At 35.4% G+C, this 63,071-nt stretch overlaps 1 protein-coding gene across 1 annotated transcript; it reads right to left on the bottom strand.

The window, feature by feature from the left end:
* Window positions 1-7,216: 7,216 nt before the first annotated feature.
* On the bottom strand, window positions 7,217-50,123 carry LOC146735012 (uncharacterized). The gene is made up of 7 exons (XM_085507317.1): window positions 50,023-50,123; window positions 43,664-44,543; window positions 31,981-32,013; window positions 31,256-31,728; window positions 18,337-19,661; window positions 17,825-18,255; window positions 7,217-7,350 (listed from the first exon to the last, which is right to left on the bottom strand). The coding sequence occupies exons 2-7, from the start codon at window positions 44,400-44,402 to the stop codon at window positions 7,217-7,219; spliced, it is 3,135 nt and encodes a 1,044-aa protein (XP_085363443.1). The 5' UTR covers window positions 44,403-44,543; window positions 50,023-50,123.
* Between the last annotated feature and the right edge of the window lie 12,948 nt (window positions 50,124-63,071).

Genomic DNA, 63,071 nt, shown 5'->3' with positions numbered 1-63,071 from the left:
TATGTTAAAAATATAAGATAATATATCATCTTAACAAATAATGTAGCTTTAATATTAATAAAGTGTTTTTGTTTGAAAATGTGAAAACAATTATTAATAATATAAAAGACTATTCATACAAAACTTTGGTAATTTTGAATACAAATTATAATATAGTCGTAGCAAATTGTATTTCAGATTATTTTGAAATGGAATTTCCACGTTTATTGGGTATTGTGGTTTGTGCGTGGTTTCGATACTACTTTCATCTGTATTTTGTGACAATATGATTATTACTACAATTTCTAATGGAAGCAGGTGTTTTTCCACGGGTGGGTGATGGATTTTTGACTCACAAATCCATTGTTTTTACGCATATATAGGCAATATTCCAACAAAATGTACGAGGTTGAATAAGTTCTCTTTTCAGGTTATTATTATTATTATTATTATTATTATTATTATTATTATTATTATTATTATTATTATTATTATGTTCTGTTTTATTTGTCAGCATTATTTTTGTATAAAATGTGTTATTATTCCTTATCTTTATTCCCACATCCACTCAAACAAATACAAATTATCACGATCCACTAACTCGTTTTTATCTTACCAAGCAATTTAATTTACCACTGAATGTTTTGGTTTGCGCAAAATACGTATGTGCGAGCACAACAAGTAACCAGAAAGGTCAACTAGTGTTCGTAATTTGTTCATTGCTATCGCGTGTAGATAATAATAAACCAATAAACAGGATAATCACTAACGGACTAAGATGCCATTCTACATCTCACTGTTACGCGTGAAGAATCAGTAGAACTGTCAGTCTGGTAAACTAGGCTACAACTAAATGACCGCCCGTGTCTGGCAAACCATTTAGTTCCTTACACCTAAACATAGAGTAATCCGATGTTGTTGTATATTGGAAATGTGATGAACGCATGTGATGATAATGACCATTCCAGTCCAAAATATTCCAATTAGCCCAATACACTTTTATTTTATTATTCACAATATAGAGTACGACTATTATTACATCATATAAGTACCAAGATTTGGGTGTGGTTAATGTCAAACCAATTATTTTAGCAATTATTTCAAGCTATGTTATCACGCAGAAGAAGTCGCTGAAGTTCACTGAGCTTCGAGCTTTCACATTTCTAATTTCACTTCGATTGATAAATACAATTCCTAGTATTTGACAACTCCAGTCAACTTATATTCACGAGTTGATTCTAAATGTTGTCGTAGTATCTTAACTCTAATATTTTGCATTCTGTATTTTATCACTAGAAATGATTAACGTATTTCTAATTCAGACGGTGTTTAACAGGTAAACATATACAATTTTGCGGCTATACTGTGATTGTGCGAAACAAATTGTTAAATGAAAGTCATTTGTTTATATATATCATTATTCACAACATTTTAAAATCGATCATTATTTGTTATAATAATATATTCACATATACCTATTATTTCACGTTATATTCCAGTTTGATACCCCACATAGACAAAGTATTGGAATGTACTGGGACGGTGAATTGTAATACACATTTAACTAGACATATCAAGGATTTAGAAGAATACAATCAGAACTATAACCGTAAAAGAAACAAAATCACAATAATGTATGGAGTGAAGTATATCTCAAGTAACTATTTTAACACGAACGATATCCAAATAATTTTCAGAAAAATATTTGTTTTAAATTGGCGAAACGTTCGTAACTTATTTTAATGTTTGGGGATCTACGAACATAGTCAAAAAAGCATCTTTCCAACTTTTGAAATAACAATCTCTCTCTTTTTTCCAATGAACAACGTTATTTCATCAGCAATTTGGGAAATAAACCTATTCTCCCAAATAGTATGCATATTTTGTTTAATTAATAATTTCTTAATAGCTAAAGCAAAAGATGGCTTTCCTATCAGTGCAAATTTTTCAGGCTTTGTAAACGATTAGATGACATTTTTAGAATACATTTCCAAAATTTAATACGGATTAGATTTCTGCCAATACTAAATGTTCACCCATAATCGCATTGTTGGTTGTATTTTGCCCCACACCTAATATATATTTACACCACTTTAACTGAACATATTCAATTGGTTTACAATACCGATTTCATATAACTGCCGCTCCATAGTTTAACATTCGTTCACTTTTAGAGTCAAATATTTTTTGTAGTAATTTTGGGGACATCTCGTTACCAATTCCTTTCCTGGCCACGTACGCTGCCCTTGAAGCATTTCCGGCCAACATTGCACATGCCAACTTAAATGAACCATTTTCGGCAAAGACAACACCTAGATATGTATAATTTACAGCAATATCAATTGGATTTCCAAATAGATTAAAATCTAAGTTATCGTCATCACGGTCAACAATATCCTTATTGTAGATAATAATTTCAGTTTTAGTGATGTTTACAAACATTTTCCACGTATAACAATAAAATTCGAATCTGGCAAGTAACAACAGTAAACCCGAAGCACTGTCATAAGACATACATAAGACATGTTAGTGGATAATCACCCAAATCAACCCCATTAAACGGTGTTGTACCCCAATCTCAGATGTATCAGTTTTTGTATAACCATGCGATAATTTTACACAATATTTAACCATATTGTACATACTTTGCAAAAGTCAGTCGCTCATATTCATAATATGATCGTGGTTCGTCGCTCATATTTGTCACGTAATCATGGTCATTCGCTCATATTCACAATAAAAACGAGGTCCTTCGCTCTTATTTTTAATATAAACATGGTCCTCCACTCATATTTATAATGTAATCATGGTCCTTCACTCATATTTAAAATGTACTCATGGTCCTTCGCTCATATTTATATTTATCACGCAATAATGGTCCTTTGCTCATATTTATCACATAATCACAGTCCTTCGCTCATACTTATAATATAATCATAGTCCTTCGCTCTCATTTATAATATAAATGTGGTCCTTCGTTTATATTTATCACGTAACCATGGTCCTTCGCTCATATTTATAATACAAACGTGGTCCTTCGCTCATATTTATCACGTAACCATGGTCCTTTGCTCATATTTATCCCATAATCGTGGTCCTTTGCTCATTTTTATAACATAAACGTGGTCCTTCGCTCATATTTATCACGTAATCATGGTCCTTCGCTAATATTTGTAATATAATCGTGGTGTTTCACTCATATTTATTATATAAAATTAATGTGGTCCTTTACTCATATTTATCACATAATAATGGTTCTTCGCTCATATTTAAAATATAAACATGGTCCTTCGCTCATATTTATGACGTAATGATGGTCCTTCGCTCATATTTATGACGTAATGATGGTCCTTTGCTCATATTTATCATATAACTGTGGTCCTTTGCTCATATTTGCCACGTATTCATGGTCCTTCGCTCATATTGATAATATAGTCGTGGTCTTCGCTTTTATTTATAATATAAATGTGGTCCTTCGCTCATATTTATAATATAAACATGGTCCTTCGATCATATTTATAATATAAACACGGTCCTTCACTCATATTTATAATATAAACATGATCCTTCGCTCTTATTTAAAATATATACGTGGTACTTCGCTCCTATTAGCCACGTAATCATGGTCATTCTGTCATATTTACAATATAATCGTCGTCCTTAGATCATATTTACAATATAATAATGGACCTTTGGTCATATTTATAATATAAATGTGGTCCTTCTGCTCATATTTATAATACAAACGTGGTTCTTCGCTTATATTTATCACGTAAACATGGTCCTTCGCTCATATTTATAATATAAATGTGGTCTTTCATTCATATTAGCCACGTAATAATGATCCTTCGCTCATATTTATAATATAAATGTGGTCCTTCGCTCATATTTATAATATAGTCGTGGTCCTTCGGTCATGTTTATAATATAAATGTGGTCCTTCTGCTCATATTTATAATATAAACGTCGTCCTTCGCTCATATTTATAATATAGTCGTGGTCCTTCGGTCATGTTTATAATATAAACGTGGTCCTTCGCTCTCATTTATAATATAAATGTGGTCCTTCGCTCATATTTATAATATAAACGTGGTCCTTCGCTCATATTTATAATATAAACGTCGTCCTTCGCTCATATTTATAATATAAATGTGGTCCTTCGCTCATATTTATCACGTAACCATGGTCCTTTGCTCATATTTATCACATTATCGTGGTCCTTTGCTCATATTTATAATATAAACGTGGTCCTTTGCTCATATTTATAATATAAACGTGGTCCTCATGATTCTTCGCTTATATTGATAATATAATCGTGGTCATTTGCCCTTATTTATGATATAAACGTGGTCCGTCGCTCATATTTATCGCGTAATCATGGTCCTTCGCTAATATTTGTAATATAATCGTGGTGTTTCACTCATATTTATTATATAAATGTGGTCCTTTACTCATATTTATCACATAATAATGGTCCTTCGCTCATATTTAAAACATAAACATGGTCCTTCGCTCATATTTATGACGTAATGATGGTCCTTCGCTCATATTTATCACATAATCGTGGTCCTTCGCTCATATTTATAATATAAACGTGGTCCTTCGCTCTTATACACAATTTAATCGTGGTTCTTCGCTCATATTTATTATAAAAATGTGGTCCTTTACTCATATTTATCACATAATAATGGTCCTTCGCTCATATTTATAATATAATCATGGACATTTGCTCATATTTATAATATAGTCGTGGTCCTTCGCTCTTATTTATAATATAAATGTGGTCCTTCGCTCATATTTATAATACAAACGTGGTCCTTCGCTTATATTTATCACGAAACCATGGTTCTTCTCTCATATTTATAATATAAACGTGGTCTTTCACTCATATTAGCCACGTAATAATGGTCCTTCGCTCTTATTTATAATATAAACATGGTCCTTCGCTCTTATTTAAAATATAAACGAGGTCCTTCGCTCATGTTAGCCACGCAATCATGGTCATTCTGTCATATTTACAATATAATCGTGGTCCTTCGGTCATGTTTATAATATAATCATGGACCTTTGCTCATATTTATAATATAAACGTGTTCGTTCGGCTCATATTTATAATATAAACATGGTCCTCCACTCATATTTATAATGTAATCATGGTCCTTCGCTCATATTTATATTTATCACGTAATAATGGTCCTTTGCTCATATTTATCACATAATCACAGTCCTTCGCTCATATTTATAATATAATCATAGTCCTTCGCTCATATTTATAACATAAACGTGGTCCTTTGCTCATATTAGCCACGTAATCATGGTCATTCGCTCATATTCACAATAAAAACGAGGTCCTTCGCTCTTATTTTTAATATAAACATGGTCCTTCACTCATATTTAAAATGTACTCATGGTCCTTCGCTCATATTTATATTTATCACGTAATAATGGTCCTTCGCTCATATTTATCACATAATCACAGTCCTTCGCTCATATTTATAATATAAACATTGTCCTTCGCTCTTATTTAAAATATAAATGTGGTCCTTCGCTCATATTAGCCACGTAATCATGGTCATTCTGTCATATTTACAATATAATCGTCGTCCTTCGGTCATATTTATAATATAATCATGGACCTTCGGTCATATTTATAATATAAATGTGGTCCTTCTGCTCATATTTATAATATAAACATGGTCCTTCGCTCTTAATTAAAATATATACGTGGTCCTTCGCTCATATTAACCACGTAATCATGGTCATTCGCTCATATTCACAATAAAAACGAGGTCCTCCTCTCTTATTTTTAATATAAACATGGTCCTTCGCTCATATTTATAATATAATCATGGACATTCGCTCATATTTATAATATAGTCGTGGTCCTTTGGACATGTTTATATTATAAACGTGGTCCTTCGCTCTTATTTAATATAAATGTGGTCCTTCGCTCATATTTATAATACAAACATGGTCCTTCGCTTATATTTATCATGTAACCATGGTCCTTCGCTCATATTTATAATATAAACCTGGTCCTTCGGTCATATTAGCCACGTAATAATGGTCCTTCGCTCATATTTATAATATAAACGTGGTCCGTCGCTCATATTTATAATATAAACGTGGTCCTTCGCTCATATTTATCACGAAATCTAGCCCTTCGCACATATTTATCACGTATCCATGGTCCTTCGCTCATATTTATAATATAAACGTGGTCCTTCGCTCATATTTATCACGTAATCATGGACCTTCGCTCATATTTATCACGTAATCTAGCCCTTCGCACATATTTATCACGTATCCATGGTCCTTCGCTCATATTTATAATATAAGCGTGGTCCTTCGCTCATATTTATCACGTAATCATGGTCCTTCGCTCATATTTATAATACACTGTGCATCCAAATCTACTGTGCATCAACCTTTACTGTGCATCAATCTCTACTGTGCATCAACCTTGACTGTGCATCAACCTCTACTGTGCATCGATCTCTACTGTGCATCAACCTCCACTGTACATCAACCTCTACTGTGCATCACCCTCTACTGTGCGTCACCCTCTACTGTGCACCACCCTCTACTGTGCATCAACATCTACTGTGCATCAACCTCTACTGTGCATCAATCTATAATGTGCATCACCCTCTATTGTGCATCAACCTCTCTTATGCATCACCCTCTACTGTGCATCAATCTCCACTGTGCATCAAACTCTTCTGTGCATCAATCTCGTCTGTGCATCAACTTCTACTGTACATCAACCTCTACTGTGGATCTATCTCTACTGTGTATAAACCTCTACTGTGCATCAACCTCTACTGTACATCAATCTCTACTGTGCCATTTTTTGCTCAGATTGTCAGAAGAATTAATTAATTAATTGATTGAATGATATTTTTATCTCTCATTCAACAGCAATGCCCACTAGACTAGTGTAGAAAGACCAGAAACAAGACATACTGAAACCGATGACTGTCAATGATGAGAAATGTTTCCAGTTATCCAGTAAGTGGGGGTATTGAGAGTATAACAAGAGTTAATCTAAGCATAGTGGCAATTAGCTCTGTGTACAGGTCTGTGAATGTGGAGGCGCTCCTATTCATCGGGACCTTATCTGCGCCCAAATATGTGTTGGGGTGGCGTTAGAAGCCCAATGTAAATATCACTCCTACACAGCCATGTACGCAGGGCTAAGTGGCAATGCGATAGACACAAGTCATGTATTCTCTGCTCAGAATGCTGGTGACGATTGTGGTGCGAAAGACTTCACTCGAGCACAAGGACCCATTTCCTGAGAGGCAAGCTGTGCTAGTTTTGCAAGGGGAAACAATAAAATGGTATCATCTCCTTCATCATCATCATCATCTACACAACATGAACATGAACACACTGAATTAGAGCCAATGCTTAGGAAGTGGAAATGGGATAAATTATCAGTTTTTAAATACCATGATAGATTAGCATCAAAAGATATACAGAATACAATTAAAGAGTTTAATAACACAATTTTAATTCATAGTGATGTAAATATAGCATCCCAGAAATTTAATCAGCTACTAGAAAGTTCAGCTTCAGGTATTTTTAATAAAACCAATCCCAATAAAAATATTCACAAAAACAAACAAAAAAAAGAATCCCCGATGGTTTGATAAACAATGCAACCAGAGTAAACGTGATTTAATGGCTTGTGCAAAGTTGATAAATAAATTTCCATTTGATATGAAACTAAGACAAACTTTTTATTCTAAAAAGAAAAGATTTAAGAAACTTATAAAACAGAAGAAAAACAAAATCCAAGAAAATTATCTTAATAAACTCTTCAACAAAGAAATTCAAAAGAATTTTGGAAAATTATTAAACATATGAAAAATACAGATCAAAATAGTGATAATCCAATTTCAGCAACTAAGTGGATGGAATATTATGCACTAAACACTAAACAATAAAAATAGATGATAATAGTTTCCAGGAAAATATAATGAAAGAATTATTGTGAAAAAGAAGTTAGTGGAGCACTGAAAATGCTAAAATCCAAAAAAGCACCAGGCTTGGATGGTTTCTGTTTAGAACTATTAAAATACAGCTCAAACTATTTAATTAATTCACTTACCAAATTGTTTAACTTAGTTTTGAGTAGCTCAGTTTTCCCAGATATTTGGAATTTAAGTTGCGTTACTCATCTTTATAAAAAAGGAGACAAATTAGACCCTCAAAATTACAGGGGAATATCAGTTTCAAGTTGTATTGGTAAAGTCTTCTGTTCCATCATAAATAAACGCATAAACTGTTTCATTGAAGAAAATAAAATACTTAAAAACAACCAGGCCGGCTTCAGAAAAAAACACAGAACAACTGATCAAATTTTTTGTACTAAAAATTCAAAAACACATTAAAAATAAACAAAAACTCTATGTTTGTTTTGTAGATTTTGCCAAAGCATTTGACACGGTATAGAGAGTAGGGCTATTCTATAAACTATTAAAAAATAAAATTAATGGCAAGATTTACAAAATAATAAAAAACATGTATTCAAAAACAAAAGCTTGCATTAATATAAAAAATTATATAACCAAAGAATTCACTATTAATAGAGGAGTAAAACAGGGATGTCTAATTAGCCCAACACTTTTCAACATTTTTATTAATAATTTAAAGGATAGTTTGGATAAAGCTAATACTGAACCACCACTCCTGAATAATAACACTGTTAACTCTATTTTATATGCAGATGATTTAGCCCTCACTTCTACTACCCAGGCTGGTCTACAGACATCATTAAATACACTAAATGAATATTGCAATAAGTGGAAATTGAGTGTGAACCTTTCAAAAACTCAAGTTGTTATCTTCGGTTCATCAACATTTAGAAAAAAATACCAATTCAATTTTGGAAATGATAACATTCAAATAACAAACAGTTATACATATCTAGGAATCACAATGAAATCAAATGGGAGTTTTGCTGATATCATGTCAAATTTAGCAGGTAAAGCTGGAAAATCAATTTACATCATGAACAAAGTACTTTTAGGAAATCTAGACATAAAACTAAAAATATAACTATTTAACATTTACATAAAACCAATTTTGCTTTATGGCTCAGAATTATGGGCCCTAGACTTGCAGGACATTCAGGACAATGTTAAATGGGACAAAACATCAATTGAAAAAATCAATATTAAATTCTGCAAACAAATCTTACAAGTAAATAAAAAATCCTGTAAGCAGAGGTGGGTAATTATCCACTACTTCTCAGCACAAAAGTTCAAGCTATTAATTACTGGTTGCATATAAAGGATCTCTCAGATGATAATCTTACACAACAGGCATACCTAGAACAAACACAACACAATACTATACAATACAAATGGCTAAATGCAATACATACAATATTGAAAGACAATTCACTAAACTTCATAAAAGAAAAAACATTCACTATCAAACAAAAAATCAAATTAATCAAATTTTAAAAACTTCCCTTGAAAATAAATATACCAGTTTCTGGAAAGAATTGATTTCAAAAAAAATAGCAAACTGAAAACATATGCTAAATTTAAAACAGAATACATCTTTGAGCCATATTTGAATGAACTTGACACTCATAAAAGGAAAATGTTGACAAAATTTAGAATTAGTAACCACAACTTGGCAATAGAGGAAGGCAGATATTCATTTCCTAAGAAACCTATAAATAAAAGAATATGCAATTACTGTGACACAAATTCAATTGAAGATGAAGAACATTTTCTATTGAATTGCCCAAAGTATAACACACACAGGGAAAATTTCATCCAAAAAATTATGACACTACTTCCATCCAACAATAAAAATATACAGTTCACATATATACTCTCAACCAAAGATCCTGACAAAATTATAGAACTTGCCAATTATATTTACACAACAAAAAGATTTATTTAACATTTAAATACTAGTTAAGTCCTTTTGTATTGTTTTTTGTGCAAATCTTACATATACCTTGTTATTATTTTAAAACTCTTTTTTGCTGTACTTATCCTATGTAAATCTTTTTACACGGAGGCAATAAAGTTATTATTATTATATCGGTCAACCGTATGCCAAGATAACAGGTTTGAAACATTATGCATGACCCTCTAAAGGTCAAACATCCTGGTACTTCATGAATGACCCCTAAAGGTCAAACATCCTGGTACTTCATGCATGACCCCTAAGGGTCACACATCCTGGTACTTTATACATGTGCCCTAAAAGTCACACATTCTGGTTCTTTTACTGGAGATGAATTCACTGTCAATAGGGATTTCTCAATTACTGCTCTAAAAAGAGCCATGTCTCTTACATACATTGACAGAAACACCAGTTTAACTTATGATGATCGATAACGCTGTCAAATGCTGTCCAGAATAGCTGTATTTAATGATTATTGTATATAATGGGTCTTCATTTCTGGTTCTAACGTATGAAATCGTATCGCTACTGTGGACACCGACTACCGACAAATTGCTGCTTGATTTCTATGGCTCTCCTGACACAAAACAATTGACAAAACAATCCAAAAGAATAAACTACACATAGTCAAATCAGCAAGAAAAAAATATATGGTATGCATGAAAATATAAATACTAAATAAATGTCAGTGGATAAAATATTTGCAAAAAATTAAATCCTGCAGCTGCCAATATTGCAAAATGGGTCAGTCGAGAACTTTAAAGCGCGGTGGTCGTCGCGCTGCGCGTGATCGAATTTCATTTCAATAAACAATGTATTTTACACGCGTTTTATACGTCGCTATGAGTCCCATATCGAACAGAACGCGGCACGGCGACTGCCGCCCTTTAAATCTTATTTACTAGGATTGCTGCGTGAAGTCACAGGGATAGGAACAATGAATTATTTCTGTTCAGGTTATGTAATAAATTCTCTTACTTATATTTGATGAGTATTTTTGTGAGTGTACATGTATGAACTAAAATACATGTATATACAGTAATCAAAATTATCAAAACTTCAAATGCAAAAGTATATTATGCAGTGAGGGAATTATCCAGAGTGATTTTGGATTTGTTAAAAATTAGCCAAAATGCTCAAAATTGGTGGCGGGAATTAATTACTAAGCCTAATAAACAAGTTGCTCGCCTGATATCGGTATTAAAGATTGGTTTGATTATTTTTCCAATTTGTTTCAAGATAATAACACTGAGTGGGACACTCCTAGTTGCACGGAGTTTTACAATGAAGCGAAAAATGTTGTTGACAATACAAGATCGGCAGTCGATCCTGTTTTAGATAGCCTTACAATTGCGTGTACCACTCTGGATTGTGAAATCACCCTCCGGGAACTTGATAATTCGCTTGTGAAATTAAAAAACAATAAATCCCCTGGTCTAGATGGTCCCCCTTCTGATTTTTTTAAAAATGCGCCAAGCCAATTAAAAACTTTCATGCTTCTTTTATTTAATAAAATTCTTATCACTGATGTTTATTCTGATCAATGGGTTTCGGGTCTAATCTTTCCCCTTCATAAAAATGTTTCATACGGCAATGTAATCAATTATAGAGGCATAACTCTGTTGCCTTCCATAGCTAAATTATTATTTTCATATGGCTTTGGTGAGGCCTGGATAAACCAAGGCGTTGGCAATATCAATTTGTTTATTTTGAAAGGTGTAATAACGTAGATATTCAGGAATGGCACACTGATGTAAATAACTCCCCCAAACTTGATATGTATGCTAAATTTAAACAGCTTTTTGGCAAGGAAAAGTACTTAAACTGTATTGATAAACCATATTTTCGAAGAGTTTTGTGTAGGTTCCGAATGTCAATAAATCAATTGAGAATTGAAGCAGATAGGCGATTGAAAAATTAGAGATCAGAGCGTATTTGTATTTTTTGTACTACAAACCAGGTTGAAGATGAATACCACTTTTGTTTAATTTGCCCTTTTTACAGTGATCTGGGGAAAAAATGCATCTCCGAATTAATGATTTCATTTCCAACTGTTGATAAATTTATTTCTTTAATGTCCTCATCCAGTGTTACCGTTATACGTGATCTTTCAAAATTTATTTTCTATGCTATGCAAATACAAGACCTGAATTGTGATACGAGTTTTCTTGACTAGTCCTCATATGTGTAAATATTTACTTTATATCTGATTTGTACCTAAAGGCCGGTGGCCTATGTACTTGAATAAACGTATTATTATAGTTAGTCATAAAAGGTCTATAGAGTTTTACAAATATGTTGGTGTCTTGTTTATTATACCGGTACTATGATTGTAATGATTTGTATTGCTCACCAAAATTAACATGAATATTTAAACAATAATGTACTCCCCGGTACATTATTGTTTTATTAGTTTGATTTTACCATACTCGTCTCGTCCCTCTTTTGGAGCATTGTTATTTTTGCGTTCACGTTCAGCTAAGCGTCCATTCTTTTCATAATGTACCAAATTCCACTGTCTGGTCATGAAGGCTAGACTTTGAGCAGTGTTCTTGAATTCCGGTAATCAAATTGATATAAAACAGCATTGATAAAACAGAATTGAAGATTTTATCACAAGACGAACAAATCTGAGAAAGGTCTATCTGGGGTAACTATATGTATAACATAAAAGCAATCAGATTTGCAATTTTTAACCAGAAGTCGAAAATATCACTTTTTACCAAAAAGGACAACAACAATATTCATTAAAATCAAAGAATTGAAAATATAATCACCCGTAGTTTAGGGGGGTTCGGTTTTGGAAGTGAATAGATTTATGATCGTAGATTAGAACAAAATAAAACAAACAGTATTAATTAAAATAATTATCATCGTTTAAATCACTTGACTCAGTGAGGTATTTATCAGACTCAGTCGAAATTGCATAGTAATGAGCATTTAGGCGGCAACAAGCTTTAAATGTCACGCTGTCTCAGTTACGCTGTCTCAGTTCAACAGCAGGTTGTTATAAATGGGCAAGCTTTTATTCGGTGATTCCGCGATGGTGTAATAAAGATCGCGTTCAAGCAGCTGATGTTAAATATTAAAGCAACATTGAAACAATAATGTAATGGTAGTCACTCTCTGAAGGATGTGGTGGTCCTGAATAGGTCCGTTTGTCTTGTGCTAGTATTTTCTCAGTTAGTAAAGTGTGGGGTTCGAACGGGATTGAGACGGCAACACGACACTGTACTTTCATATTGGTTCATTAGTTTTGTATTCTTCAAGTTAATGATGGCATACATACTGTTTTGTTCGAAGTGAATCGGCCAAATGTAGTCAACTTATTGTAGACCGCTGCTAAACTGCTACTATATGCATATTATTTTACCGCCCTCTAAAAACAGATTTACAGTAAACCAACAAATTTACGTACTGCAAAAAACTTAGTAGTATGTCATTGGTTAGTGCATTTAATTTATTTGATGCAATCATTGTGCCAACTATTTCTTAAGGTAGCGATATGGGGGTACCAAAATTCGGAAATCGAGAGGGTACAGACAACATTTTGCAGATATCTTAGCATTAATAGTTGTACAAGAATGTAGCGATGTTAGACGAATGTGGAAGGCTGCCATTATGCTGTGGTTATTTCAAGCATTGTATCTTATATTGGTAAAATTAAATAATAAATAGCTGGAACCCCAAAACATGTTATATCATGCATAACATGATTAGACAAGACCGGCAGACTTACTTGCGAAACCCACATAAAAATCTCCTGTTCAAATATGGTTTCGGCATTGCCTGGTTTGAAAAACAAGTTGCAGATACTGCAAATTTCTTAGCGATATTTACTCAAAGAATAAAAAAATTGTTGCTTCAATTTCACAATCATCCAGGCTGTGTACTTTCGGAAAAATCAATGTAGTATTATAACCTGGGAGATTTATTGGCAAGCAATTATAGACTAAAATATATACGGACGAGTTTTCGCTGTTTTGGCCGTAAACATAATGTTGAATTAGGCAGACACACAAAAATAGGGTTAGATTACAGTTTGCAGTGATACGTTTGAATTTAGCATTATAGAAAATGAAATTCACATTGTTTTTGATGATCTAAGGGCTAATCTTTCGTCAATAATTTTATGCAATTATGCTATACTGACAGTCTGGGCTAGACTGGCGCAGTCGGAGCGATTAATTTGTTTTTGTAGTTTAAATAAAATAAAAAAATCGCGAATTGCAGGTTTTAGCGCGAAATCACCCCGACTGGTTTATTCTGCAGGAAATTCATTGCTATTAAATATTCATGAGCACATATTATAATGAGATGGGAGCGGAAATACGTGCAACATGGTAAAGGTCACACTGCAGACCCAACATGGCAGCACATTGAAATTCGAGTTTGTCTTAGTTGTCGTTTCTAATTCATCACAATGTGTAAACAAGCAGCCAGTCGGCTGAGATAGCTCCGCTGTTAGCAATGCACAATTCAATTGAAGAACAGAAGATATCATTAGAAAATGAACAATATGTATAGTATCAAAGCAATGGGACTTGCTGTTTCCAACAAGAATTTAAAAATATCACTTTTCACCAAAAATGACAAAAACAATCAAATCAAAATTAGATAATTGAAGATATCACCACGAAATTAACAAATCTGAAAGAGGTCCACATGTAGTACCTATATATGTAATATAAAAATCAGACTTGCGATTTTCAACAAGAAGTCGAAAATATCACTTTTTACCAAAAATGACAAAAATATTCACCAAAATTAAAGAATTGAAGATATCATTACAAAATGAACAAATCTGAGAGAGGTCTACTCAAGGTACATATACACCAAGTATCAAAGCATTCAGGCTTATAGTTTTCAAGAAGAAGTCAAAAAAGTAAAACATTGACACGGACGACGGACGACGACGGACAACGGACGACGACAGACAATCACTCATGTGACAAGCTTACAAAGTCGACAGCGGAGCTAAAAAGTAACTCGTACTGTCGTAGAATTGAAAAAAATATCGGATGCTACAATCAGCCGACTTCTTCTCGGTCAGAGGTCAGTCGAAGAGACGTTGTGATTGGCTTAGATGATTGTCAATTAGAACACTCATTAACTTAATTACCCGTTGAAAAATGGACGTGTTCCTGTAGTGTCGATAGAGGGCCATGCAGAATAAACCAGTCGGGGTGATTTCGCAATTACAGGGGATTTCGCGCTAACACCTTCATTTCGCGATATTTGTTCTTTTATTTAAACTACAAAAAACAATTTAATCGCCCCGACTGCGCCAGTCTAAATCTGGGCTTACTTCGTCGCTATACAAACTGCCACAACATAAATCAACTAGCTCTGTATCTTTTAAAAGTTTTCAAGAGAAGAGATAATAATAAATCCAGCTTAACTTAGTACCTTATGTTTACATGGATGTTGTATTGTTTTCAAAACGTGCTATGCACTTTTCTACCCATTACATTTTGTACGATGTGGTGAGGCCCTGTACAGAAATAAAATTACATAACTGACTAATACTAAAATGAATAATTGTAGACAGACTTCGACATGAAATTGTGTCATTTTTATGTGCGCTAACATCTGTGAAGAGCGAAAAATCTCGTGAGTAGCATTCTACCTTAAAATGCTTGGACAATAATGCTAAGATACGCACAGTCTTGTCTTTTTTGTGTACAACATTTTGCCGTAATGGATCAAGGGTGTGTTTGTCTGTGGGTAGGGAATGTTATGTGGAATAACTTGCCAACGTAACACAAAGTAAACCAATTGAATATAAATCGAGAATATAAACATAGTTGAACTCTGGTGACCTTGCCATTTGTTATATAATATAATTCCCTTTATCATAGTTTGTTTCAATATAAATATGCATTGTCATAATTAATTTTGAATACAAACAAGTTTTGGGGTTGAACCAACAGTGGGGAATCAGTCTACCGAATGTCATTTAAAGATGTAAATATCTTACAAAAACATTGGTGCCTAATTTGTTTAATTACTTTAAGGAACATAATTTCCAGCTTTATTCAAAGTAATTAAGATATTTTAGTATAAAAACAAATGCCTCATCGCAAAAAAAGTGCTGCATTTAGATGTGAATAAAAGAAAATCTTAGCTGGCTTTTGTCCAAGTATTTTGTACAGGTGTCTGTCAAAAATTAATGATTTACTGAGACAAATATGAACTGCCTCATTGTGTGACTACTGTATTACATGAAAAGTAAAACAAAAACACCCTTTATGAATAGCTATCATGTTGCAAGCTCTGCTTTGTATGCAAATCAACTTAAATATTTAGTTGGTGTCCAGTGGGGGGAGAAGTCAACAGTACTGTTGCCTCTTGAGAATCTACATCTTCAAACACTGCAATCTTTGAAGTGCCTTTTTAAACCAGTATTATAAAAACTCTATCATTCTGTTCTAATAGCTGAAACATATTCCTGTGAGTTTTCATTTGTCGAATGAACTGTTTGTCAAATACAGAATACATATATTTAAAACAATTTTCTTTTTAAAATGTGGATGAAATGTTTTGCTTTTTATGTATTTTTCAAAGTTTGGCACCCAGTTCATAGGAGTGCTTATATTGATTTTCTGACATCTTGTTTTCTGTAAAGATTTTATTGGTAGGTTTGCAAATGTGTATGAGTTGGTTTTGAAACCCAGTATGGGATTCTGAGATACATTACCAAGGATATTATTACAAGATAAATCATTTGCTTCATTGAACACATACAACAATGCATATTTCCACTGAGATCAGTGACCTTTGATGTGTATCACCAGTGATCAGTCAAGTAGAAACAGTCAAAATATTTTATCATATTTTCATACAGGACATCTGTTGGTCAAACTCAGGGAAGACTTTATACAGATGAATAAGGTGACCAAGTTTGATGAAGTTTGGAATAGAATTAGTAAAGTTATTATGAACACAATAACAATTATTAATGACGACGACGCCGACGACAATGATGACAACGACAACAACAACAACAACAATGCCGGACAAATTTTTTCCCTATATATACCTTTCCCTTCCTTTTGATGGTACGGGCAAGGTAAAAATGTATGTAACAGAGCTCAAACACACTTTTTGAGCATTATAAAATTCACACGTTTCACATCAAATATATCATTTATTGCTGTATTCAAAAGTGCTGGCTACGGGCCTGATCACCACGAAATGAACAAATTTGAGAGAGATCTACCTGTATATATATATATATATAGACTTGCGGTTTTCAACAAGAAATCGAAAATATCAATACACTCCTGGAATACACTACATAAATATTACACAGAATACATGTACATGTCCACCATAATATGGACACAGACTGTAGTACACTACATAAGTATTACACAGAATACAGTTCCACATCCACCATCATATGGACACAGACTGTAGTACACTACATAATATTACATGGAATACATGTACATGTCCACCATAATATGGACACAGACTGTAGTAAACTACACAAATATTACGCGGAACACATGTACATGTCTACCATTCCTTGTTTTTTCTAACTTCCTAATATTATAACGTTGCTGAACAATATGAACTTTCATGTGTGTTTTTAGGCTGCATTTGTTTTTATAAAACGTTTCACATTCTTTACATTTGTATGGTTGCTGGCCGATATTCATTATCATGTGTTTTTTCAGATTGCTTTTCGTGGTAAAACGCTTGTTGCATTCTTTACATTGGTAGGGTTGCTCACCAGTATGTACTCTCATGTGTGTTTTCAGGTTGCCTTTCTGGGTAAAATGCTTGTTGCATTCTTTACATTGGTAGGGTTGCTCACCAGTATGCACTCTCATGTGTATTTTCAGCCCGTTTTTAATCGGGAAACACATGTTGCATTCTTTACATTGGTATAGTTGCTCACCTGTATGCACTCTAATGTGTGTTTTCAGACTGTCTTTCCGGGTAAAACACTTGTTGCATTTTTCACATTGGAATGGTTTATCACCAGTATGCACACTCATGTGTGTTTTCAGACTGCTTTTCTTGGTAAAACACTTGTTGCATTCTTTACATTGGAATGGTTTATCACCAGTATGCACACTCATGTGTGTTTTCAGAGTGCCTTTCTGGGTAAAACACTTGTTGCATTCTTTACATTGGTATGGTTGCTCACCAGTATGCACTCTCATATGTCTTTTCAGACTGCATTTCATGGTAAAACACTTGTTGCATTCTTTACATTGGTACGGTTGCTCACAAGTATGCACTCTCATGTGTGTTTTCAGGTTGCCTTTCTGGGTAAAATGCTTGTTGCATTCTTTACATTGGTAGGGTTGCTCACCAGTATGCACTCTCATGTGTATTTTCAGCCCACTTTTAATGGGGAAACACATGTTGCATTCTTTACATTGGTATAGTTGCTCACCTGTATGCACTCGCATGTGTGTTTTCAGACTGCCTTTCTGGGTAAAACACTTGTTGCATTCTTTACATTGGTATGGTTGCTCACCAGTATGCACTCTCATGTGTGTTTTCAGACTGTCTTTCCGGGTAAAACACTTGTTGCATTTTTCACATTGGTATGGTTTATCACCACTATGCACACTCATGTGTGTTTTCAGATTGATTTTCATGGTAAAACACTTGTTGCATTCTTTACATTGGTATGGTTGCTCACCAGTATGCACTCTCATGTGTGTTTTCAGACTGCCTTTCTGGGTAAAACACTTGTTGCATTCTTTACATTGATATGGTTGCTCACCAGTATGCACTCTCATGTGTGTTTTCAGGTAGCCTTTCTGGGTAAAATGCTTGTTGCATTCTTTACATTGGTATGGTTGCTCACCAGTATGCATTCTCATGTGTGTTTTCAGGTAGCCTTTCTGGGTAAAATGTTTGTTGCATTCTTTACATTGGTATGGTTGCTCACCAGTATGCACTCTCATATGTGTTTTCAGACATCTTTGCATGGTAAAACACTTGTTGCATTCTTTACATTGGTATGGTTGCTCACCAGTATGCACTCTCATATGTGTTTTCAGACATCTTTGCATGGTAAAACACTTGTTGCATTCTTTACATTGATATGGTTGCTCACCAGTATGCACTCTCATGTGTGTTTTCAGGTAGCCTTTCTGGGTAAAATGCTTGTTGCATTCTTTACATTGATATGTTTGCTCACCAGTATGCTCTCTCATGTGTGTTTTCAGGTAGTCTTTCTGGGTAAAACACTTGTTGCATTGTTTACATTGGTATGGTTGCTCACCAGTATGCTCTCTCATGTGTGTTTTCAGGTAGTCTTTCTGGGTAAAACACTTGTTGCATTGTTTACATTGGTATGGTTGCTCACCAGTATGCACTCTCTTGTGTGTTTTCATGTTGTCTTTCTGGGTAAAACACTTGTTGCATTCTTTACATTGGTATGGTTGCTCACCTGTATGCACTCTCATGTGTGTTTTCAAATTGCTTTTCATGGTAAAACAATTGTTGCATTCTTTACATTGGTATGGTTTCTCACCAGTATGCACTCTCATGTGTGTTTTCAGGTGGACTTTCTGCGTAAAACGCTTGTCACAAACTTTACGATGGTATGGTTGCTCACCAGTATGCACTCTCATGTGTCTTTTCAGTGCGGCTTTCACAGTAAAACACTTGTCATAGTATTTACATTGGTATGGTTCATCAGTATGCAGACTGACGTCACTCTGGTATTGTTCCTTGTTTGACATATTCCTGGTACTTAACTGTTCAATCGTTCCCTGCAAATAATAATACATTTCATTTCCTCAGTTAGTATTATATGTGAATTAAGTGTCTTGAACAAGGTAAAATACAAGTACTCAAATTGCTAGGTAATTTGTATTTCCAAAATAATGTATAATGAGTGCTTATGGTACGAATTGCATTATTTCAGGAACTTGATGTAAGCATATAGCGGTCATGCTGGGTTCTCTTTTTTAAAATGTTAGTAAAATTCATAATTGAGGAAGTAAAGCAAAATATCAAAAATAATTCCATATACATGTACACACTATGTAAATTCTACCAATTTATTTCCATTTTTTTTCGTAAATTGTGAAAAAAAAACGGTGAAACTGTTGATCACCTTGCCCATGATTTGTGAACTATACTGTTCAGCCATCTTGAATTAGATTATGAAACATATGCTCTTGCATAAACCCGGTATATGTATGTATGATCTGATATGCGTTTATGAAGTTTGAATGAGAGTAGCATGGAGTTGACAAGGTCTAACTAGAATCACCAGAAACGCTGGAATCCACCACCATCCATATAAATATTTTTTTTCTATTTATTCATGAACTAATGAAATGCAGATTCATTAAAACAATATATATGTATTTATGACACAATACTTGAAGATGCAAGGTCACAATAACAATATTTATTTATAACTAAATACATGTAGACTTGTAAAGTGGTAAATACACTTGAAAGAACACATGATGGTGAGTATAACAAGTGTTTTAAATCTGTCCTGTAATTCTGTCTAGTCTTGGGTGCAACTGTTAATTCCAGAGAGATTTCATTTTTGGTGTGATTGTGGGCACTGTGATATCTCTTTTAGCATTTGGTGCTAGCTTCTAAAACCTCTGAAATTCAAATCATAAAAGTACATCTGCAATTTCATTCTGTTTGCCCGGAAGGTAGGATGCTGTCACAATGAAGTTATTGTGCATAGCTGTAACACTCAGGCGCCACACAAATGCATTGATGGTGTGACAGCAAGATTAAGCCCTTCCTGTCTTGATAATATTGTCGCAGTTAAATCGAATTCTGTGCTGTGACCATTGTCTCCCCATAACATAATGGCAATAACAATTGAATGGAGTTTAAGGGCCATAGAAAATCATTACTGCGATCCAAATTTAGTTTCACGGGCTGACTTCACTAAACCAGAGTGCCATCAGTGAATATCTGTAAATCTGTTGCCCAATTTCACTGTTGAAGAACATATGAATCCCATTCCAACCTTGTAGAAAATGTTAACACATTGCAAGTTCAAAATGACAGTCTCGGTTTAAGGAAATATGGGGGTACAGTTTTGATACTTACACTGATAAATACTGTAAATATTCTCCCAGGTTTTGTGTTAGCATGATAAATGCTGTCAAAGCACACAAAGGAGTCTTTCCAGATAGCCTGTTCTGTATCTATCTATCTATCTATCTATCTATCTATCTATCTATCTGTCTGTCTGTCTGTCTGTCTGTGTGTGTGTGTGTGTGTGTGTGCGTGCGTGCGTGCGTGCGTGCGTGCGTGCGTGCGTGCGTGCGGGCGTGCGTACGTGCGTGCGTGCGTGCGTGTGTGTGTGTTTGTGTGTGTGTGTGTGTGTGTGTGTGTGTGTGTGTCCATTCCACTGATATAGTATGTTGGTTTTTAACGAAACATGGTGCATATATACTATGGGCTAATGCGCAGACTTAATTATGTTTTGACTTGATTTTATAAATTTTTGTTAAAACCCATGTATATTTGCAAAAAATTAGTCAATTATCGGTTTTACCACTGATATCTCAGGTACTAATCGTCACATTTCACAACGAAACTTACATGGATACATAGGACAATGCACAGACAAATATGTGAGATACTAATTATCTAATTTACATAATTAATCAATTTTCAGCTTGTGATATTTCAAGTACTATACATCACTTTTCAATGAAACTTGGTACATAGATGCTCTAGAACAATGCAGAGACCTCATTAATTTTGTGTAAAAATGTGTGCATATTAATCAACCAATTTGAATAATTAGTTAATTTTGGCTTTTACACTGATATCGCAAATACTAATACCGATTTTAGTGAATGGTTCTTGCTAAAAAATTTAAAATTGCTTAAAATTGGCTAAATAATATGCAAATTAGATAATTATTATGCACAGGTTAAATAAAAAATAACCAGGTCTGCACAGTAGCCCTGAGCATCTTTGTAACAAGTTTAATTAAAATCTGATAATTGGTTCCTGAGATATCAGTGGAAAAGTCCCCCCCCCACACACACAGACATACACAGTATTAACTGCTAAATCTTCCATTGTGTGATTCACACAATGGAGTCAAAAATAGTTTGGGAGAGGATCTAGTTTTATGTTCACTGTTTACAAAGGCCTACTACCGATATTCCCATAAATTGAGTTGCGATTTAAATTCAACATACATACATGCTGGTTGGTTTTATCGCAGTCCCTCTGACTTGGATTTTATGAACAACGTACTATTCTCCCTAGAATACAAACATCATGGTGGTACCGCCACAGTGCTTTCGTTTGTCCTCAGACTAATATATAGAATATTAATCTGAGGTTTAACCATCATGCCGGTCTTACTATGCCACAGTCTGTCACTGTGACATTGGATTCTGTTTGGATGGTAAAATTGGCTAAATATTTGCAAATTAGGTAATTAATATGCACATGTTAAACCAAAAAATAACCAGGTCTGCACAGTAGCCCTGAGTATCTTTGTACTATGTTTTAGTAAAATCTGATAATTGGTTCTTGAGATATAAGTGGAAAAGTCGACCCCCCCCCCTTCCACACACACACACACACTCACACACAGACAGACAGGTATTAACTGCAAATTCTAACATTGTGTGCTTTGCACAATGGAGTCAAAAAAGTTTGGGAGAGGATCTAGTTTTATGTTCACTGTGTACAAAGGCCTACTAGCGATATTCGCATAAGTTATGTACTTGTGTGAACTAAACTATGTTGCAATTTAAATTCAACATACATACATACTGGTTGGTTTTATCGCATTCCCTCTGACTGTGATTTTATGAACAACGTACTATTCTCCCTAGAATACAAACATCATGGCGGTACCGCCACAGTGCTTTCGTTTGTCCTCAGACTAATATATAGAATATTAATATGAGGTTTGATCATCATGCCGGTCTTACTATGCCACAGTCTGTCACTGTGATATTGAATTCTTTTTGGATGGTAATTTACAGTACTCAATAGAAAGAAAACTTCCAACATATTTGTACGTACACATGATCCAAACAGTGTGATCATGGACGTAACTTGATAGTACGTCCATGGTGTGATATAGCGCAAGGCAAGTCTGACGACGCCACAGTCTGTCACTGTGCCATTGACGACTTTGAAATTGATAGTTGCTAATAACTTCTGTGAATTTGTAACACTTTATCCTGAAAATACATTGTATAACAGTTTCCGAAGTCAGTAATTTTACGCCTTGTATAATTGAGTAAATTGAGATAATTATGCAAAAATTGAGCAAATTGTTACAACCAACTTGGTTTAAACATATCGAGTATAGTAGATATACTGTCTATGGTTTAAATTTCCCCAGAATCGCCATGCTTGTTTGACAACGCCACGCTCAAAGTCATTACCGCCATGATCTATAGTGTTCGCAGCTGTTGTTCATGGGGCCGTCTTAGGTATTATGTTTTTCATAACATGGACGTAAGAATCAACTAGAGTAAGAAAAGCACTTAAGCACAGTCACAAAACATGCTAAGAACAACATCATGTCACACAATCAGTTAATTTAAAAAAAACTTACCGGTCACTAAATAATAGCTAGAGAAATAACGGAGGTATAAAAGAAGCAGACTTGTTAACCAGGAACTGTTACTGATGGGATACAAGCACACAGAAATCCAGTTTGTAAGATGGTTTTCAACATTAATCTAAACAATTTGGGTTGTGCCATTTATTTATAGGAGTTAGTTCATCCCACCCCGCCTTGGGCTTGTCGAAATTATCGAATGTTTATATTAACTAAACATGAGTAAAAAAAATGAACAATTATTCCATTTAAGTCGACAGTTATTAATTAATTCGGCAAGTCCAAAGGAAGGTAATTCTCATTTTCACATACAGTTACCCTTCATACCCTCTGCTATGAATGGTATATCCCAGTCTAGACTGTGCGAGCAACGTGAAACGGGGCCGTTGGTGACCCGTACTGCTTTGAAAGATGTAAATGTACCAGTTACACGCCGTTTCCCTTGGATAATTAGTAGAATAGTAATTAATAGAATCACAAGCTGGTTGGCTGATTGGTGATCCGCTCCGCTCAACAACAACATGTTTTCGGCTGTTGCCATGGACGTGGAGCTAACAACACGTCGGTTTATAAGTACACCCCCCAATATATGAAGTTCGCAAAGAACATTCAGCCTTCAGAAGTCACTTCACTTTATTGCTAGCGCGTCATTTGCTGTTATCATTATTATATTCACGCAAGTTGACCTTTTGACCTAGATTTCGATGACAACCCGTAAGAAGCAGAATACCGCAAATGTCCATAGAGTAGTTTTGTATAATTGCTGAAACATTCGTATGTAACGTCGTCGCTGTCAGAGTAGACTGGCAAAGTCGGGACTTCTTTTTTGTTTTCCAGAAAGAAATAATTAATTGTTTTAGTCGTTTTAGCGTGAGCGCGAAAACTAAGCTGACCGCTAAAGAAATCCCGACTGGACGCATCTGCGGACATTTGACTGATATTAATTATTCGTGATGTCATTGTTTATCCATGAGTGGGTTTGTGAAAGTAAACGTGACGTTTTAAAGATTGATTCGATTCGATCAGAGAGATGGATACATTAACTTTTTTTAAGCGCAACGGCGATACTTTCATCCATGTTTACTGAAAACAAGTCGATTTAAATGTCCAATGTATGTAAGTTGTCTTTCAAAATCGCCGGGACCTCAGAAGTGAAAGGTCACGTACATTAACATAGATAAGAGATGGCGTATACAGCTGCACTTTGATTTTAATTAGCATATTCCCCGGAGTGATTTCGCTCCGGTTTTCACTTCAACGCAGGGGGTCGCCTGCAGATGCGTCCAGTCGGGATTTCTTTCGCAGTCACGCCAGTTTTTGTGATTACATTAAAAAGGCTAAATTAACAATTAATTATATTTTTTCGCAAAACAAAAAAGAAGTCCCGAATTTGCGGTGGACAACACTCTGTGTGGAGTTTACCATAACAGCCAGTCACATATTTTGGTGACAGTCTTATGTGTTGACACATTCTGAATAGGCCATGCCTCCAACTGTGCCGTACGTTCCGGCCAATTATTCATAAATGGAGTCAATTTGTTTGGTTTTCTTAATTTATTCTGCAAATATCGGTAAAATATAGGTAAGGCTTTGGCGAAATTTAAAAGAGCAACTAATATTTTTCAACCTGGTATTTTTTATACATTTTATTTTTCATTCTGTTCGTCTGTTTTTTGTTTTGTTTTTTCAGTTATATGAGCTCGCTGGAGCCTTCATCCCTTGTCTATTCCTTACACTAGATACAAGACAATACCCCCTCCCCCGTTCATAGGGACAGGGACTGCACTGTGTACAATTGAAATGCTTCCTGGGCTCCCTGTGGTCTAAATGTTTCTGAATTGTTTCTGAATTGTTTTGTGATTGGTGTTGACTTCGCACTTCTGTGAACTTACCTGGCAATTTGTGTAATAAGTGGACTGTCAATATTTTGCGACCATGTGTTTTTAATATGATGTCTCAATTATTAAAAAACACGATAACTCGAATCACACATTGAATTTTTGCTGTTTTTCGCTCTTAATTATTTGTATTATCTAATCAAACACCGTGAACCAACGCGTTCACCCTAATTTCAACGAATGCCGAAACGTTTCTGTCGCGTACGTTTCGGCCTCGGACGTTTCGGCCAAGGGTTTCAACCAGGCGGACGCTTCGGCCAGTGGCCCACTTCTGTAAAATAAATGATCTTTAGTATTTTAAATTAGCGTTACAATTAATGTTGCCGACATTAGTGAAGCCATGTAGAAATATCTCCCAATCAGATCAAGCAAAAAGTGGTGGTAACCTATAAGAAAGCAACGTTTTACTATTTTTATTGTTAATATATACCACAGTCTCGGAACTGTGTATAAACGTAATGGGAATAACGGAACGTAATGATTTTCTTATATTGTGAAAATCAGATCTATTGTTATATGTGTTGATATCAGTCATTTCATAATTATAAGTGTTGGCAGTATAGGTTTGTTTAAAGATATTCGGTTTATTCTGGAGTGGAAAATAATAATTTTTTGGCCAGTAAACGAAACACATTGAGTGACGTTCCATTATTATTATTATTATTATTATTATTATTATTATTATTATTATTATTATTATTATTATTATTATTATTATAAATAAATGGAACATATGTATAGAGATCACAGAAATATTTAATACATAGTCAATTACGTGATATCGCCATTCAGTTGTTAAGCACAGTCCAGTACGTTATTTGTAATTATTTCATTGATTGCTATAGTTGAATGTTTAGAATGTTAAACCATTTGAATCTTTTTTTTCATATAGACGATCGATGGAATACATCGGTGTATGACCATATTCAGTAACCTGACAAATACAAGTAACTAGACGAAGACAAACCACAAGACTTTCACAAACTTGGACAAAAATCGAAATACACATAGAGATCGCTGAGAGTACCGTGGCAATAGATGTCGGCACTTCAACCGAATTCATCGACCACAATACAAATTACTCTGATTGTGCAGAACACAGTTGATCGCAGCGACCAGCTACGCCAAAAGGGGGTATATTTCGTATCTAACGAAGAGTCGCCGGCGGTAATTAGTGCAAGTCGCGCCCAGGTCTCATATTCTCAGTAATCGGAGCACTCCCGAGAGTACAGGTTCTTCACCTCACAAATGTTTGGCATGTATTTAAGGTCAATGGTCAATATAAAAACATGTTAGATTGGAATTAACTAAACATATACTGTAATTTTTGCCTATTTTGTCACTATAAATAAAAAATAACGCATTTTTAGAAAATAATGGTAACATTACGAAATCTATCTTACTCTCGGGCCTTTCAGTCAGACGTACTTGAAAAGCGTCCAGATAACGATGACACAATTCACAAAATTTAAATCATTGTCTGAGTGTGTGGCGTGACATATTTTTGAAATAATTAGAATATAATCTTAGTTATTAATTTTAAAGTTTTAATGTGGGTCTTATTTAAGACGAAGAATTACTGTGATGATTTAAAATGTTGCCACTAATTATTGGACGTCTTTAGAAGACGAAATTAAAAATAAAGTTTTATGATTTGAATGGTACGAATGTTAGTTCCTGATTAATGTTTTTATGTGTCATACACTTTTTATGTGTACCTAAAAATAAAATATAATAAGCAAAAATGATGGCTTTCGAAAGTCACAATTTTAAAGAAAGTTCTGCTCAAATCTCTAAATGTAATACTAAAGAAGTTGATTACATTCGACGCAACAAATATCCTTTTCATCATAAATATGCATAAAATAAATGCATAAATCGATCATCGTTGATTGACTGGTTTCAATCAATTACCGTTGAATTTGTTGCACTATGAACACCAGCATATTCCGGCAATAACATTTGTGCCAACTAAATTATAATATATGTCAGACTTTAAGACTTCCTGTCTTGCCACCGAATTTTAACACGAAGAACGAATTTCATTTTTAAGATTTAAATGGTACGAATTATTATTTCTGAGTATGACATCAGGCTTTTCACTTATTCCTACACTCAACAATAAAAAATAATAAAAACACAAAGTTTCGAGTCGTTTAACAATAAAATATTAAACAAATTATTAAAAATTGAAATGACAAATTCCCCGTTGGTGCCTTTTAAAGTAATCCTTTATGAGCTAAACACCAAACATTCCAAAGAAAAGGATGGAATATGCGTGAAAATAAAAACAAATGGGAAATAAAAATGCAAATACCTATTTAAATGCACTAATTGAAGTTGGTGTGGGTTAGTATGATCACTAGAGTGATGTTTTTCTGGTAGTATGATGACAGATGTAAGACATACATGTCCTATTATTTATTTGGACTGGCACTCGGATGACAGGCATGGTGCAAACTAAGTGATTTTGTAGTAAAACCGTCACCGTTCATTCGGCAACCCAGAATTAAGCCATGAAATTAATACAAGTGCGAAATTATGTGTGTGTGTGAAGTTAGAATGCAACTGGCCCAGTCATGTCTGAGATACAGATGCAGACGGATTGAAACTACGTCCGAAAGAGGACTAATAAGTCGCGTTTCGAGTCGTGACGTAGACAAGGCTAAGAATGTCCATCAATTCTTTAAAACTACTAACGAACATTACTAGACTAAAAAGATAAAACGTCATGTCCGAATCCGACAAAACAACAAGCGGCGTCCAGGCTACGATGAGCACTGTGACTGTCGCGTCATAATTATCGTAAATCTATTAAAACGTTCTATCGCCGTCTGATCTAAAAGGAATGTTTCGAATTCAGAGTAGGGCAAGGGGGTAGCTGGTACAGGTTACATAAAATAAAAACGGCAATTTACAGTTTTACAGGAAATAAAATGAAAATTCCATTTACAGTAAAAAAATAGTTTTTCACACTTTACAGATAAAGCAAATTCTTAATTACATTTCATATTTTTAAAATATTTTTGATAATTTGAGTTTCAAAATCAAAATTGGAAATTGCTAGCGAATTACGCCATTTAATTTGAAAAATACTTTATACGCTTACAAGAATGAAATAGCTGTTTACATTTTACACCTTGCCCATGTCTACGGATTTACGTTTTTTTTATTTAAATAACATTATTACAAAAATAAAAACAAAGCTTACGAAACTACCCCTTACCGACCCTCAAGTCAGTCGTCCGTAGGCCAACGTTGAAGCAACAAGGTCCCGTTTACGAATAAATGAACTTATTTCCATAATAATCCACAACGAAACTTAGCAACAATGGCTAAGATGTGAATAAATAGTGACCGGGATAAACAAATCTCATTAGCGCAAATTCGAAAGTATTCCTACATTAAGCGTGTGATGGCGTTGTTTATTATGTTTCAACGCAAAGGTGGTCATAGTTATCCCCTGGCTGAAAGTCAAATGAAGGCGGAGTTGAAATTGAAATATGTACTGGTAACTTCAAACGGATTCTGTTTGGATGTAACCCGTAGAATAGTGTACAGAAGAGTGTGCGTTGAGACGGCTGAGTCAAAATAGTCGATGGATGCTGTCACGCCAAGAATATTACGCAAACAAGGTGGTAGACTGTCATGCAATATCCTGTTCTTTTATATCCGGACCAGTTGAGAGTAGAAAGAAAAAAACTGTGTATAATACATTTGACTTGGTGAAGTGTCAATATTATACAATTAGTTATTGCAACAAATTTCAATAGGCTGTCTAGCTTGGGGACTACATGTACATTTTGATATCAGGGGGATATAAATACATATTTGTCAGAAAAACAGAAATTTTATATTCATCTAAGAAATATAACGGCAATAAATGTCAGAAATATAATATATAGAAATATACAAAATAGCTCACCCTGACTAGAACTAAATTGATTAAAATACAATGCTCCACAGCTTCATGTCGCCATTCACACAACTCGTGCTCTTTATATCAAATACATGCAATTGCACACATTTTAGTAGATTATCAAGTAAAACGTGCTTGACTGACAATAAACTCATAAAAATGGGCATATAATATATATCAAGAACTTTAGCAATGATATTCGAAGGGGATATGATATTTAATATAAAGTAGAAGTACAATTCAGAAATGTCAAATTGTACAATTGTCATAGACGATATGCTAAAAGTTCAACACAAAATATAAAAAATTTGAAAATATTTTAAATAACAACTTCAGTAACCTAAATTACAAGGATTAAACTTAGCAGAAAACATCAAATGGTTTTCAAGCTTTGAGTGACTGATAAAGATTACAAACTGGATGAAATTGCAGACAGCAAAGAAAAGGGTTTGTAAACAGTTTACAAAATGGCGTCTGTCTTATCACATGACCTCAGCAGAAGAAGAGTTTTCTCAAAACTACAAAATACATTGAAATAATACATTACATATCCTCTACGGTAATTAATATTAAAAATAAAGAATTTACAATGCATCTCAAAGGTAGAAATATGAATATTTAAAGAAAATATTAATAAGACTCGAGGGTGAACAGTGCCCTCACACACTCAAGAAGGGTAAACCGTGCTCTCATACACTCAAGAAGAGTGAACCGCACTCTCACATTGCCTTATTAAAAAGGGCGACGAAAGAAGAACTTGGCAAGACGAGTGCGGTATGTAAAATAGTGAGTCTATAATACTGATATAAGCCCAGGAACTATAATCAACTGTACGCAGTCCCAATGAGCAGGGCTATCGGCTAGCTCAATTTTTTAAATTCAAAAAAATTGTCAAACAGAATGAAAAATAAACTGTAAAAAAAAATACAAATACAAATAAAAATTTCGGCAGAGCCATACCTATATTTTACTGATATTTGCAGAATAAATCAAGAAAACCAGACAAATTGACTCCATTTATGAATAATTAACGGTTTCCCCGAAAACATAGACTGGCTACAATCGGGGAGATTATATTCGTTTATTATATATTTGTCCTGCCTCAAGTAAATTTACGAAATATTTCTGCGAAATACCCCACTCACTGTCATCTCTAATGTGCAGCAATCTCAACTGTGCATCAACCTCTACTGTGCATCAACCTCTACTGCGCATCAACATCTACTGTGCATCAATCTCTACTGTGCATCAACATCTACTGTGCATCAATCTCTACTGTGCATCAACATCTACTGTGCATCAATCTCTACTGTGCATCAACATCTACTGTGCATCAACTTCTACTGCGCATCAACATTTACTGTGCATCAACCTCTGCTGTGCATCAACTTCTACTCTGCATCAACCTCTACTGTGCATCAATCTCAACTGTACATCAAGCTCTACTGTGCATCAACCTCTACTGTACATCAACCTCTACTGTGCATCAATCTTTACTGTGCATCAACTTCTACTGTGCATCAATATCTATTGTGCATCAATCTCTTCTTTGCATCAACCTCTACTGTGCATCAACCTCTACTGTACATCAAACTCTCCTGTGCATCAACATCTACTGTGCATCACCCACTACTGTGCATCAACATCTACTGTGCATCAAGCTCCATTGTGCATCAACTTCTACTGTGCATCAACCTCTACTGTGCATCAACCTCTACTGTGCATCAAGCTCTATTGTGCGTCAACTTCTACTGTGCATCAATCTCTACTGTGCATCAAGCTCCACTGTGCATCAATCTCTACTGCGTATCAACATCTACTGTGCATCAACAAGAAGTCGAAAATATCAGTACACTCCCAGAGTACAACACATAAATATTACACAGAATACATGTACATGTCTACCATAATATGGACATAGACTGTAGTAAACTACATAAATATTACACGGAATACATGTACATGTCTACCATTCCTTGTTTTTTCTAACTTCCTAATATTGTGATGTTGCTGAACAATGTGAACTTTCATGCGTGTTTTCAAGCTACATTTGCTTTTATAAAACTTGTCACATTTATTACATTTGTATGGTTGCTGGCCGATATTTATTATCATGTGTCTTTTCAGATTGCTTTTCCAGGTAAAACACTTGTTGCATTCTTTACATTGGTATGGTTTCTCACCAGTATGCATTATCATGTGTCTTTTCAGATTGCTTTTCCTGGTAAAACACTTGTTGCATTCTTTACATTGGTATGGTTTATCACCAGTATGCACTCTCATGTGTTTTTTCTGACTGCCTTTCTGGTTAAAACACTTGTTGCATTCTTTACATTGGTAGGGTTGCTCACCAGTATGCACTCTCATGTGTGTTTTCAGATTGCCTTTCTGGGTGAAACATTTGTTGCATTCTTTACATTGGTAGGGTTGCTCACCTGTATGCACTCTCATGTGTCTTTTCAGATTTCCTTTCTCGGTAAAACGTTTGTTGCATTCTTTACATTGATATAGTTGCTCACCTGTATGCACTCTCATGTGTGTTTTCAGATTTACTTTCTTTGTGAAACACTTGTTGCATTCTTTACATTGGTATGATTTCTCGCCAGTATGCACTCTCATGTGTGTTTTCCGGTTTAATTTTATGGTAAAGCACTTGTTGCATTCTTTACATTGGTGTGGTTTCTCACCACTATGCACACTCATGTGTGTTTCCGGGTAGCCTTTTATGGTAAAACACTTGTTGCATTCTTTACATTGGTATGGTTTCTCACCAGTATGCACACTCATGTGTGTTTTCAGATTGCCTTTTATGGTAAAACACTTGTTGCATTCTTTACATTGGTATGATTTCTCACCAGTATGCACTCTCATGTGTCTTTTCAGTGCGGCTTTCACAGTAAAACACTTGTCATAGTATTTACATTGGTATGGTTCATCAGTATGCAGACTAACGTCACTCTGGTATTGTTCCTTGTTTGACATATTCCTGGTACTTAACTGTTCCATCGTTCCCTGCAAATAATAATACATTTTATTTTCTCAGTTAGTATTATATGTGAATTAAGTGTCTTGAACAAGGTCAAATACAAGTACTCAAATTGCCAGGTAATTTGCATTTCCAAAATAATGTATAATGAGTGCTTATGGTACGAATTGATATAAGCATAGTGGTCATGCTGGGTTCTCTTTTTAAAGTGTTAGTAAAATTCATAATTGAGGAAATAAAGAAAATATAGCAAAAAGTTCCCATATATATGTACACACTATGTAAATTCTAGCAATTTATTTCCAGATTTTTAGTAAATTGTAAAAAAAAAAGTGAAACTGTTTATCACCATGCCCATGATATGTGAACTATACTGTGATTTATGATGAAATTAATGTCATAATGATTATAAACTCAATGAAATAAATGTTATTATGTGAAGATCCATGTGTCCATGTGAAGATCTAGTTCCATAATGCCAGAAATGCTTTTAATTTTGATGAATTTTAGTAATAAAATGGCCGCTATTCAGCCATCTTGAATTAGATTATGAAACAAATGCTCTTGCATAAACCGGTATATGTATGTATGATCTGATATGCGTTTGTGAAATTTGAATGAAAATAGCATGGAGATGAAATTATAAGTTCTCGTGTCCAGACTGGGTCTAATAAGAATCACCAGAAACACTGGAATCCACCACCATCCATATAAATTATTTATTTTTCTATTCATTCATGAACCAATGAAATGCAGATTCATTATAAAACAATATCTATATTTATGACACAATACTTGAAGATGCAATGTTACAATAACAATATTTATTTGGAAATAACTAAATCCATGTAGACTTGTAAAGTGGTAAATACTCTTGAAAGAACACCTGATGGTGAGTATAACGAGTGTTTTAAATCTGTCCTGTAATTTTGTCTAGTCTTGGGTGCAACTGTTAATTCCAGAGAGATTTCATTTCCAAAATAATGTATAATGAGTGCTTATGGTACGAATTGCATTATTTCAGGAACTTGATGTAAGCATATAGCGGTCATGCTCGGTTCTCTTTTTTAAAGTGTTAGTAAAATTCATAACTGAGGAAGTAAAGCAAAATATAACAAAAAAATTCCATATACATGTACACACTATGTAAATTCTAACAATTTATTTCCAGATTTTTAGTAAATTGTGAAAAAAACAGTGAAACTATTGATCACCTTGCCCATGATTTGTGAACTATATTGTGATTTATGATAAAATTAATGTCATAATGGTTATAAACTCAATAAAATAACTTAATATTTCGAAAACATTGGATATAATTCTTGAGGGTGAGAAGGGGTGTTTGTGGTGGTTTCACTGGACTTTCAATTCAGTACAAATGTGTGGGACAAATGTCTAATATCACATCAAGTTGTGATTAAGTATATCCCCTTATAAACTAAGTAACTGTATGTGCTATCTAATTAACCTTGATAAACATTGTCACAGTCCAGCAGTGTTATCAATAACACAGCATTTGTTAAATAAAAGTATTCAGCAAGCCATTTTTTGAATCAAATCTAATGACATGAGAAATGTGTCCTTGTGATGGCAGAGATGTTTTAATTTTGATGAATTTTTAGTAATAAAATAGCCGCCGTTCAGCCATCTTGAATTAGATTACGAAACAAATGCTCTTGCATATACCGGTATATGTATAAATGATCTGATATGCGTTCATGAGGTTTGAATGAAAATAGCATGGAGATGAAATTATAAGTTCTCATGTCCAGACAGGGTCTAATAAGAATCACCAGAAACGCTGGAATCCACCACCATCCATATAAATTATTCATTTTTCTATTTATTAATGAACCAATTAAAAATGCTTCAATAACAGATTCATTAAAACAATAAATTTATTTATGACACAAGGGGAGGGCGGTGGAGCCAGTATGTAAGGGGTAATTGTTAGAACGCTTATCATTTTTCCGTGTTATTGGCAAGGCGTTGAGGGCGTAAGTGCTTAGGCGGTTTTTTGGGGGAGTAGACACAGAGGCGGATTGTTGTTTGGACATGGTAATTGGTGGTGGTAGTTCAAAGGGGCAGGGAGGATGGGAAGTGTAAATAGCACGGGAGGTGTCAACGGGGGTATTGAAAATGGAGATAGGAAAAAAACACAATCTGTAAATTGCATTCTCCTACATTTGTGGACCTTTTTCTTCAGAGGTCATTATGTTGTTTGGATTGATGTTTCCTTTAAGCCCTTCTCTTCTTGATAATATTGTCGCAGTTAAATCGAATTCTGTGCTGTGACCATTGTCTCCCCCATAACATAACGGCAATAACAATTGAATGGAGTTTAAGGGCCATAGAAAATTATTACTGCGATCCAAATTTAGTTTCACAGGCTGACTTCACTAAACCAGAATGCCATCAGTGAATATCTGTAAATCCGTTGCCCTAGTAATTTCACTGTTGAAGAACATATGAATCCCATTCCAACCTTGTAGAAAATGTTACCACAATGCAAGTTCAAAATGACAGTCTTGGTTTAAGGAAATATGAAATATTAATTACCTAATTTGCATGATAATTAGCTAATTTTTAGCTTTTCCATGACTGTTCTATTGATATCTAAAGAGCCATTAATTAGATTTTGATGAAACTTGGTACATATATGCTCTGGACTAATGCACACATTTGATAAATGTTTGGTAAAATCCATGCATATAATTAACATAATTTGCATAATAATTATTACATTTTCGGTTTTTCCACTGATATCTCAGGTACTAATCACATTTCACAACGAAACTTACATAGATACATAGGACAATGCACAGACAAATATGTGAAATATTAATTACCTAATTAATATAATTAATCAATTTTCAGCTTTTGATATTTCAAGTACTATTACTTCATCACTTTTCAATGAAACTTGGTACATAGATGCTCTAGAACAATGCAGAGACCTGATTAATTTTGGGTAAAAATGTGTGCATATTAATCATCTAATTTGAATAATTAGTTAATTTGTGGCATTTACACTGATATCGGAAATACTAATACTGATTTTAGTGAATGGTTCTTGAGAATTTTTTTAAATGCTTAAAATTGGCTAATTAATATGCAAATTAGGTAATTAATATGTACAGGTTAAACCAAAAAATAACCAGATCTGCACACTGTCCCTGAGCATCTTTGTACCAAGTTTCATTAAAATTTGATAATTGGTTCTTGAGATATCAGTGGAAAAGTCACCCCCCCCCCACAGACAAATACAGTATTAACTGCAAAATCTCCCATTGTGTGCTTTGCACAATCGAGTCAAAAATAGTTTGGGAGAGGATCTAGTTTGATGTACTTGAAGGAGGAAAGTGTCGTGAACTGAACTAAGTTGCGATTTAAATTCAACATGCATACATGCTGGTTGGTTTTATCGCAGTCCCTCTGACTGTGACTTTATGAACAATGTACTATTCTCCCTAGAATACAAACATCATGGTGGTACCGCCACAGTGCTTTCGTTTGTCCTCAGACTAATATATAGAATATTAATATGAGGTTTGATCATCATGCCGGTCTTACTATGCCACAGTCTGTCACTGTGATATTGGATTCTGTTTGGATGGTATTTTACAGTTCTCAATAGAAAGAAAACTTCCAAAATATTTGTACGTGCACACGATCCAAACAGTGTGATCATGGACGTAACTTGATAGTACGTCCATGGTGTGATATAGCGCAAGGCAAGTCTGACGACGCCACAGTCTGTCACTGTGCCATTGACGACTTTTTAAATGAAATTGATAGTTGCTAATAACTTGTGTGAAGTTGTAACACTTTCTCTTGAAAATATAACAGTTTTGTAAGTCAACATTTTACGCATTTTATAATTGAGTAAACTGAAATAAATATGCAAAAATGTGCAAAATATTACAACCATCTTGGTTTAAACATAGAGAGTATAGTAGAAATACTGTCTATGGTTTGAATTTCCCCGGGATCGCCATGCTTGTTTGACAACGCCACGCTCAAAGTCATTGCCGCCATGATCGATTTTTGCTCCTTTTCTAGAGCCCGCAGCTGTTGTTCATGGGGCCGTCTAAGGTCTTATGTTTGTCATAACATGGAAAAGCACTTAAGCACAGTCACAAAACATGCTAAGAACAACATCATGTCATACAATAAGTAAATTTAAAACAAAAAACTTACCGGTCACTAAATAAGAGCTAGAGAAAAAACGGAGTTATAAAAGAAGCAGACTTGTTAACCAGGAACTGTTACTGATGGAATACAAGCACACAGAAATCCAGTTTGTAAGATGGTTTTCAACATAATCTAAACAATTTGGGTTGTGCCATTTATTTATAGGAGTTAGTTCATCTCACCCCGCCTTGGGCTCGTCGAAAGTATCGAATGTTTATATTAACTAAACATGAGTAAAAAAAATGAACAATTATTCCATTTAAGTCGACAGTTATTAATTAATTCGGCAAGTCCAAAGGAAGGTAATTCTCATTTTCACATACAGTTACCCATCATACCCTCTGCTATGAATGGTATGTCCCAGTCTAGACTGTGCGAGTATCGTGAAACGGGCCGTTGGTGATCCGTACTGCTTTGAAAGATGTAAATGTACCAGTTACACGCCGTTTTCCTTGGATAATTAGATATTAGTAGAATAGTAATTAATAGAATCACAAGCTGGTTGGCTGATTGGTGATCCGCTCCGCTCAACAACAACATGTTTTCGGCTGTTGCCATGGACGTGAAGCTAACGACACGTCGGTTTATAACTACACCCCCCCCCCCCAATATATGAAGTTCGCAAAGGACATTCAGCCTTCAAAAGTCACATCACTTTATTGCTAGCGCGTCATTTGCTATTATCATTATTATATTCACGCAAGTTGACCTTTTGATCTAGATTTCGATGACAAACCGTAAGAAGCAGAATACCGCAAATGTCCATAGAGTAGTTTTCTATAATTGCTGAAACATTCGTATGTAACGTCGTCGCTGTCAGAGTAGACTGGCAAAGTCGGAACTTTTTTTTTTGTTTTACAAAAAGAAATAATTAATTGTTTTAGTCCTTTTAGCGTGAGCGCGAAAACTAAGCTGACCGCTAAAGAAATTCCAACTCGACGCATTTGCGGACATTTGACTGATAGTAATTATTCATCATGTCATTGTTTATCCATGAGTGGGTTTGTGAAAGTAAACGTGACGTTTTAAAGATTGATTCGATTCGATCGCAGAGATGGATACTTTAACTTTTTTTAAGCGCAACGGCGATACTTTCATCCATGTTTACTGAAAACAAGTCGATTTAAATGTCCAATGTATATAAGTAGTCTTTCAAAATCGCCGGGACCTCAGAAGTGAAAGGTCACGTACATTAACATAGATAAGAGATGGCGTATATAGCTGCACTTTGATTTTAATTAGCATAATCACCGTAGTTATTTCGCTCCGGTTTTCACTCCAACGCAGGGGGTCGCCAGCAGATGCGTCCAGTCGGGATTTTCTTCGCAGTCACACTAGTTTTTGTGATCATGTTAAAAAGGCTAAATTGACTATTAATTATATTTTTTCGCAAAACAAAAAAGATGTCCCGAATTTGCGGAGGACAACACTCTATGTGGAGTTTACCATAACAGCCAGTCATATATTTTCGTGGCAGTCTTATGATTGGTTGGTGACACATTCTGAATAGGCCACGCCTCCAACTGTGCCGTGCGTTCCGGCCAACCGTTAATTATTCATAAATGGAGTCAATTTGTTTGGTTATCTTAATTCATTCTGCAGATATCGGTAAAATATAAGTAAGGTTTTGGCGAAATTTGAAAGAGCAACTAATATTCTTCAACCTGGTATTTTTTATAGATTTTATTTTTCATTCTGTTCGTCTGTTTTTTTTCAGTTTAAAAAATATGAGCACGATGGGGCCTTCATTCCTTGTCTATTTCTTACACTAGATACAAGACGATACCCCACCCCCCGTTCATAGGGACTGCACTGTGACTATGGTTCTTGGGCTCCCTGTGGTCTAAATGTTTCTGAATTGTTTTGTGATTGGTGTTGACTTCGCACTTCTGTGTAATAAGTGGACTGTTAATATTTTGCGACCATGTTTTTTTAATATGATGTCTCAATTATAAAAAAAAACAGTTAATTCGTTAACTCGAATCACACATTGAATTTTTGCTGTTTTTCGCTCTTAATTATTTATATTATCCAATCAAACACCGTGACCCAACGCGTTCACCCTAATTTCAACGAATGCCGAAACGTTTCTGTCGCGTACGTTTCGGCCTCGGACGTTTCGGCCAAGGATTTCAACCAGGCGGACGCTTCGGTCAGTGGCTCACTTCTGTAAAATAAATGATCTTCAATATTTTAAATTAGCGTTACAATTAATGTTGCCGACATTAGTGAAGCCATGTAGAAATATCTCCCAATCAGATCAAGCAAAAAGTGGTGGTAACCTATAAGAAAGCAACGTTTTACTATTTTTATTGTTAATATATACCACAGTCTCGGGGAACTGTGTATATACGTAATGGGAATAACGGAACGTAATGTTTTTCTTATATTGTGAAAATCAGATCTATTGTTATATGTGTTGATATCAGTCATTTCATAATTATAAGTGTTGGCAGTATAGGTTTGTTTAAAGATATTCGGTTTATTCTGGAGTGGAAAATAATCATTTTTTGGCCAGTAAACGAAACACAATGAGTGACGTGCCATTATTATTATTATTATTATTTTTTTATTATTATTATTATTATAAATAAATGGAACAAATATATGTATAGAGATCACAGAAATATTTAATACATAGTCAATTACGTGATATCGCCATTCAGTTGTTTAGCACAGTCCAGTACGTTATTTTAAATTATTTCATTGATTGCTATAGTTAAATGTTTAGAATGTTAAACCATTTGAATCTTTTTTTTTCATATAGACGATCGATGGAATACATCGGTGTATGAACATATTCAGCAACCTGACAAATACAAGTAACTCGACGAAGACAAGCCACAAGACTTTCACAAATATAGATAGAGTTCGCTGAGAGTACCGTGGCGCCCACGTCTCATATTCTCAGTAATCGGAGCACTCCCGAGAGTACAGGTTCTTCACCTCACAAATGTTTGGCATGCATTTGAGGTCAATGGGCAGTATAAAAACATGTTAGATTGGAATTAACTAAACATATACTGTAATTTTTGCCTATGTTGTCACTATAAATAAAAAATAACGCATTTTTAGAAAATAATGGTAACATTACGAAATCTATCTTACTCTCGGTTCTTTCAGTCAGGCGTACTCGAAAACCGTCCAGATAACGCTGACACAATTCACAAAATTTAAATCATTGTCTGAGTGTGTGGCGTGACATATTTTTTAAATAATTAGAATATAATCTTAGTTATTAATTTTAAAGTTTTAATGGGGGTCTTCTTTAAGACGAAGAATTACTGTGATGATTTAAAATGTTGCCACTAATTATTGGACGTCTTTAGAAGACGTAATTAAAAATAAAGTTTTATGATTTGAATGGTACGAATGTTAGTTCCTGATTAATGTTTTAAAAATATAATAAGCAAAAATGATGGCTTTCGAAAGTCACAATTTTAAAGAAAGTTCTGCTCAAATCTCTAAATTTAATACTAAGAAGTTGATTACATTCGACGCAACAAATATCCTTTTCAACATAAATATGCATAAAATAAATGCATACATCGATCATCGTTGATTGACTGGTTTCAATCAATTACCGTTGAATTTGTTGCACTATGAACACCAGCATATTCCGGCAATAACATTTGTGCCAACTAAATTATAATATATGTCAGACTTTAAGACTTCCTGTCTTGCCACCGAATCTTAAAACGAAGAACGAATTTCATTTTTACGATTTAAATGGTACGAATTATTATTTCTGAGTATGACATCAGGCTTTTCACTTATTCCTACACTCAACAATAAAAAATAATAAAAACACAAAGTTTCGAGTCGTTTAACAATAAAATATTAAACAAATTATTAAAAATTGAAATGACAAATTCCCCGTTGGTGCCTTTTAAAGTAATCCTTAATGAGCTAAACACCAAACATTCCAAAGAAAAGGATGGAATATGCGTGAAAATAAAAACAAATGGGAAATAAAAATGCAAATACCTATTTAAATGCACTAATTGAAGTTGGTGTGGGTTAGTATGATGACAGATGTAAAACATACATGTCCTATTATTTATTTGGACTGACACTCGGATGACAGGCATGGTGCAAACTAAGTGATTTTGTAGTAAAACCGTCACCGTTCATTCGGCAACCCAGAATTAAGCCATGAAATTAATACAAGTGCGAAATTATGTGTGTGTGTGAAGTTAGAATGCAACTGGCCCAGTCATGTCTGAGATACAGATGCAGACGGATTGAAACTACGTCCGAAAGAGGACTAATAAGTCGCGTTTCGAGCCGTGACGTAGACAAGGCTAAGAATGTCCATCAATTCTTTAAAACTACTAACGAACATTACTAGACTAAAAAGATAAAACGTCATGTCCGAATCCGACAAAACAACAAGCGGCGTTCAGGCTACGATGAGCACTGTGACTGTCGCGTCATAATTATCGTAAATCTATTAAAACGTTCTATCGCCGTCTGATCTAAAAGGAATGTTTCGAATTCAGAGTAGGGCAAGGGGGTAGCTGGTACAGGTTACATAAAATAAAAACGGCAATTTACGGTTTTACAGGAAATAAAATGAAAATTCCATTTACAGTAAAAAAATAGTTTTTTACACTTTACAGATAAAGCAAATTCTTAATTACATTTCATATTTTTAAAATATTTTTGATAATTTGAGTTTCAAAATCAAAATTGGAAATTGCTAGCGAATTACGCCATTTAATTTGAAAAATACTTTATACGCTTACAAGAATGAAATAGCTGATTACATTTTACACCTTGCCCATGTCTACGGATTTACGTTTTTTTTATTTAAATAACATTATTACAAAAATAAAAACAAAGCTTACGAAACTACCCCTTACCGACCCTCAAGTCAGTCGTCCGTAGGCCAACGTTGAAGCAACAAGGTCCCGTTTACGAATAAATGAACTTATTTCCATAATAATTCACAACGAAACTTAGCAACCATGGCTAAGATGTGAATAAATAGTGACCGGGATAAACAAATCTCATTAGCGCAAATTCGAAAGTATTCCTACATTAAGCGTGTGATGGCGTTGTTTATTATGTTTCAACGCAAAGGTGGTCATTGTTATCCCCTGGCTGAAAGTCAAATGAAGGCGGAGTTGAAATTGAAATATGTACTGGTAACTTCAAACGGATTCTGTTTGGATGTAACCCGTAGAATAGTGTACAGAAGAGTGTGCGTTGAGACGGCTGAGTCAAAATAGTCGATGGATGCTGTCACGCCAAGAATATTACGCAAACAAGGTGGTAGACTGTCATGCAATATCCTGTTCTTTTATATCCGGACCAGTTGAGAGTATAAAGAAAAAAACTGTGTATAATACATTTGACTTGGTGAAGTGTCAATATTATACAATTAGTTATTGCAACAAATTTCAATAGGCTGTTTAGCTTAGGGACTACATGTACATTTTGATATCAGGGGGATATAAATACATATTTGTCAGAAAAACAGAAATTTTATATTCATCTAAGAAATATAACGGCAATAAATGTCAGAAATATAATATATAGAAATATACAAAATAGCTCACCCTGACTAGAACTAAATTGATTAAAATACAATGCTCCACAGCTTCATGTCGCCATTCACACAGCTCGTGCTCTTTATATCAAATACATGCAATTGCACACATTTTAGTAGATTATCAAGTAAAACGTGCTTGACTGACAATAAACTCATAAAAATGGGCATATAATATATATCAAGAACTTTAGCAATGATATTCGAAGGGGATATGATATTTAATATAAAGTAGAAGTACAATTCAGAAATGTCAAATTGTACAATTGTCATAGACGATATGCTAAAAGTTCAACACAAAATATAAAAAATTTGAAAATATTTTAAATAACAACTTCAGTAACCTAAATTACAAGGATTAAACTTAGCAGAAAACATCAAATGGTTTTCAAGCTTTGAGTGACTGATAAAGATTACAAACTGGATGAAATTGCAGACAGCAAAGAAAAGGGTTTGTAAACAGTTTACAAAATGGCGTCTGTCTTATCACATGACCTCAGCAGAAGAAGAGTTTTCTCAAAACTACAAAATACATTGAAATAATACATTACATATCCTCTACGGTAATTAATATTAAAAATAAAGAATTTACAATGCATCTCAAAGGTAGAAATATGAATATTTAAAGAAAATATTAATAAGACTCAAGGGTGAACAGTGCCCTCACACACTCAAGAAGGGTAAACCGTGCTCTCATACACTCAAGAAGAGTGAACCGCACTCTCACATTGCCTTATTAAAAAGGGCGACGAAAGAAGAACTTGTCAAGACGAGTGCGGTAGGTAAAATAGTGAGTCTATAATACTGATATAAGCCCAGGAACTATAATCAACTGTACGCAGTCCCAATGAGCAGGGCTATCGGCTAGCTCAATTTTTTAAACTCAAAAAAATTGTCAAACAGAATGAAAAATAAACTGTAAAAAAAATACAAATACAAATAAAAATTTCGGCAGAGCCATACCTATATTTTACTGATCTTTACTGTGCATCAACTTCTACTGTGCATCAATATCTATTGTGCATCAATCTCTTCTTTGCATCAACCTCTACTGTGCATCAAACTCTCCTGTGCATCAACATCTACTGTGCATCACCCTCTACTGTGCATCAACATCTACTGTGCATCACCCACTACTGTGCATCAACATCTACTGTGCATCAAGCTCCATTGTGCATCAACTTCTACTGTGCATCAACCTCTACTGTGCATCAACCTCTACTGTGCATCAAGCTCTATTGTGCGTCAACTTCTACTGTGCATCAATCTCTACTGTGCATCAAGCTCCACTGTGCATCAATCTCTACTGCGTATCAACATCTACTGTGCATCAACAAGAAGTCGAAAATATCAGTACACTCCCAGAGTACAACACATAAATATTACACAGAATACATGTACATGTCTACCATAATATGGACATAGACTGTAGTAAACTACATAAATATTACACGGAATACATGTACATGTCTACCATTCCTTGTTTTTTCTAACTTCCTAATATTGTGATGTTGCTGAACAATGTGAACTTTCATGCGTGTTTTCAGGCTACATTTGCTTTTATAAAACTTGTCACATTTATTACATTTGTATGGTTGCTGGCCGATATTTATTATCATGTGTCTTTTCAGATTGCTTTTCCAGGTAAAACACTTGTTGCATTCTTTACATTGGTATGGTTTCTCACCAGTATGCATTATCATGTGTCTTTTCAGATTGCTTTTCCTGGTAAAACACTTGTTGCATTCTTTACATTGGTATGGTTTATCACCAGTATGCACTCTCATGTGTTTTTTCTGACTGCCTTTCTGGGTAAAACACTTGTTGCATTCTTTACATTGGTAGGGTTGCTCACCAGTATGCACTCTCATGTGTGTTTTCAGATTGCCTTTCTGGGTGAAACATTTGTTGCATTCTTTACATTGGTAGGGTTGCTCACCTGTATGCACTCTCATGTGTCTTTTCAGATTTCCTTTCTCGGTAAAACGTTTGTTGCATTCTTTACATTGATATAGTTGCTCACCTGTATGCACTCTCATGTGTGTTTTCAGATTTACTTTCTTTGTGAAACACTTGTTGCATTCTTTACATTGGTATGATTTCTCGCCAGTATGCACTCTCATGTGTGTTTTCCGGTCTAATTTTATGGTAAAGCACTTGTTGCATTCTTTACATTGGTGTGGTTTCTCACCACTATGCACACTCATGTGTGTTTCCGGGTAGCCTTTTATGGTAAAACACTTGTTGCATTCTTTACATTGGAATGGTTTCTCACCAGTATGCACACTCATGTGTGTTTTCAGATTGCCTTTTATGGTAAAACACTTGTTGCATTCTTTACATTGGTATGATTTCTCACCAGTATGCACTCTCATGTGTCTTTTCAGTGCGGCTTTCACAGTAAAACACTAGTCATAGTATTTACATTGGTATGGTTCATCAGTATGCAGACTAACGTCACTCTGGTATTGTTCCTTGTTTGACATATTCCTGGTACTTAACTGTTCCATCGTTCCCTGCAAATAATAATACATTTTATTTTCTCAGTTAGTATTATATGTGAATTAAGTGTCTTGAACAAGGTCAAATACAAGTACTCAAATTGCCAGGTAATTTGCATTTCCAAAATAATGTATAATGAGTGCTTATGGTACGAATTGATATAAGCATAGTGGTCATGCTGGGTTCTCTTTTTAAAGTGTTAGTAAAATTCATAATTGAGGAAATAAAGAAAATATAGCAAAAAGTTCCCATATATATGTACACACTATGTAAATTCTAGCAATTTATTTCCAGATTTTTAGTAAATTGTGAAAAAAACAGTGAAACTGTTGATCACCATGCCCATGATATGTGAACTATACTGTGATTTATGATGAAATTAATGTCATAATGATTATAAACTCAATGAAATAAATGTTATTATGTGAAGATCCATGTGTCCATGTGAAGATCTAGTTCCATAATGCCAGAAATGCTTTTAATTTTGATGAATTTTAGTAATAAAATGGCCGCTATTCAGCCATCTTGAATTAGATTATGAAACAAATGCTCTTACATAAACCCGGTATATGTATAAATGATCTGATATGCGTTCATGAAGTTTGAATGAAAATAGCATGGAGATGAAATTATAAGTTCTCGTGTCCAGACTGGGTCTAATAAGAATCACCAGAAACGCTGGAATCAACCATCATCCATATAAATAATTTATTTTTCTATTCATTCATGAACCAATGAAATGCAGATTCATTATAAAACAATATCTATATTTATGACACAATACTTGAAGATGCAATGTTACAATAACAATATTTATTTGGAAATAACTAAATCCATGTAGACTTGTAAAGTGGTAAATACTCTTGAAAGAACACCTGATGGTGAGTATAACGAGTGTTTTAAATCTGTCCTGTAATTTTGTCTAGTCTTGGGTGCAACTGTTAATTCCAGAGAGATTTCATTTCTTGGTCTGATTGTGGGCACTGTGATATCTCTTTTTGTGTTTGGTGCTAGCTTCTAAAACCTCTAAAATTCATGACAGCAAGATTAATAATAATTAATAATAATGTGCCCGGAGCAAGACCACAAGATGACCCAGATCCAGTGTGGAATCTGTGTGGAGCAGTAATAACCAAAGCGCAAGCAAAGAAATCTGATAAGGCGAAGCCGCTCAAAGTGTGTGATGTAAAGACTGGAGCACATGTAACAAAAGACAAATTAATCGAGATGCAGCAAGCAGACACATCGTTGAAGAAGTATTATAGTAAGAGAGAACCAGAAGTGAGAGGGCACCATACAACCGAGTTCCAGGTATATGGAGGCTTGCTATATCGTGTGTATCGGGATCGTTCAGTTCCAGGAGGCAAGACGGTACGTCAAGTGGTTGTGTTATGGAGATTGCCCATGATTCAATATTTGGTGTACACATGGGGATAAAGAAGACAGAAGACCGGATTGTGACTAGCTTGTATTGGCCTGGGCTACATCAAGATGTTACCAGTTTTTGTAGGTCGTGTGATGTGTGCCAGAAGACTGTTTCAAAGGGATCAGTTGTGAAGGCCCCATTAGGTAAGATGCCTTTAATTGATATGCCATTCAAGCGTGTGGCTATAGATTTGGTTGGACCAATTACGCCAGCCAGTCATGGGGGTCATTGATACATCTTAACTATGTTGGACTATGCTACACAGTATCCAGAGGCGGTTCCACTTAAAAATATAGATACGGAGAATGTAGCTGAGGCGTTGATTGACTTTTAAAGCCGATTGGGGGTTCCAGAAGAAGTATTAAGTGACATGGGGACTCAGTTTGTGTCAGAATGCATGCAAGAAGTATCAAGATTGCTCAGCATTAAGAGACTGACGTCTACGCCCAATCACCCCATTTGTAATGGACTGGTGGAAAAGTTTAATGGTACTTTGAAGAAGATGTTAAAGCGGTTGTGCCATGAACAACCAAGGCAATGGCATCGGTATATTAGTGCTTTACTCTTCACATATAGAGAGGTACCACAGGAGTCAACTGGGTTTTCCCCATTTGAGCTGTTATATGGTCGAACAGTTAGAGGCCCAATGAAGATCCTTAAAGAGTTATGGACCAAAGAAAGCGATACTCCTGAGGTAGTTAATTAATAGTTACCAGTATGTGTTTGAGTTGAGAGATCGGTTAGAACAGACTTTAGAGATTGCTCGAGAGGAATTACAGAAGGCACAGAACCGATACAAGTGTTACTATGATCGTAAAACTAAGAAACGAGTGCTTAAGGAAGGAGATAAGGTGTTAATTTTGCTGCCGACTGACAACAACAAGCTATTGATGCAGTGGAAGGGTCCTTATGTGGTGGAGCAGGTAATAGGCAAAAACGATTATCGAGTGAGGGTAGGTGACAAAGTGAAGACGTATCATGTAAATATGTTAAAGTTGTATGTTGAGCGGGAGACATCACCTCAACCAGATGGAAGTGAGACAAGTTACTCACCAAATACGGCCATAGACCTGATGAATGCTGTGCGCGCAGCTACAGAGGGGTGCAACGAGTCAGCTGAAGAGAATGCTATAGACGAAGATGATCTTCTAGAGTTAGGAACTTGTAAACCAAAGGAGTCAGGTAAAGATGTTCAAATTGGTACAGACCTGACAGAACACCTGAGAAAAGAACTGGTGGGTTTAGTCAATACCTGTGATAAGGTGTTTACTGACTTACCAGGAAAGACCAAGATATTCAGTCATAAGATTGGCCTGACAAATGATACACCAATACAATCTAAGCCAAGTTTGCAAATGACCGAGTGATGAGATGGGCGATGACTCTGCAAGGATATAATTATCATGTTGAGGATATTCCTGGATGGGACAATGTGGTAGCGGACTACCTGAGTAGATTGATGGACTGAGGAACTTTTGAACAGTATAGTAGAATGTTATTCGTTTATGATTATATTTCATATTTTATTATTTTCTACTGTGTGTGATTTTCGAATTTATGTACTCAGAGCTTTATTCAGTTCGATTTGATATAGTGTATTGTTGTTTTATTTGAAATTGTTATCGTATTCGTATTATTGACGTCGTTGCTAGTCATGTAATATTATATGTTATAATATTCTTGAGAGGGGAGGCATGTCGCATACGACTTATTTACCACTTCCGTGTCACTGAGAATGTCCTAGAACCGTACTGTGTCTGGATAGAATATTCTAGATTTTTTTTAGAATCTGGTTGAATAGGTAATAGAACACTGTAGGAGGCAAAAGAAGGTAATGGAACATTCTAGAAATTTGTAGTAAGTTCCAGACTCATTATGTATGCTGATGTAATGGTCTATTTATAGACAGTGGGGGTATATATAGGGGAGTTGTTCAGCACTGAGTTCAGATCGGAGATCTTGTTGAATTGTATTGGAGTTTAAGTATCTAGTTATTGGAGTAATGGAGCTTTACCGCGTTATTGTACTTGATGTTTGCAGAGTATAATAATACCAGTACCAGTTGAAACCTCATCTGTTGGCTCTGTGTTCGTATGTCATCATCGCCGCCAGGGAAGTCTTTCTGTTACTGTTGCCATGTTGGTATTTGAACCATCACACCTGTACTATACCAACTACGGTAATATTACGTTGCGTGTGACAGTAATCAAGATTCATTCAATCCACGGCTAGCAAGCAACATCACAAGCGAAAATGTAGCGTGCAGCTCAGCGACGACCGCTGTCGACGAAAGTCATCCTGTCAGTGGAGTACCGCAGTTGCACGGCATGCTTGCCAACTTCAACATAAATTGAAACTAAGTATTAAAAAATCGTGGTATGTCTGACTGCGAAACGTTTCACCGAGATCAGACGGCGCCCTATCGTGCCAATCCTTCACTATTGTATTCAAACGAATCACGTGGTCCAGTGTTACATTCTCTTTTAAACCCTGGATTCAACCATTAGCGGCGTTTCAGTAAAAAAAACATCGCAAATCATGCAAATTCAACATTTTCAAACCAGTATAAAACAGGAATGCTCAGCGATGCAAAAAATATATATATTACTTTTCAGTATACTCATCTCTGTTGATACAATCCCTCACATATTCTACTCCCAATTATATACTTGCCACCAAAGAAGAGGCAGTAGCATTGTTGATTATACAATAGTTAGTGATAATTTATTTGAAAAAATCAACTTATTTTTTGTCCACCCACTTGATCTATCTCTTTCTGACTACTGCCAGATATCCTATCACCTAAACACTAATGCTACCTCAGATAAAAGTGACAAAATAATCTACAAATCTGAAACACCAACAAGCACTATATATTTATGGAATAACGAATCTAAATTGCACTTTAACAGGGCTTTACAGAGTAAAGAAATAGGCAAGCTAATTGATGAATTCAATAAAAAAGACTTTAACCAAAATATAGAGTCAATTAACCATGCATGTGAATTGATATCAAATATGTACATTGGAGCAGCTGACAAGTCTGAAGAAAAAAAATAATTCAACAAAACATTTCACATGTTAAATTAAAAAACATAACTAAACAAGCCAAATGGTTTACAAATGAGCTAGCTAATATGAAAAGAGAAGTATTTAAATTGCTTTAAATTTGCTAGTTGTTTTTATTACTACGATTACGGTCTGGAAAATGTGTTTAATTAGCTCTCATTCAAGCGACAATGCACATTTCCCAGTGGGAGTGAAACTAGTTCGACTATGCCATTAAAAAATAGGGATTTTTTTCAGCAAAAAAAGGAATAACTCTTGAGTGCACACAATACACTGAATTTCAGAACAAATCTTGCATTAGTTACAGCAGCAGAATACCACAGAAATATCAGACAAAACATGAAAACACTATATATTGTATTTTGGCCTGAATCCTCTCTATCCCCATATGTGCAACCATTTTCCACCTTGGTATCACCTACCCCTGAAAACAAACTCTTAATACCACGCTGAAGCGTTTGGTAACAAAACTTCAAAAATATTTGTACGTGCACACGATCCAAACAGTGTGATCCTGGACGTAACTTGATAGTACGTGGTGTGATGTAGCACAAGGCACTAACGATGCCAAAGTCTGTCACTGTGTCATTGACGACTTTTTAAATGAAATTGATAGTTGCTAATAACTTGTGTGAAGTTGTAACACTTATTCTTGAAAATAATAACAGTTTTGTAAGTCAATAATTTTACGCATTGTATAATTTAATAAACTGAAATAAATATGCAAAAAATGTGCAAAATATTACAACCATCTTGGTTTAAACATAGAGAGTATAGTAGATATACTGTCTATGGTTTGAATTTCCCCGGGATCGCCATGCTTGTTTGACAACGCCACGCTCAAAGTCATTACCGCCATAATCGATTTTCGCTCCTTTTCTAGTGTTCGCAGCTGTTGTTCATGGGGCCTTCTTAGGTATTATGCACTTAAGCACAGTCACAAAACATACTAACAACCACATCATGTCACACAATCAGTGAATTTAAAAAAAACTTACCGGTCACTAAATAAGAGCAAGAGAAAAAACGGAGTTATAAAAGAAGCAGAATTGTTAACCAGGAACTGATACTGATGGGATACAAGCACACAGAAATCCTGTTTGTAAACAACTTGGGATGTGCCATTTATTTATAGGAGTTAGTTCATCTCACCCGCCTTGGGCTCGCCGAAATTATCGATTTTATGTTTATATTAACTAAATATGAGTCAGGAAATGTACAGAAATTCCATCTAAGTCGACAGTTATTACTTACTTCGGCAATAAATCCAAAGGAAGGTAATTGTCATTTTCATGTAGAGTTACGTGTCCCAATCCTATGCTATGAATGGTATGTCCCAATCTAGACTGTGTGTGCATCGCGAAACAAGGTCATTGGTTATTCCTCAGCTCAGAGCGAGGTTATTTGTAGTTATGTTGCCGATCGCCACTGTGTCTGCGGAAGTACTATTGGAGATTACATAATGGGAGTGAAAAGTCTTTTGATCAGTAAAATAATTTTAGAAAAGTGAAAACTAAAGTAACTCTGAAATAAAGGTTGGTTTCAAATATTAAATATCATGACATTTGAATGTAATAATGAAAGGAAATTGAACTGGTATGAAAGGGCAGTAAATGTAGCCAGAATGCAAGGTCAGAATCCGGGGTCAAAATACGTCACAATACATCCATCAAGGCGGTTGCAAAGTGTCAACAACTATAGATGAGGTAAATGACTTCGTTTGCAGTTTGCGTGAATGGCCGGGGAGAAACAATCATGCAAATTTTGTGCTTCAATAACAGTATTTGATACTTTTTTGTGCAATGGAAATTAATAAGAAATGCTGCCAAAAGACATATCCTTCTAATAAACAAAACAACCTTGGGACGTTTATCTTGAGAAATTGAGAAGACGAAAATCCCTTGGGACAGTCGTTGTGAAACAATAGACATGCTTCGCCAGTGTATCAAGGTTATTTTGATAATTTGAAGATGGAAACTGCTGCTTTATAAAATTAATTCATTTTTTCCCATTAGATTTGAGTGATTCTCAAAGAATTGTAAGTGAGATCATTGATCGGAGAGAAGAAATGAAATAAAATTTTAATGTGTAACCTAGTTGTCAATGTCGCTAATTGGGGCACAATTTTATGCATTAATGAGGGATTTCTGGGTTTTTGACGACACGGCGTGTCACCAGAAACCACGCCGCCGCCATCATGTTCAATAGTCTCAAGCAAAACGCAGAGAGGTCAATACCCGAGATTCACTGTCAACCAACGCGCATAAAGTATGGATCTGCGCGAGCATTAGGTACTTTGGTTATGATACTCCCATGAAAATGCAACTTGGATTTGTTAGGCGGAGGCGGAAACAAAAATGAAGATACAAATATTTTTTTAGCAATTGTTTGCACTCACAAGTCGGCGGACGCGAGAAATTGCGCTGAAATAAAATTTTATTTTTATTTCATTTTCGGCTCCCGTTCATTCGGCGGGTTCGCGAAACAGGGGATAATAAAAGTCTGGCCTAACGTGGATGATGTATCACTTTCAACTATTACTAACAACACACTGCGATAAACTTTCCGTTTTCGACATTGTGAATTTCGTTTGTTTTTATGCAGAAAAATACAGTATTTTTACCAAGTAAATTCATAGTTATTAAGTTATTCTTGTTCATACATGAGTTGTCGAACACACTACATAGTTTGTAATTTCATTCATCTTCTTTCAGTCACGATTCAAGACAAATAAAAGGCACAAATATAGATAATATAGCAATTTATCCTTTTTCTGCAATATTCTAGTGTAAGCAGTAATTATGAAAATAATTTATGGGTGCCGCATAGGGAATACATTACGTTATGAATTATTCCTAATATAAATTTATGAATTATCTTGTCTAAATCAGTTTTGTCTTACTCATTGAGGCGAAGCCAAGGTCTCTAAAACTGTATGTCCACCGCTGTGAGGTGTACATTTTTATTATTGTACCGAAAAAATCTTAAAACAGAAATTGTGGCATCATGGTAATCTTTCAGGTCAAGCCCGTAGACAGAATGCATGTATGTATGAACACAAATATACAAGTTGAAAGAGTAGTGATTGCATTTTATTGAGTTTTATCCTGGACGCCTTTTTACACTGCTTGAGTATACGTTTATGTCAACTCCATTCTCATTCAACAAATGCACTGTACATAATATGTCGTTATACTGTCGAAACACACAAAATACGTAACAAAACCAAACAAAACAGTGCCGTCAAAAGGCAAAGTCCACGACTCTCAATTTTATTTAGGTAGACGGACTGCGCGATCACAGACCGAATGGGCTTAGTCCTTTCCACGAAACGAAACCTTAACCCTAACTCGCATTTTTTTTTCATTGGCCTAATAATATCTGAGAAAATTTCACACCGTGAAACACGAAATGAATAGCGCCATCAGTGTTCAACAATCCCCAAATGGCTGTCACGTCATGTTAGCACAATCAAATCGAGCAAAGTAGGCGGAAAAGATGTGGAAACTAAATATTCTCGACAAATTTATTTCTGTGACGTGGCGATGTTTGAAGTCGTTCAAAATTTAAGGTTAGGATTAAGGTTAGGGTTTCGTTTTGTTTCGTTTCGTTTCGTGGAAAAGACTAAGCTGACCGAATGTCTCAAAGCGCGTAGCTGGGCGCGCTGGCGAAACGCACGGAAAGCGCCACTAAAAATCCTGCGAAATCGCTACAAAATCCCAGTTTTCTTTCCAATAAGATAGTCAAATAGTGAACGCAAACCTGGCAGACCAGTCAGTTCACAAATATTGCCGCATATCGTGTTCCCCTGACAAGTTATTTGCGTATATCAGGTAAATTCAGGAGGAAGGTACCCGGATGGAAGGTACCAGAATGTGGCAGCAGGTCGACACACGAATATGTCTATCTGTAATGCGTTAATCTGATTGGCTGCCATGGTCATGAGGTCTAATAATGTAAAATGTCGACTTTCTGGGAAATGCACATGGAAACGGATGACAAGACCAGTGTTGAACAGATTTTCGGAGGCTAATTTAGTCTCTACTCAAGGCTATCTTGAAGGACTGCAGACTAGAAATTATTGCTGACGTGTTTTTTTATCGGAAAGTTGGATACTTTGAACGTGTAGTAGACATAATAGTACTGTCGCATGTCCTTCGTCTTAGCCACATAACCGCCACAATCCGCTTCATGTCTATAACATTGAATGTTTAGTTTGATGATTGATAAACATATATTCACTGGTAGACGATTGCTTTCATGCTGTGTCAATACGACGTAAACTTATCCTTTCCTGTGTTTCTTTTTCCTTGCAAACGTATTCAATATACGGAAATAGCACGTGTGTATGCGTTTGCGTGAGCGGTGTGTAGCGTTAGACAGACAGTAGGCACGGCTCCTCCCTTATAAAACCAATTTTCTAGTGCACCCAGCTTTCTCCTCTTTCTAAATACAACAACCACATTTCAGAATTTGTATAACCACAGTTGTCACAGTTCTTCTGTAGCTGTAGTGTGATCTTACTTAATATTCATATAGATACAACATTGATTGTTGGTCTAGTTATCTAAAAATTCTTTTGATGACACCCAGAATGGTAGATATGTGTGTATTGAAATGGAGATTCTTATCAATTGGATTTGTAATCAGCAACTTTGTTTGTGATAGATTAGTTATTGTTGCAGTTGTTTCCACATGTATATTCGTAATAATCACAGTTATTGTTCATTCACATATTGATTAGTAATTTGCATAATTGTTAGTGCCAGGCATTACTGAACTGAAGGCTTTGCCAGATTTTAGTTTAACAGTTGCAAGGTTTGGAGTTTACAACTGTTGAAAAAGTTGGTTTGGTTCGAACCATTACTTTCTATGAGGGATTTTGTTGAGATTTGCTAAGCAGATGTTAACGTTTGAAGAACACTTTAGTTGCCACGTGATACGCACCTGTGAATAGAATGTCATCTGCTGACAGCAATGGGTCAAGTAAGTGTGTGTTGTTATTTCCAATTTTCGTGGGATTGTTTTTAATCCCACTTCAAAAGCTGGGTGACATTCACAAGATACTGACAATAAGTGTGGCTGTCACACTTGATACAACACGGCTACTCGTGCAATTAACTATACATATATGTCTGGAATGAGATTTCTTTTTTGAGGAAATATCTAAAAGGGGAACCTTTAAACTCTTGATTTTAAGAGGTGCAGAGCTTTTTTCTGATTTATGAAACCTCCTCTCAACTATTTACTTTGATTTCCTATTTTGGGGTTTCTGACGGTTGTAAAGTATCACAGTAACATGTGAATACAGTTCATACATCTCAAGAAGAGAGATGGGTTCTCATAATTTCGGAAGTGTAAATGATCAAGGCGAGTATCAACTGGCCGAAATCATGTCTGGTGAAACGACACCAACGATAACAGATATATGATTACTGATGTTGTCAATACAGGTCGGTGACAAATAAGCCTTGCCCCTGAAATAAGAAATGGCAAGATTCGAGACAATCAATTCTGTTTACGTTTAACATTGTGTAAATATACAGGTGCGCTCGCAGTTTTGGTAACCTGGGTCACTATAACCTCGTTAAAATGAATACTTTTATGAAGGCCTCACAGCAAAGCTTTCGAGTCTGTCAGCTACACTCTTCAAATTCGCAAATTACAGTACATACAGTAAACTTAAATCATGGTTTCACTGCTACCTATCAACTAGGTTACAGTCACAATTTGTCATCAAGACGTCCATACCAGTTCACCAATATTTTCTAAGCCCACTATTTATACTCATTTATGTGAAATCAATGTAAATCTATGAAGGTCTACATAAAATATACTGTGCTATTGTTGCTCGATGATGACAACTTGTGATGCCAAACACAGCCCTTGTTCAATTTAAGAAAACAGAAAATACCAATACCGTGACGTCCATGCCCGTTCACCAGTGTGTGCCACGCCAACTATTTACACTAATTTATATGAAATCAATATCAATCTGTTATGCTCTACATAAGATATCATATTGTATTGTTGTTTATTGATGACAACTTCTGATGCCCAACACAGCTCTTGTTCAGTTCAGAAAACACAAGAACTGCGTTTGGACAATCAAAGCTTGTCACCAAGACATCCATGCCAGTGCACCAGTGTGTGCCACGCCCACTATTTACACTAATTTATGTAAAATCAATATCAATCTGTAATGCTCTACATAAAATATCAAGTTGTATTGTTGATTGTTGATGACAATTTGTGATGCCTAACACAGCTCTTGTTCAGTTAAGAAAACACGAGAATTTCGTTTTGGACAATCAGAGCTTGTCACCAAGACGACTATGCCAGATCACCAGTATGTGCCACGCCCACTATTTACACTAATTTATGTAAAATCAATATCAATCTGTAATGCTCTACATAAAATATCAAGTTGTATTGTTGATTGTTGATGACAATTTGTGATGCCTAACACAGCTCTTGTTCAGTTAAGAAAACACGAGAATATCGTTTTGGACAATCAGAGCTTGTCACCAAGACGACTATGCCAGATCACCAGTATGTGCCACGCCCACTATTTACACTAATTTATGTTAAATTGTAATTAATCTATAATACTCTACATAAAATATCATGTTGTATTGTTGATTGGTGATGACAACTTGTGATGCCCAGCACTGCTCTTGTTCACTTCAGAAAACACAAGAATTGCGTATGGACAGTCAAAGCTTGTTACCAAGACATCCATGCCAGTGCACCTGTGTGTGCCACGCCCACTATTTACACTAATTTATGTGAAATCAATATCAATCTGTAATGCTCTACATAATACATCAAGTTGTATTGTTGATTTTTGATTACAAATTGTGATGCCTAGCACAGCTCTTGTTTAGTTAAGAAAACACAAGAATTGCGTTTGGACAATCAAAGCTTGTCACCAAGACGTCCTTACCTGTTCACCACTATGTTCTACGCCCAGTATTTACACTAATTTATGTGAAATCAATATCAATCTGTAATGCTCTACATAAAACATAAGGTTGTATTGTTGATTGTTGATGACAACTTGTGATGCCCAGCACAGCTCTTGTTCAGGTAAGAATACACAAGAATTGCGTTTGGACAATCAGAGCTTGTCACCAAGACGTCCGTACCAGTTCACCAGTGTTTGCCACGCCCACTATTTACACTATTTTATGTGAAATCAATATCAATCTGTAATGCTCTACATAAAACATCAGGTTGTATTGTTGATTGTCGATGACAACTTGTGATGCCCAGCACAGCTCTTGTTCAGTTAAGAGTACACAAGAATTGCGTTTGGACAATCAGAGCTTGTCACCTAGACGTCCGTACCAGTTCACCAGTGTTTGCCACGCCCACTATTTACACTAATTTATGTGAAATCAATATCAATCTGTAATGCTCTACATGAAATATCAAGTTGTATTGTTGATTTTTGATGACAAATTGTGATGCCTAGCACAGCTCTTGTTTAGTTAAGAAAACACAAGAATTGCGTTTGGACAATCACATCTTGTCACCAAGACGTCCGTGCCTGTTCACCACTATGTGCCACGCCCACTATTTACACTAATTTATGTGTAATCAATATCAATCTGTAATGCTCTACATGAAATATCAAGTTGTATTGTTGATTTTTGATTACAAATTGTGATGCCTAGCACAGCTCTTGTTTAGTTAAGAAAACACAAGAATTGCGTTTGGACATTCAAAGCTTGTCACCAAGACGTCCCTACCTGTTCACCACTATGTTCTACGCCCAGTATTTACACTAATTTATGTGAAATCAATATCAATCTGTAATGCTCTACATAAAACATAAGGTTGTATTGTTGATTGTTGATGACAACTTGTGATGCCCAGCACAGCTCTTGTTCAGTTAAGAATACACAAGAATTGCGTTTGGACAATCAAAGCTTGTCACCAACACGTCCGTACCAGTTCACCAGTGTTTGCCACGCCCACTATTTACACTAATTTATGTGAAATCAATTTCAATCTGTAATGCTCTACATGATATATCAAGTTGTATTGTTGATTGTTGATGACAACTTGTGATGCCCAGCACAGTTCTTGTTTAGTTAAGAAAACACAAGAATTGCGTTTTGGACAATCAGAGCTTGTCACCAAGACGTATATACCAGTTCACCAGTGTGTGCCACGCCCACTATTTACACTAATTTATGTGGAATCAATATCAATCTGTAATGTTCTACATGAAATATCAAGTTGTATTGTATACTGTTGATGACAACTTGTGATGCCCAGCACAGTTCTTGTTCAGTTAAGAAAACTCAAGAATTGCGTTTGGACAATCAGAGCTTGTCACCAAGACATCCATACCAATTCACTAGTGTTTGCCACGCCCACTGTTTACACTAATTTATGTGAAATCAATATATATCTGTAATGCTCTACATAAAATATCATGTTTTGTTGTTGATTGTTGATAACAACTTGCGGTGCCCAGTACAGCTCTTGTTTAGTTAAGAAAACACGAAAATTGCGTTTGCACAATCAAAGCTTGTCACCAAGACGTCCCTACCTGTTCACCACTATGTTCTCCGCCCTGTATTTACACTAATTTATGTGAAATCAATATCAATCTGTAATGCTCTACATAAAACATCAAGTTGTATTGTATACTGTTGATGACAACTTGTGATGCCCAGCACAGGTCTTGTTCTGTTAAGAATACACAAGAATTGCGTTTGGACAATCAGAGCTTGTCACCAAGACGTCCGTTCCAGTTCACCAGTGTTTGCCACGCCCACTATTTACACTAATTTATGTGAAATCAATTTCAATCTGTAATGCTCTACATGAAATATCAAGTTGTATTGTTGATTGTTGATGACAAATTGTGATGCCTAGCACAGTTCTTGTTCAGTTAAGAAAACACAAGAATTGCGTTTTGGACAATCAGAGCTTGTCACCAAAACGTATATACCAGTTCACCAGTGTGTGCCACGCCCACTATTTACACTAATTTATGTGGAATCAATATCAATCTGTAATGTTCTACATGAAATATCAAGTTGTATTGTATACTGTTGATGACAACTTGTGATGCCCAGCACAGTTCTTGTTCAGTTAAGAAAACTCAAGAATTGCGTTTGGACAATCAAAGCTTGCAACCAAGACGTCCCTACTTGATCACCACTATGTTCTACGCCCACTATTTACACTAATTTATGTGAAATCAATATCAATCTGTAATGCTCTACATAAAACATCAGGTTGTATTGTTGATTGTTGATGACAACTTGTGATGCCCAGCACAGCTCTTGTTCAGTTAAGAGTACACAAGACTTGCGTTTGGACAATCAGAGCTTGTCACCTAGACGTCCGTACCAGTTCGTCCGTGTGTGCCACGCCCACTGTTTACACTAATTTATGTGAAATCAATTTCAATCTGTAATGCTCTTCATAAAATATCATTTTATTTTTCTTTATTGATGACAATTTGTGATGCCTAACACAGCTCTTGTTCAGTTAAGAAAACTCAAGAATTGCGTTTGGACAATCAAAGCTTGTCACCAAGACGTCCCTACCTGTTCACCACTATGTTCTACGCCCTGTATTTACACTAATTTATGTGAAATCAATATCAATCTGTAATGCTCTACATAAAATATCATGTTGTGTTGTTATTTGTTGATGACAACTTGTGATGCCCAACACAGCTCTTGTAAAGTTACGAAAACACATGAATTTCATTTTGGACAATCAGAGCTTGTCACCAAGACGACTATGCCAGTTCACCAGTATGTGCCACGCCCACTATTTACACTAATTTATGTTAAATTGTAATTAATCTATAATACTCTACATAAAATATCATGTTGTATTGTTGATTGGTGATGACAACTTGTGATGCCCAGCACAGCTCTTGTTCAGTAAGAGAAACACAAGAATTGCGTTTGGACAATCAGAACTTGTCACCAAGACGTCCGTACCAGTTCACCAGTGTGTGCCACGCCCACTATTTACACTAATTTATGTGAAATAAGTATCAATCTGTAATGCTCTACATGAAATATCAAGTTGTATTGTTGATTGTTGATAACAACTTGTGATGCCTAGCACAGCTCTTGTTTAGTTAAGAAAACACAAGAATTGCGTTTGGACAATCAAAGCTTGTCACCAAGACGTCCCTACCTGTTCACCACTATGTTCTCCGCCCTGTATTTACACTAATTTATGTGAAATCAATATCAATCTGTAAGGCTCTACATAAAACATCAGGTTGTATTGTTGATTGTTGATGACAACTTGTGATGCCCAGCACAGCTCTTGTTCAGTTAAGAGTACACAAGAATTGCGTTTGGACAATCAGAGCTTGTCACCAAGACGTATATACCAGTTCACCAGTGTGTGCCACGACCACTATTTACACTAATTTATGTGGAATCAATATCAATCTGTAATGTTCTACATGAAATATCAAGTTGTATTGTATACTGTTGATGACAACTTGTGATGCCCAGCACAGGTCTTGTTCTGTTAAGAATACACAAGAATTGCGTTTGGACAATCAGAGCTTGTCACCAAGACGTCCGTTCCAGTTCACCAGTGTTTGCCACGCCCACTATTTACACTAATTTATGTGAAATCAATTTCAATCAGTAATGCTCTACATGAAATATCAAGTTGTATTGTTGATTGTTGATGACAAATTGTGATGCCTAGCACAGTTCTTGTTCAGTTAAGAAAACACAAGAATTGCGTTTTGGACAATCAGAGCTTGTCACCAAGACGTATATACCAGTTCACCAGTGTGTGCCACGCCCACTATTTACACTAATTTATGTGGAATCAATATCAATCTGTAATGTTCTACATGAAATATCAAGTTGTATTGTATACTGTTGATGACAACTTGTGATGCCCAGCACAGTTCTTGTTCAGTTAAGAAAACTCAAGAATTGCGTTTGGACAATCAAAGCTTGCAACCAAGACGTCCCTACTTGTTCACCACTATGTTCTACGCCCACTATTTACACTAATTTATGTGAAATCAATATCAATCTGTAATGCTCTACATAAAACATCAGGTTGTATTGTTGATTGTTGATGACAACTTGTGATGCCCAGCACAGCTCTTGTTCAGTTAAGAGTACACAAGACTTGCGTTTGGACAATCAGAGCTTGTCACCTAGACGTCCGTACCAGTTCGTCCGTGTGTGCCACGCCCACTGTTTACACTAATTTATGTGAAATCAATTTCAATCTGTAATGCTCTTCATAAAATATCATTTTATTTTTCTTTATTGATGACAATTTGTGATGCCTAACACAGCTCTTGTTCAGTTAAGAAAACACAAGAATTGCGTTTGGACAATCAGAGCTTGTCACCAAGACGTCCCTACCTGTTCACCACTATGTTCTACGCCCTGTATTTACACTAATTTATGTGAAATCAATATCAATCTGTAATGCTCTACATAAAATATCAGGTTGTATTGTTGATTGTTGATGACAACTTGTGATGCCCAGCACAGCTCTTGTTCAGTTACGAATGCACAACAATTGCATTTGGACAATCACAGCTTGTCACCAAGACGTCCGTGCCTATTCACCACTATGTGCCACGACCACTATTTACACTAATTTATGTGAAATCAATATCAATCTGTAATGCTCTACATGAAATATCAAGTTGTATTGTTGATTTTCAATGACAAATTGTGATGCCTAGCACAGCTCTTGTTCAGTTAAGAAAACTCAAGAATTGCGTTTGGACAATCAAAGCTTGTCACCAAGACGTCCCTACCTGTTCACCACTATGTTCTACGCCCTGTATTTACACTAATTTATGTGAAATCAATATCAATCTGTAATGCTCTACATAAAATATCATGTTGTGTTGTTATTTGTTGATGACAACTTGTGATGCCCAACACAGCTCTTGTAAAGTTACGAAAACACATGAATTTCATTTTGGACAATCAGAGCTTGTCACCAAGACGACTATGCCAGTTCACCAGTATGTGCCACGCCCACTATTTACACTAATTTATGTTAAATTGTAATTAATCTATAATACTCTACATAAAATATCATGTTGTATTGTTGATTGGTGATGACAACTTGTGATGCCCAGCACAGCTCTTGTTCAGTAAGAGAAACACAAGAATTGCGTTTGGACAATCAGAACTTGTCACCAAGACGTCCGTACCAGTTCACCAGTGTGTGCCACGCCCACTATTTACACTAATTTATGTGAAATAAGTATCAATCTGTAATGCTCTACATGAAATATCAAGTTGTATTGTTGATTGTTGATAACAACTTGTGATGCCTAGCACAGCTCTTGTTTAGTTAAGAAAACACAAGAATTGCGTTTGGACAATCAAAGCTTGTCACCAAGACGTCCCTACCTGTTCACCACTATGTTCTACGCCCTGTATTTACACTAATTTATGTGAAATCAATATCAATCTGTAATGCTCTACATAAAACATCAGGTTGTATTGTTGATTGTTGATGACAACTTGTGATGCCCAGCACAGCTCTTGTTCAGTTAAGAGTACACAAGAATTGCGTTTGGACAATCAGAGCTTGTCACCTAGACGTCCGTACCAGTTCACCAGTGTTTGCCACGCCCACTATTTGCACTAATTTATGTGAAATCAATATCAATCTGTAATGCTCTACATGAAATATCAAGTCGTATTGTTGATTTTTGATTACAAATTGTGATGCCTAGCACAGCTGTTGTTTAGTTAAGAAAACACAAGAATTGCGTTTGGACAATCAGAGCTTGTCACCAAGACGTCCATACCAGTTCACCAATGTGTGCCACGCCCACTATTTACACTAATTTATGTGGAATCAATATCAATCTGTAATGCTCTACATGAAATATCAAGTTGTATTGTATATTGTTGATGACAAATTGTGATGCCCAGCACAGCTCTTGTTCAGTTAAGAGTACACAAGAATTGCGTTTGGACAATCAGAGCTTATCACCAAGACGTCCATACCAGTTCACCAATGTGTGCCACGCCCACTATTTACACTAATTTATGTGAAATCAGTATCAATCTGTAATGCTCTACATAACATCAAGTTGTATTGTTGATTGTTGATGACAACTTGTGATGCCCAGCACAGCTTTTGTTTAGTTAAGAAAACAAAAGAATTGCGTTTGGACAATCAGAGCTTATCACCAAGACGTCCATACCAGTTCACCAATGTGTGCCACGCCCACTATTTACACTAATTTATGTGAAATCTATATCAATCTGTAATACTCTACATAAAATATCAAGTTGTATTGTTGATCGTTGATGACAACTTGTGATGCCCAGCACAGCTCTTGTCCAGTTAAGAAAACACAAGAATTGCGTTTGGACAATCACAGCTTGTCACCAAGACGTCCGTGCCTGTTCACCACTATGTGCCACGCACACTATTTACACTAATTTATGTGGAATCAATATCAATCTGTAATGCTCTACATGAAATATCAAGTTGTATTGTTGATTTTTGATTACAAATTGTGATGCCTAACACAGCTCTTGTTTAGTTAAGAAAACACAAGAATTGCGTTTGGACAATCAGAGCTTGTCACCAAGACGTCCATACCAGTTCACCAATGTGTGCCACGCCCACTATTTACACTAATTTATGTGGAATCAATATCAATCTGTAATGCTCTACATAAAATATCAAGTTGTATTGTATATTGTTGATGACAACGTGTGATGCCCAGCACAGCTCTTGTTCAGTTAAGAAAACACAAGAATTGCGTTTGGACAATCAAAGCTTGTCACCAAGATGTCCCTACCTGTTCACCACTATGTTCTACGCCCAGTATTTACACTAATTTATGTGAAATCAGTATCAATCTGTAATGCTCTACATAACATATCAAGTTGTATTGTTGATTGTTGATGACAACTTGTGATGCCCAGCACAGCTCTTGTTCAGTTAAGAAAACACAAGAATTGCGTTTGGACAATCAAAGCTTGTCACCAAGATGTCCCTACCTGTTCACCACTATGTTCTACGCCCAGTATTT

This window comes from Saccoglossus kowalevskii, chromosome 13, assembly GCF_978046115.1.
Source record: "Saccoglossus kowalevskii chromosome 13, keSacKowa6.1, whole genome shotgun sequence".
NCBI lineage: Eukaryota > Metazoa > Hemichordata > Enteropneusta > Harrimaniidae > Saccoglossus > Saccoglossus kowalevskii.
The sequence above is the reverse complement of the archived record's forward strand: the minus strand, read 5'-3'. Positions and strand labels throughout refer to the sequence as shown.

Bases quoted from the DNA above. Each gene is read 5' to 3' on its own strand.
- LOC146735012 (XM_085507317.1), bottom strand. From the start codon at position 44,402: ATGAGAGTGCATACTGGTGAGAAATCATACCAATGTAAAGAATGCAAC. The intron at 32,014-43,663 runs GCAATCTGAAAA...TTACCATAAAAG, and splicing joins CAAGTGTTTTACCTGGAAAA to GCTACCCGGAAACACACATG. The intron at 18,256-18,336 runs GCATACAGGTGA...AATACACATGAG, and splicing joins CTGAAAACACACATGCGAGT to AGTGCATACTGGTGAGCAAC.